This window comes from Sinohyriopsis cumingii, chromosome 15, assembly GCF_028554795.1.
Source record: "Sinohyriopsis cumingii isolate HCF-2022 chromosome 15, ASM2855479v2, whole genome shotgun sequence".
In the NCBI taxonomy this organism is placed as follows: domain Eukaryota; kingdom Metazoa; phylum Mollusca; class Bivalvia; order Unionida; family Unionidae; genus Sinohyriopsis; species Sinohyriopsis cumingii.
Window position 1 is genome coordinate 69,489,657 of NC_142975.1, and position 72,089 is coordinate 69,561,745.

A 72,089-nucleotide genomic window follows, 5' to 3' on the forward strand; every position below is an offset into this window, starting at 1 on the left:
TCGTTTGATGATGTTAAATTAAAAGATATACAAAATTAACTGCGTGTATCTTTTCTCAAAGACCGTCGAGTTAGTTGTGGGAAAAATAATCCCATCATGATGTGAAAAAAAAGACTGAAAGACGTGCGCCATGTTTTCAATTTCAGTGTTCATTAACATCTTTGAAAATTATATCACTACGTTATAAAAGAAACAGATAACACCAAAAGAAATTCCATTCTGAAACTTTACTTCAGCAAAGTCTTAAGAATCATTTGCTAAGAGAGTAATTATGACTCATGCACCATTGTTTTCTTCTTAATGGTTTCAAAACAAATCAGCATTTTCAACTCTAACAACGAGAACCCTTCGCAAGATATGAAATGTTCGACTTTTCAATACTGAGCATCGAGTTTATGCTACACACATTCCATGTAAATGAAAACTCGGCTCTATCTTCCATGAGACTTTTACTCAATGTATGTTTCATTTTCTACGTCTGTCTTGTACCTGAGTAGTGTTGCCTTTGAAGATTTCGAAGGTGCCTCACTGTCATTTCTAAGATATCTGCCTTCTCCATTTTGCTGTGACGAGCCCCCTGAAAAATAAATTTAGTAGATACACTATAATGTATATTCTAGTGCAATGGATCACTCAGCCGTATGACACTCAGCAGGTTCAGATAAAACCGTGGGAAAGTGGCAAAGTTGGCTTCATACTGCTGATTTAATGAGGAAAAATGAATTGCTCATGACATAAATGTGACTGATTGTTTATTCTGAGAGTATCTTTCAAGGAGGAAATTAGGAATTGTACAGCAAGAATAATATTTGAAACCGATACCAAATTTAATTAGAATGAAAACACTATATATATATATATATATATATATATATATATATATATATATATATATATATATATATATATAGAGAGAGAGAGAGAGAGAGAGAGAGAGAGAGAGAGAGAGAGAGATTTTGAACCCAGTCAGTACAAAAGCTTGACATAAAATAAATAGTGTTTCCGGAAACCATTCCTTAGGTTTCGTGTTTTCCTTTGATGGTACTTCCAAATTTTATTTGATTTTCCTTCTAATAATTAAATTTTAAAACGACGTAACACTCTACAGTTCAAAATGAGAGTTGTGCTTACGTTTTCAGCAGACTGAGAAGCGTTCCAAAGACGTATTTTAAAATTAGAACTATCGTGAAACCTTACAGAGAGGTCGAGTGATTTATTCTATCCCATGATATAGATAGTGCTAATTAATTGGCGGCAAACCCTAGTAATATAAGCAAGAAGAATGGTTTGCCCATTTGCAGTAATTATTTACCTACAATAAACTATAAAAAAAAAAGAATTTTATTAATGATTCAAAGAAACTTTAAAAGTGTTCCTGTAAAAACACTCCATTATGCTAATTTCGCAGAACATTCGAAGTGCGAAAGTTATTTATGTTGTTAGAAGTAATCAATTTCATATTCAAAAACAGGTTTTAAACTATCAATAATCCTCCCACATAAAAGATTAATGAATAATAAAAAAATATATAGCTAATAACGTCCACACAACGTGTAAAGCTAAAATAAACATTATTAAAGGATTATACATTGTGTAGAATAGTGTAGCTCCTTGAAACAAATTATATTAGTTCTCTTACGATTTCATGAAACCGTTACCACCGCAGTGTCAGAAATGTGGCGTAACAAAAAATAATGTAAAAATGCATGAATATTAGTGTACGATCCATTGTCAGGGCTGTTAGTGGTTCAATTACGTGTTTATTATTGTTTTTTTAATTAAAGAAATTGCATCAAAACAGCTAGGAACAAAGACCCGGATAGCTCAGGTAAAAATCCACCAGTCTAGAGTTAAATAATTCTCCGGGTTCGATTTTCTTAACTACGATAGAATTATTACGTGCTGCCTCGAATGGCTAAAGCGACTTATTACCCATGAACCATGAAAGCAAGGCTTATGTTATGTTAAAACCTTTAATTGCCAGATTCGACGAACGTGATTTTGTATTTAAAAAATCCTCGATATAATAATACTACCGAAGATTTACAATTAATTCTACCGCTAGCATGTCCCTTCATGTTCGAAACCTATCACGGTAAACAGTACTTGTCGAGACGATACTAATTGCCTCTTTGAGATAAAGGTGCAACACATGCATTAACCAGTAGACTGGCCTCAAGTTAGATAAGTCTGATTTAAGCGTAATGGATAGATGTGCATAGTCATGAAAATGTTGGAGATGTCGTCTACGTGTAAAAGGCTGTTTGAAGTAGGGGCAAAAAATAGAATAGATATGACAAATAGAACAATTTTGAATGTTTCCAAAGTTGAAAGGCGTATTGATAATTAGTCAGCCTGGTTTATTTCCATCATACTGTATGTTTAGAATGCCCAACGCCCCTTCTATGGGCAGACTAGAATCAAAAGGTTTAAAGTATCAATATAAATGAGCATTGTGATACAATATACATGAGCATTGTGATACAATATCGATGGGCACTGTGATACAGTGTGAAGGAGCACTCCAATACATACACGAAACTGCTTGTGTGTTTTGTTTCGAATGAACGAGGTTGATATGGTGTAGGAATATATCGAGGCCGTCAGACAGACACGTATTCGTAAGCCATATCAAACGAGTTCTTTCTCCGACTTTGAACAAAACACGGATGTGTCTTTGTATTTCTTGATAACCCCTTGTATTACGCTTTCTAAATATTTGTACCTGTACAGTATAATTGCAGATAAAAACTAATTGGGTTTTATAAATGTCTGCGCCTAAAAATATCTACGCGCAGGCGTCAAAGAAGAAACCGAATATGTGGGTGTTACTGAAATGCGGATTGAACAGCTATAACGCATGCTAGATCAAACTTGTAAGATAAAATGGGTATGCAATACAATGTAAATGAACACTGTGATACAATGTAAATGAGTAATGTGATACAAAGTAAATGAGCACTGTGATAAAATGTAAATTAGTAATGTAATACAAAGTAAATGAGCACTGTGATACAATGTAAATGTGTAATGTCATCAACGCAATTGAGCACTGATACAATTTAATTTAAAAGCGTACAAAAATACTTGAAACGTTACGTTTTGTTTAAATCAGGGTCCACTAGGTGGCATGAAAGGTGTTTTACAATAAAAAAGCAAATGTTAACGTGAATTAAAAAGACAAAGGAAGAAAACCATCTGTACCAAACTTTGGAGCTGCAGTCTCGTACATACATATTAAAATATTTGTAAGGCTATAAAAAAAAAAAGATTAGATCTGTTTTGATGCGTATAAGAACGACTCTATGTCTGACTATAAATGAGTACTCTGACAATCACTTATCATGAGTAATTTGACGAGTACGTATGATGAGTACTTATGAAGAGTACTTAGTAACACAAATCTGGTTATGCAAGTGGTTCTGTAGAGACAAACTATCACTTGTTTTAAAACTTGTATGAATATCAAAATAGCTATTTTCTCATCACGTTCTAGTACTATACCTCTGCCTTAATCACGTCCATGAGCATAGATTTAAGCTCGGCCAGACAAGAATTGATCCGTGCTCGTCTCCGTTTCTCCATAATCGGTTTCGAGCTCTGTTGCGTAAGAGAATTGAGAAACATATGCCCCGTTAAGATACGTTTTATTCAAAAACAATAGAAAAGTGTTACTTCATGACAAAACTCTCTTGAATATGACAATGACGATTTGTTTTTTAATTTAAAAAAAATTTTGTCCAGTCAAACGGAAGGAATGAAGAACTACATGCTATTATTTGGTGTAAAAGCGTGACAAAATCCTGCAAGAGTAGCAAATTGTATCCATTTAAATAAAACACACGGCAATCTGCTTTAACTGAGCAAAACAAGAAGCTGTAAAAAAAAAAGTAGTAAATCGCCTGACTGGTCTTTCTAATGTTCATACTTACACGAACGATTTGAGAGTACTAATGTATAAAGAATTTTAAGAATGACTAATGTTAACAAATTGACAGTATATATATATATATATATAGAGAGAGAGAGAGAGAGAGAGAGAGAGAGAGAGAGAGAGAGCGAGAGAGAGAGAGAGAGAGAGAGGTGTGTGTGTGTGTGTGTGTGTGTGTGTGCGCGCGCGCTATATATACTGACCTTTCGTCCCTCTTCATGACCAGTCGTTGAGACCTTGTCAGAATGCATGACGAATTCTTTGACTGGATTTTATTTGCCAAATCCGTCTGTCAGGCTCGAATTGTGGCCAACTAAACTTTAGCCGTTTGTGTTCTGTGTTTTACTTGGTATTACCCTGCGCTATACCTGTATCGGCATGCACAAGTATTTGTTGACACATACCGATGACTACCTCTGAACGTTTACCTTTCACTAGAGCACCTTAAAGCTTGTCATTCGCCTGCTACTGTCCTGCATCAATCGAGCTTGACGAGATTTCATTGGCTTAGTACACTTTATCTGTTTGCTATGATCCAATGATAAGTTCGTTCAACATTAGCGCATTGCTCGTGGCATGACGTATGTGGATATGTTAATATGCCGCACGCGCCATGAATACCAGTAGAACGTGGGAAAACTCCGCCCTTTTGGAACAGGTAGTATTACCTGTACAGAGACATTTACCTGTGCAGGTATATGCGATATATCTCGAAATCCAGTTCGGCAGAGTAAAGGCCAAAACGTGGCGTGGGAAAGCGGAACGAGCAGTTATCTTAGGCAATATCCTGTGTATGACAGAAATTAAATTGTAAATTAGTCATAAATTATAAAGACCGTATTGTTGAAAATGTGGTATTTATTTGAGAAAAAAAATTAACACTGCTCGGGTGAAATTAGTTCTATAAATTATAGGTAACAGTTCTGTATTTTCATTATTTTCCTTGCAATTAATGGAGTTTATTCATATAAATATAAATAAATTTAGATGTGTATATATCGTTCCTGCACTAATTAACATTATAAAAAGTTGCATCGCTTTCTTTATCAGAAATCATAACTTTTTATCTCTAATAGCAAATAGTTTTAACTGTACTGGTTTGGGTACGTGAGAAAAGTTGCCTGTAACTTTCGTGAGTCGGTGGTTCTTGCCTGGGTTTTCCCCGAGTTCTTACTCCACCAGTTATATTGATTGTCATGTATAGTCCATCATTAGCTAAAGAATGGCATCAAACCCAACAACAGCAACAACTGTACTGGATAAGGCATGTAATTCTTCTGTGATATAAAGACGTCCGGCACACAAAACCGTACCAAAATCCATAGCGTAAGGTAAACGATTTCGAGTTTTGAGTATTCATAGTGTTTCACCTGGTCTCTGCTCTCCTCCAGAAAGGACCTTCTAAAAATCTATAGATCCTCTGCACCTATCTTTCCATAGAAACAGTATCTGTAAGCCTGTAGTGAATCTATCATCTCACAGTAATCTTGAATTTAAGAGGCTTTAAAATCGACTTGATTACCTCAAGGGACGTAAAGCAAGCGGCTCGATTAAAGTTTTTCACATTTATCATACCCACAAAACGAACATAATTAGCATGTTTTCATCTCCAGTCGCGATGCTACTAAAGACGAATAGATACGCTTGGCGCGTAATTATTCTAAAACTGCTTAACTAAAAAGGAATAAAAAGATAATGAGGAGAAAAGATCAAAACACCGATAACTTTTCACTTTTTTTCTTGTTCAAAAAATGACATCGTCGAAGTGATTCATACTGCCTTCACAGTGCGTAGCAGTATAAGATAGCTTCTGTTGTTCTTACATGTACAAAATAAGATTCACTTGGACATGCATGTATCATGTCAAAGTGGACTACCATATACCCACGCAGGTTACACCGTGTTGCTCTTCTACGTACAAAATGAGATCCAGTTCGACATGCCTGTTTTCTTGACACAGTGGACCGCCGCGCAAGTTATATCGTGTTATTTTCTAGGCGTAAGAAATTAGCTTCGCTTCGTCATACCAAGTTTCCTTGTCGGGGTGTACCGCCATATATTAAACACTACACAATAGACCATCACAAGAATGTCCTGAAGGATTTCATTCAAACAACTCTCGGAAAAGGCAGTAACAAAAACAACTGATGAAGTGACTTTAATATAATATTAACATAAATCAGTTCCAGTCCAGAAGTTGTTTTTTTTTTCAATTTACAGTTGTGATATTTACAAACGCGGATAAAGACTTGTGGATATATATATATATATATATATATATATATATATATATATATATATATATATATATATATACTAAATTTTTATGTAGCAAGATAGATAAGTCTGATGCCTATTCTTTCTTATCAGCTTCATGTTTTTGGCTGTTGTCTATAATTCTGCTAAGTCGAAAAAGAAAAGTCTAATTTATTCACTGTCATACATTGCAAAAATTCATGTGTTAATTAGTAGAAAAAAGTATAATGCTTAGAGCTAACAATTTAAAATAAAATAAATATACTAAACACACTGGCTCAACTTCAAACAGTTACCCTTAAAAAAGCATTAAGTTTCCAGCGTAATCGTGAGTTATTCCCACTTGCACCCCTCTTTAGTCCAGAGCGGTCTCCGCTTCCAATGTTTCAATGAAAATCTAGTAGTTTATAAACGTTTCACGCAAATGCGCGTGCACAGGGGCATGTTTATAACTCTATTAATCCCCTCCCCGATTTTATGAAAAGAAAAATGTATCACGCATGGTAAATTCATCAGGATATGCATCGGATCGTGTTAATAGCGATACTATTCTATAAGTATTGAACTATAAATAACAATGATGTAATATGCACTGGATGACATTTTACTGTTATCTATTCATCATAGTAGTATCTTCCATGAATGGTAATCATTCCGACTATGCAATTTCCAGCCACAGGAACAAACAATCAAGGAACAAAAATATCCATAACATCAGTTCATAAGATTTTTCGTACGCATGCGTAGCCACACTTGTAGAATTAGTGCAAGTAGAGCCACAGGGAGACTCAAGAAACTCAGTTCTAATTAGAATTTACTAAATTATTCGGAACAAAAATTTATAATATATTCAACCAAAATGCACACACCGTTCATTGGCCTAAACGCAAAGTTAAATTAAAATTTTAGGCAAGATTTGAGTTCAAGTCCTCACAACGTGAGTAAAGTAGTTATGCAAACTCGTGATCATTGCTAGAAAGTGTTACGAGCGTGAGGAAGCAGAGTACGTTAATGCAGTACAGTATTTAAAGGAGTAGGAATAGTGTCCTCAATTTAAAATACTTTTCCGCAGACAAATTGCTTGTCTTAAACCTCTTTCCTACTAAAACTATTTCTGACTACAAAGTTGGTTTTAATGCACAGGTAAAACATATTGTCGCGCCGTCTTCTTAGTTACCTGGAGGCGGTATTACTCGAGAGCAGTGCGATATCGTGTTCCATTAATAAAGCCTGCCTTGCAGAAATTGGCTGGTAGGCGGTGAAGCACTTGTGTTGAAGTCCATCATATCAATTGGTTATTGTGGTCATTACAATAAATGTGCTCTTGAGGATTGATTTAGTTTTGTTTTTTTATTATTTTGCTCTAAAAGGTTCTGTAATTGTCCTCCATAAACATGACAACATTAAATCAAATCCTTGTACCTCAAAGGAAACGATTCTCTTAAATCTTTTAAGGCAGCAACCCCTTAGAAAATCCAAGTGTAGTGTAGATAAAAAATAAATATATATTAATCACAAAAGGAAGTAATAGTATTTGTACAGTAGACACATGTAAGTCAACGATTTAAATATGAATATTTTAACGTCTTGAAAGCTGCTTTCAGTCACAAAATGTTGAAATAGCATGATATTAGTTTGAATCCACCCCAACCACCTCCACGATGTGTATCAATTTTTAATTTAAAAGAAACGAAGCTTGCTGAGTTTCCTTTTAACGAAAAAATTATAATACAACGAGTGATATATCAAAGATACAGCGTGCATACTATACATATATCACGGTTAAGGGAGGGTAGAGCGGCCTTCAGACATTATAATATTATTTTAAGATGTTTCATAAAACATGAAAAAATGAAAGAAAAATAGACAAGGCATTCAATAGATTACAGTATGTGTATTCCTCCTTACAAATATATCCCATGGAACGTTTTCTCCTAACCGTTACGAAGTGTCGGGTTCTTGTAGATGACTTGGTGCAAGTCTAGTTTTCTTTATCATCCTTATGTATGAGAAAAAAGGGGGGGGGGGCGGCAGAGAGGATTTCGATAAAATTATGCCCCATGTTTACTTCGTTATTTTATCACAATGTTAATGAGTTATATCAATCATTATCCACTTTGTTCGCTACAAGTGGGAATAGCCAAATACTCATGTAAAGTTCGCAATATGGCTTGCTGTATGGGGAGTGACAATTTTAGATTCTCCCATTCCTGTTTTATGTATACATACATCCAAAGATATCCAATAAACCAATCAACAGACATTTTTTATTTAATATTCATCATAATTACTGATGTCGAAAAATGACTCTTTGCAAAGAACACACAGTGAATTGTAACCAAGAATTCGACAAGAAATTGTAGCATTTTATAATGGCCATGTTGTTCTAGAGATGGTTACTTCAGCACGACAGAACAATGTCGATATGGAACTAAGTCGTGGAAGCAGCAGCATGACGGAACACATATACTCGGTTAGAATGAAATGGCTGGTGGAAGAAACATATATGCAAATAATGATTGGAACAAAGAAACACGCGCATGTCATCAAAACGGAACGACGAAACAGAAACAGTACATGTTCTTTACTCTGTGAACTCGTTTTCAATGTAATGGTATTTGTTTTAGTACTTGTGAAGATAATAACTGAACGTGAAATTTGTGGAATAGCAAATGTTTCTTTATTTTTACGTTTTATTGTTGCCGGTTCACGTAAGCACTAAAGCTTTCTTAGCTAGTACATGTTAGACCATTCTCAGTGAAAGATTCAAAGTAAATATATTGTCACGCATTCCTTTTTTTATATATTACTCTTATCGAAGCTTACGATTTTCAGATAGACTCTTTAAGTTTAAAAAAAGTTATTCAATAATAAGTTACCAGATACCAATGTTGCCCTATTTTCTCTGTATTGGCTTTGATTATTGAACAACTCTCTCTCTCTCTCTCTCTCTCTCTCAGCGACTAAATGTGTTCGTTAATAACAAGGATTATAATGTCATAATTGTTTGTTCTTACTTGCTGTAATGAGTTTATCATATATCTCATTTTTCAATTACTTTTCTAGCGTTAATCTCAATATTTCAGTCCTCCCTGCGTATATTTAGTCGCTGACCTTGCGGAGGTGAAAGTTACGCTTGTACTGTATCAGATAACTGACGAATGGGGTAGAACTTCGTTGTACCCCAAGCGCCAAAAAAGTTAGAGCTTGTTTTTTAGGCTTCGCCTCATGAGTTATTCCGAATGAAGCAAAGAAAAGTGATTTCATCATCAAAGAAACTTTGAGCGACCCATAATGAAATGTAACATGCTTGGCAAAACTTTAAACAAGATTCATAAAAACAGGTTAATCTAGAAAGGGCGCCGCAATGTCGCACATAAGAGATTACATGTGTGCCCGATGATTATCCCAAACGTTGCCCGTCACGTACGCACAATCAAACCAGCGACAAGGTCAATGTAGCAGGGGTCAGACCACAATTCATTTTCCTACATATTACATACATACATTTCTCCAAAGTGAACTCAGACTAACATTCCAACCACGCTAGAATTTATAGAGGTGACAGCGCCGTTATAGAACAGTACACATACCAGACTTGACAGCAGCTTTCCATCATATTAGGATTTCATATATGATCAAAACAGCTACCGCGGTCAAGGGTTCCATTCCATGGTCGATCTAAAAATAGTTTGTGACCAAATCACATAATGACGTTGCATGTGTACCTGCGCCACATTAGTTTTTCAACCCTAATGAAAGGCATCTCAAAATAAAGAATGATTTTCCCCCAGTTATTCCATGCTAAAAATAAGTTAGTGTCTTGAACATTTCACAAACTAAGGAACAACCAAACAAGACATTTAACTTCAGATATGAACTACTTGGCTAGGCACTGGCCAGACAGCATTGCATCCTAATCCGACCCCTGTTAGAAGCATGAAATGCATCCAATTACACCGACGCTATGCCATAACAATGAATTTCCAATGAAAAATAACTGATACACTTTGAAATTATTTAAGACCATAAATTTCAAAGAGACTAAGCAAACTTAATTTTTAGACAATGTTACAAAATTACTGCTTCAGTGTCAATCAACTACAGAGTTTCAAACTGAAACAGAAAGAAAACCATTACAATTTATTCCAAATAAAATGTTATATATTCGATACACTCTGTATTATAAAAAGAAGCATAGCTGCCAAGTTCTTTGTTTGTATGTTTCCCTTTTTTTTTGTTTCTTTATTATTTTTTTTAAGTTGTTCTTTTTTGTGTTCTTTTTAAAACAGTAAACAAAGAAGCAATCTAAATTTGTCATCAACTTTTGACTGGAAATGAAAGACTTTTTTTAATATTGTCAAAGCTTTGGAACGTATAATTTAACAAAAGAAGTGCAAGAACCAGCTTGGTTAATTACCTTCATAGCTGCAAGGATAAATCGGCAAATATACACACCTCCATCGATAATTGTCTGAATATTTAATCCACAATGATAGAGACATTTATTTTGTATTATGTTGTTTACAAAATAAATGGTACTGGTCAGGTAAACCATTAACTTGACTTTGAACAAGGTTAAGTACATAATGCAGGCATATAAAATATGATAATTACTAAAAGCAAACAGAAAATACAAATTAAATATACATAACAATATGATAATATAAAATCCCGATCCAGATTATCCAGAGGTGCGAATATATCACTAGCTGTTTCTCTACCTAATAATGTCAATTCAAGGAACATTGCATGGAGACGCAATCTGATTAATATCATCACTCCACTGTCATGGGTGAAGATCTGACAGCGACCGCTTAGGGTCATGCTCTAGCAACCTTTGAATTGACCAATGGAATTACAGCTTTCAGAAAATGTGAAAGTGAATTAAATAAATAGGCACACACATATGCTCTACAGCTATACTGCTCAGTCTCCCAAATGCAAAGACATAAGACTTCATCCGACTGGCTGATAAAATTAGCGAGTATGGTAATAACATAGGTCACCAGAACATGATTCCCGGCAATCGCTGCCAGATCTTCACGTAGGACAGTGGAAATCTGATTTTAATCAGATTGCATGGAGATGTGAAACAACTATTCACAAAATTACGGGTATCATCCTCTCTGAAAATACTTGAAGTATTTTAATCAAATTGAAAACGAATATGAGTGTCGCACACAATATTGTATCAGGCTGGAAGTCAAGCGCCACCTTCTCAAAGACTAGGTCATATAACAAGTACATACCATTATTTACAACAAAGGAATGACTATAGTAAAGGAGAATTAGATATGGCAAAGGGAAATGTGGAACACGTATATGGATGCAGCATACTGAAACTTTGGCTGAGTAACGACAAATAAAGCCATAAAACAAACCAAGGAAAACAAAACTAAACAGTGCAATCAATACACGTCCACGACACTTTGATCATGCAAAATTTATATATGTGGATTTGGACGATCAAAGTAGATTTTAGAAGTAAATAATTTATGAGGTACAAAGACCATGATCGTCATATTAGTTTCAAAATTAATATGAGAAGATAATGCATCTTGAATCCATTGCGAATATTGTAAAATCGTCATATTCCCGACATAAACATTTTCAGACCAAGAATTTATTGAGACCGGGCGCCGTGTCTTTGGCTTTTTCATGAATTATATTTTGCGTATTTATTGTTCTCTCAAAGTCCGTAGCACTTTATGATCCTAAGCTCTGTGTTATTTATAGCAGGGGTATATTTTGGAAATACCTACAATAAGGCAAGGATTGTCTTCGGGTTCTGTTTCAGACTGGTCATTTCTACTTCACCGCAGCCAGAACAAGCTGTACATATGATAGCAGGATCATTTACACTTCAAACGTTTTGCTCTTGTTGCTTCGCCCATAGTCTTTGTTATCAAACATATTTACACCGACGGCTTCCACTACAAAGAAACTGAAAGAATATTAATACAGTTAATATTAAAGGCATACCATCCTTCGAACCCAATATTTTGTGGTTTCCAGCTAGGGATAAAATCATCGCTATTTTAATCTATCTAATACTGCCCACATAGCATTTTTACGTACCTGTGTCACGTCTAGGTTTACATATTACGTCAGAAAAATATTACTATGATTTTTGCAGGTGTTTTCCCACAACTATATGCTTACACGGAAAGACCCGTTCAGTGCCATATAATAGTTTATAAAATCTCTCAAGATGTTATTTTCGTTATTTGCTTTTTGTGCTTGATTTTTCTTTTATACGGTAAATGTTATATAACCATAAATGTGATGAACCGAATGTATTTTTTTTTGAATGATAGTGTTAATGAACTATGCAGATGATTTTTCATAACAGAAAAGCAAAGCATGCATTCAAGCAAGTTGTTAGCGTTGATATTTTTAACCCCATGACATATACAGATACATGATTCCAATCAGCTGAAGTAATTAGATAGGTTGTGGTTGAAAAGACATTTGAAAAATGGCTCTATATCAGATGAATAAAAAATGAAATGATATAATGTATAATCACGTATTTTAACAGGAAAAGATAAGAATGCAAAACAAAATGATAAACATTTTATATTAAACGCAGCAATTATTGGAACTGTTCCACACTGATTGAACCAATAACAAGCTACGTTGACTTGTGTACGTTTATAAACCTTTCTGAAAGTACTTTTCCTCAAACAATTGTAGAATCTACAAAGGGATATATGGTGCTTGTATGAGCGTTGTGCATAAGAAATTCCGCTTTCTTTAGAATATGCTGTTCACTATAGAAATATTAATTGATGTATGATATATATATATATATATATATATATATATATATATATATATATATATATATATATATATATATATATATATATATATATATATATATATATATATATAAAATAATAATAACAATGAGGGCTTTGTAAAGCGCCTAATCTTTAGAAGCTCTAGGCACTTACAACATTAGACAACACCTATAAGATAAAAAAACATATATAATGATATGATTACAAACACAAACACCATGAAATTAGAAAATATAGAAAAAACATGCTGAGAATATTTAAGGTAGGAAACATTATTAAGGTCTTTAAGTTTGTTCTTGCAGTCGAAATAAGTGAGTTTTGAGAGCACTCTTGAATGTGATCACTGTGTATTTGTGTCTAAGTTCAGTGGGCAATTCATATATATAGAGAGATAGAGAGGGACTTGACCTCCCTCGGTAACGGATTTTCAGTGGTTCTTTCTCCAACATATCTGCCATCTGTTTCAAAACCTTGCTGAGTTTACATCTTCATCAACCTTGCGCCAATGCAACATGCTATGATGACGATTGAGCATGGTGGAATGCAGCACATTGCTGGCATAATGGGCACACGCGATCATCAGTCAGGTGCCATCTATTCAGATTTGCTGGCGACAGGAGCAGATCATATACTGACATAAACAGTAATTTGCTTTGCTGTGGTTCGTACTGCCAAAGGTCTATCGATGTGTTTCCTCTCTGGCATTTGTCATCTTGTCCAAAATGCTTGATCATTCATGTGGACCGCTCTTGTTGACATCTCTTGATCCTCACCTCTACGAATGTCTTCCTGAAACATGGTACTGCGGTCAAATGGGCTTAATTGTTTCCATCTATGCGATTCTCTTGAGCCGACTGTTTAGTCCCTTGAGTCTGCTTTTAGTTTTATTAACTGCCTTGCACACGCACCACTTTGTTCCTGTCCAAAGAATTCATTCCGGCTCCACTTATCTTTTCAGCCTTTGAATCCTTCAAAGTTATCAGGAATGTCCCATGGTCACATTGAATTCCTCAGACAGTGATGGTAGTGACAGTTGTATGGTACCTGCATGACCTGCCATGAATATCATGAACATTTGCAGAGATACAATCGCTTGAATCTACGAATGAAACAACGTGAAAGACGTTACAAATATTTTCTCAGCATAATGTCCGCCGGAACGGTATATCGCGCCGTGCTCAAGAAATATATTACAAATACCATTATTATAAGTCCACCAGTTCGGTGTTCCCTTGTAATATCCTCGCTTGGCGCTCAGCATTAAAAGGTTAGTGTTAGGACTGGTTGGCCTGGTGTCAGGATAATGTGACTGGGTGGGACATCATGCTTCATGGCTGCAGTAGGAGACATCACTATAAACTGCCACACGGCAGACATCGCAGTGATATGACTCAAATTGTTAAAACTGTGATAAATATCGAAATCACACACACACACACACACTTCGCAAACCGACAACATTAAGTGTTCAGACAGTATGAACTAATCCTGTCACTTTTCAAACCTAATGGTACCTTTGTCAAAAAAAGGCTCACCAAAGGACATAATTTATTTTTAAATAATGCAAAACTATTAACACAGAAAGAAAGGTACAAGTACTCATTCCTATCTGTTTCTTCTAGCTTTCTCAGTTATGTATAAATAAATTCCTATACTGATGAAAGAGCTACAGTTTTCTCTGTGAAACGTTTAATATGTCTTGATTGATCGAACGGTAGTCATACAGTTCGATCATTCGATCAGACGTATCAACCATTTTAGAGAGAAAAGTTTAGTCCTTTCAAAAACACATTGTTCATCAATCGATCAAGACGTATCAGGTGTTTCACAGAGAAAATTTTAGTCCTGTCAAAAAATATTTGAACTTTTTTTCATTATTGAAAAACAAGTTCAGACAAGCAGAATATCGTGGTTCTTGTTTATCTGACTGAGTATGTCTTATGAACTATACGTAACAGTAACAGTAACTTGGCTGTTTGCCCCGCGGGTGCTTTAGCATATAGCATTACCCATTAGAAAAAGAAATTTGCTGCATAGAAATGGCATGTATAAGTAGCAATCCTTGATACAAGGCAGACTGCCTGATCGTCACTTTAATCTCAACGTATAATTGATATACTGGCGACCATCATGACGCGGTCCCACTTTGTTGTATTTATTTTCGTCGATAGTAGACCACCTGGCTGGTCCGTGCAAGCGGTACTTATTCTCCAATATATTAGATAGGATTAACCCTTGGGAAACCTGTTACATATGTTTGAAGACAGCTCCATATCCATACAATCTATTTTATGGATCGATACGTTCACTTAAATTGTTCTTTTGAACTTATACAAACTTTGTATCGCATGGGAAAGAATAGTACGTGTTTCAAATATAACTCTAAGTGTGCCTTTCCACAGTTTCATTTTAATAAAGTTGCCTTACATGTACTACTTTTATAAATAAACTGAATTCATGAAAAATTGACAACTTGATCTCAAATCAGTTTAAAGATTTTTCTTCCATGAACATTTTGTCATGCCGGTGATATCAAAACTCATTTATGTTTCGCAATATTTATGCCTCGCTAGGCGCTCAGCATTAAGAGGTTAGCGTCAGGACTGGTCAACCTGGTGTCAGGATAATCTGACCGGGTGGGACAAGATGCTATATGACTGAGGAATGGTCCCTCAGCGCTAGACATCACTATAAACTGCCTTAACATAGACATTGTAGCGATATGACTAAAATTTTAAAGCTACGTTAAAAATCCAAACATCTCTCTCTCTCTCTCTCTCTCTCACACACACACACACACACACACACACACACACACACACACACTCTTTGTAAATGAAAGGAAGAAACTAAGAAAACATGTCATACTTTCATTCAACACGTGTAATTCATCCTTTTTCAAGGACTCTCATCCTTCCTGGGTAGGATTTAAAATAACGTTTTCCACTTTAGATCACATTTGAAAGCTCATTAGTTTCAATATCGATTTTTTAAAATGTAAATTCACTTTATTTTGGAGGTTATTTAATTTTACATATTAGAGAAATCGATATTGAAACTAAGCTTTCATGAATATTTTAGGGAAATTTGTATCCCCATGTTTCTGTTACTAATCTATCATGTTAAACTAAGTAACGGAAGAGAGCAAAAGACAACAAGTTTTGTAAAATTCAACAAATAAATTATTGTCCTATATGATAAAGTAAAGATTTAAAAACAACTTCCAGTATTATCAATTGAATCCCAAACAGTTCTAAAGTTCTATAGCAAGCCCAAATGTTTGAAGTTCCAACTGAATTCGAATAGTATTTACATCAAATTCCAATATTGAATGTGTTGATATGCCTACAGTCTCTAATGTGCTAATGAACCAGTGGCCTGGACTGTAATGATGTGCTTACTGTTATTTGATGTATCACAATAAAATAATCCAATAATGTTCTTATATGAATTAACTATATTCCCATATTACTGTTCCAGTCCAAAATATTATTAAAGAACTAGTAAATAATAATTTGAATAAATAAATCCACTCAACTGCAAAAAATTAACACAACAATAAGACTGATTCTGCTTCATTTGCTGAAAATACTCTAAAGATTATGCGGTCAGAATCAAGACTAATTCTTTTAAATCAAATTCAGGTAACCATTTTTACATTAAATTAATGAACTGAATATTTAATCCAAACCGATTGAGAAATATTATGTTTGTTTACAAAATAAATGTCACTGGTTAGGTACACAATGAAATTGATTTTGGGCAAGGTCAAGTACAAAATATAGATAAACATAACAGACAATCATCAAGGAAAGCCAAACAAAATATAAATTGAAAATATATATAACAATAAATACACAAATATATATACCTAGATACACTTTTCCTGTGTTGATATTGTTTTTTGGGGTGGGGTGGGGTAAAGAAGGTTAGAGCTTGAATATGTTTGATAAACAATCTTGCTTAACGAAGTTTTATTATAAAATCAAACAAAATTGACAAATTACAATGCTCTAATATAAAGGTATAATAAAGTAACAGAAATGTGAGAATCACGGCCACTCGCCCACTCTTACACACAAACGCGGGGCCCCAAGTGGTCGAGATGTCTAAAGAGTACACCGTGCCGGATAACTGCCGTCTCACCTCTGTCTGCGTCAGTTCGAGTTTTAGGCTCGGCCAATGTGGGTACGTGAGAAATCTTGCCAGTAGCTTCTCGTGTGTCGGTGATTCCTTCTGGGTTTTTCCCGGATTCTTCCTCCACCATCTATACTGACCGTCATGTATAGCATATCTTGTGTTGAAAAATGGCGTTATACCCTACAACAACAACAATACACAAACGCAATACAATAACCTATCGCCATTGCTTTTCAACACGTGTTAGAGATTATAACATAATCGAATAATTACAAAAATATTGCATTGTGGGAAAGAAAACCTGTTGTTTTTTTTTCTATTGAAACTCCATGCATTGTCTTTCAAATATTTTTATTAGTCTATCCGGTGTCCAGATATGGTATTTTAACTAAGTTGAATTATATATAACAATTCTGAGTTCAAATGAAATGGACCAGAATCATATTGTATACAAAGACCTTTAACACAATAGGCCATCTGAAAATCGAAGATAGCTAAACACAAAAAAGGGTGTATTCTGAATTATACGTGCTTCCGTTCATTACAGGCAACTGTCAATTATACATACTTAATGATAGCTGTTACAGGCAACTTTAAATTGTACATGTTACTGTATACCGCTGCAGGCAGCTGTAAATTGAAATGATACTAGTTGTGATTTTAAGTAGTTTGTGACATGCTAAACTGGTATTTTAAGAACTTCAAGAAATAGTTTCATGATGATTCATTATATTATTGTACATGTTGTACATGTTGCAGTACAGTAATATTCACTGACGGGCTTTCATCAAAAGATATTGTCAACATTCCATTACATTATTCAGTCGGCATTTTTCTTATATATATTATCATGAATTAAAATATGTGTGTGTGTGTGTGTGTGTGTGTGTGTGTGTGTGCGTGTGTGTGTGATATATATATATATATATATATATATATATATATATATATATATATATATATATATACTGGACAGTTCAATCACAAGGACTGTTTGTAGAGAATTAATGTCAGAATCATGCAAGATGCACGTGTTTATGATTGTAAAATATGTTATGGTGTTGGAAACACAGCTTTTGATTTCTCGTATTCTTCATCGCCAGTGTCGTTAACTTTGGATAAGAATCAAACAGATAACAGTGTGTCCTTGAACTTTTCAAACTGTCCTCAGATTGCGAGGTCTTAAACTCATCGAATGATGAAATATAATTTCTCTTCCTTGACATAATTGCAAATTTTGTCCATGTTATTCGGCCATTTGATTTTATAATCCTGATTTAGTCAAGTCCAATATTACGAGTCCCATTAAATTGCAGGGGATGAACAAAGAGTTACTGAAAAAGGGTTTCTTATCGTGTTAGCATCAGGTACACCAGAGTCTTGGCGAAGACAAATATGTTCTAATTACTACATACACATGCCATCCAAGACCAGATTTATGTCTTTTTTTTAAAGAATCTAAACTGATGTAGCAATGTAATTTCAAATTCATTTCAAACTTGACACGGCTAAAGTGTTTTTTTTTATCCGAGTCAAGTTATTAAATACTTTTTGAATTCGCCTTGACAATTAGGCTCCTCATTTCTACACGATGCTCTGTTTCCGCCCTCGTTTTTTAGGAGGTGTCAGTTTAATGAACAGTTTTTTTATACTAAGGTTACTGTCCTTTCTTGACTTTTTCACCTTCTCACCTCATTCAACCTTATTGCGTAGTTAGCTGTCTTAAAAGAAAAGCCATCTGGGCACAAAAAGGTATTGTTACCTACAGGCTACGTTTCCATTATGTCTCCTCTATCACAAACCTACAAGAGCTATGCGCGTTGTATTTACTCGTATGCATAAAGTATATACAAAATATTGTAAAATTAAATGAAATGGGATGTGTTTAAACTTAAAACGTTTAAAAAGTTAGCTAATTATAGTTACCTTTCAACAAAACAAACTCGCGATATCTATTGACTTTAGTTTAAGGTAAGGGACAACCTTGACCTCTCAGTTTATTTACATGTCGAATGATTCGTTATTTAGCTACGTTGTGCTCCTATGAAAGGAAGTTACGGTCGTAACATCAACACTGCTGGTGATATTATGTTGAAGTACAAACAAATAAAATAAAAACATGTTTATATTTCTTTTTAAATATGTATAATCTATATTCTCACTTGATTTTTTAACACTCGTTTGTTTGTCTTTGAGAGGAGCATCGAGATTTCTCTAAAAGATGTTTAAGCTAAGGTCGTATTTAGAGATAAGTCCACAAACGGTGTCGTGCTTTCCACCAAATCATATTACCTAAGTGTGCAGAGGCATTACTGTCGTCAATATGTAATACAAAATATTGTATTTTTTGCAGTGGTTATATGATCCGAGAATTATAAAAAGTGAACCAGTCAACAGGAAGTTGTTGATGTCCATTCGGGTCAAATGAACTGTGTGTTAACGGAAGCTGAAAGGCTCTATTTTTTGTTTGCACTGTATTACGTGAACATTTGCTCAGAATAATTTTCTCAGTAGGAAGTTAAAGTTACACAGATTAGGTCATACCAGCTTTTAGGAAATATTCTTTAAAGTTAGTCCAGTGAAGTTTTGGAATCCTTTATCATCTGTTATTATTTTATCATCGCTTATTTGATTGTCATAATCTTCTATCAGTGCTATTGTGGCATGTGACTGGCTTCATTCTGGCGAGCGAACTACAATACACATGATATCATTAGAGGTCTATTGTAATTCATAAACTTGTGATAGTGATCTGCTACGTGTACGATTTGATGAATTCACGTCATACGAGTAAAATGCGTGACCAGTAAGATAAAACACATACATTTATTTAAATGCCAGGATGATGTTGAACATAGAGCTCCTTGTTTTGTGTATTACATCTGTCTTATACTATTATTGTTGACTTATCAATCACTTCAGATGGATACATTTGTCAACTGTATGACGTAAATGTAGTTTGAGAATCTAACACCTTCACGTGGAATATTCCTCTGCCATATTGAGGGAAGCACGGTCAATACAGTCCTATGTCATTCAGAGAACAGCATACAAGTTTTAATGTTTAGTTTTCATAAATATATATACCCTGGTAAAAACATATTTTACTTTATCACCACTTGAAATGTGTCTTTGATTTACGCACGTTCGTGTTTTCAACGGATTAGTTCAGAAGATGGACTCACACATGATTATATTTCAAGAGAACATTGAAACAAATATATCTTATCTCTTGTCTGCAATATGAAAGTAAATTCGCTTTGTTAAATGTAAAGTCTAAGGGCGTAAACCTATGTAACAAGACAAGGCAAAACCCAACAAGCATTCAAGTTTCTAAAAAAAATATGTTTCCTTGAACCATAAAATCAAACAAATTGAAAGAATTAAAAATAAATTACAGAGATTGAATTCCTAGAATATCCTTAAACGTACTATCAATTTCACACTAATTCGCAAAGAACAATAATAAATAAATCACGATTTCCACTAAATCTTACATGAACTGCAGAATAATATACGTGGTGCTTGTATTACCTTATATAGTCCTTATATGAGCACCAAATCAACACTGAATCACTAAAAGATTTTCGAACAATTTAAATCATGATATTATAAAATAGATCAATAGTCATCATCAGACCTTCTCATTTTGTTGAGCCAAGCAACAATTAGGGCGTGCATGGTAGGTATACATGACAAATGCTATCCTAGTTTCACGTAATATTTTCGTGACCTATATCCAAACTAACTGCGTGCCGTACTTGACCGAAATAGTTGTTGAGTTGACATAGACAATCAGCGTTGACTTATGAATGAGAATTCTACGTTTATTGTATATGTACTTTTACTATAATGCAAGTCAGCCATGGAATTAAAGAATTTCAAATATAAATGTCATAAACCCAATTTCTTAAATAAAACTGTTTTAAATTTAATCGATGATACAGATATCCGTAATACAATGATCTAGTAATATACTGTATACAAATATTTCTTTCCAGTATTCATGGTAACAGCATATACAAGCATACAAGAAGATCCCTCATTTGTCTCCAGAACAAACCATGTCTGCATTGGTATATATTTTAGAGAGCCTAATGAGTTCAAAAAGTGTTTGAAAAACAGTCTCGTGATATTATTCTTAGTTACGTTTTAAGGAATAAGTGCTGCATACGAATTTTCGACGTTCGTTTCAAGTTAAGGCTATGGTTAAGAAAATCTTAGGACGTCTAACTTGCCTTTATATATATTTTATATTCATCACGTAAAATCCAACATTGCATTTACCATAAAGTTCACATGCATGCTCGTACCACGCACACGGAAGGTAGTTTCATTCGCATATATATGGCAGATGTCAGGAAATGGAGTGAGCGCTTCGAACTTAGTTGTCTAGTATGGCGGCATAACCTGGTTACTGGTCGCGGGTTACTCTCAAGATTCAACGCAGACAGTTGATTGGGGTCGACGTGTTCCCTCTTGCTTCCTCCAGCGCCGCTTCCTATAATGGCATCTCTCTTCGTGTCTAGCCTCTTACTGTTATTCCTCTCGTCACTCTTTTGTTCGGCCGTAGAAGCAATTTCTTTCTAAAAATAAAATGAATGCAGATTAAATATCTGGTCAATTTATCCTTCCGAACAGAATGTTCTCTCTCTGTCTCTCTGTCTCTCTGTGACATTAACATAGTACAATAAACCTAACGTATTTCTCCAAGAGATCTAGTTCCTATTCATGTATATCATATTCTGCTCTCTCCTAATAACAATCCAGAATCTGCAGTGTGAACTATAAGTGATTATCTTGTCTAATATCGGACTCATGCACACATAAAGCGCACAATAGATAGTCATATATCATGCCATGCTACTTTAATGTTAATACAACCGATTCATATGTTAAATGAATTCACATCTTCGTTATACAAATAAATCAATCAAATCTCACTTATCATGTTAACGAAATTATCTGCTTACTAACATTTCATCGACACACACATCTTACAAACATAATAATGATCAATTCTAAGCATATATGATTAAATATGGCATTCAAACATATACATTCCTACAATTATTTTAAGACTAATATGAACGAAAAGTTATGCATGAAATTAAGACATTGTACCGTGCTCTAAGATTCGTTTTATTTTTCTTCCTTTTAGTGCAAATCGTCTGTTTACACCTCTGGTTAAGTGTCTCCCAAAGATTTGCAACTACACGTCCCTTTCACAGTCCTTTGCACGAGGAAGGACTTCTTACTACCACCGAATCCAATACACATTCGCCTAACGCAAAACCTTAGACCGACTACTTTGTAACACATTGATAAAACACGATACTTCTCCTGCAAAACCCACCCCAATCTATCCAATCAGAATTCATGTCTATCTAAGAGCCATTGTTAACACTTGGAGTTGATAATCTTTATAATTTTCCCACTTCCTCTTATGTTACGTGTTTAGGCTCTCGTAAATATTAACAAATGAAAGAGTGAAAACAACAAGCTTCTAGAAATTTAACAAATAATTTCTTTCCCTGGAAAAACACTGTAAAATGAAAAAATTAAGAACTTATGGTTTTAAGAATCACATCCCAATAAAATTTTAGAAGTCCTAGTAATAAAATGGTCTAATGATTTCAAGTTCGAGTCCCGACGCAAATCCAAAAATCCGAAATGGCAGCCGATGACGGATACTGTAGCCTTTATATTACGAATGTGTCTATAGTTCTTTGTTGATTCACGAACAATATTCCGGTCTTTGAATTTTGCGACTAAAATTTAAATAATGTCTTTGTCCAAGAATTCTGTATGAGCACTCAAATATTTCCAGGAAAAAGAATTCATCTTTTAGAATCCAAATAATTTGAATGAAAATTAAAATATAACTTTAAACTGGTCACAAACACACACTTTCCAGTGTAAAAGCACAACTGAGAAATATATCTTTAAACATCACTATTAAATCTAACTGCTGCGCAATTTCGGAAAACTCAGAATTGCGAAATAGGGCTGTTTACAATCTAAAATCACATTCAGTATGATCCTGATAAAAAAAATCTTTTTACTCAGAGAATAAAATAAAAATAGAAAGTTGTTTACTTGTCTCATTGATTTCTAAACCAAGGTCGGGAACTAAGTCAAAAATAGAAACAGTGTTCCTATTATTCGATATTTATGAAAAGATTCAGGTCAAACGATTTTAAAACTTACAATCAATTACATTAAATCAAATATAAATTAAATTAAATATGCATAACAGCTCCATAAAGAAAAAGACTTATATGATAAAGCTTTCTTTTTACTATAGATTAATTATACATGAGGTTAAAAAGAACTCTCATAAATTAAATAAAGTGTACATGAAATAATACACTTCTATACACGAGAAAGTGCATCTGCTATTAAATTATCTTTCCCTTTGATGTGCCTGGTATCAATATCATATCCCTGTAACAACAAACACCACCATATTAGTCTTTGATTTTTATTTTTCATCTTGCAGATGAAAGTAAGGGAGTTGTGGTCACTAAACACAATAATCGAGGAAGGAACTGAACTAATGTGAACTTCAAAATGCTGTAATGCCAGTATTAACGCCAAGTATTACTTCTCGATCGTTGAATAATTTCTTTAGTGTTTATTTAATTTCTTAGAAAAATAGCACACTGGATGATCAATACCATTTTCGTATTAGTATTCAAAACTGCTTCAACGCCAACATCACTTGCGTCAAATGTTTAAATGACTGGCTGAAATATGGAGCTGTAATAACTGGCGCGCTTTAAAAATGGCTTTTAATTTGTCAAAAGCCTCCTGGCATGTTTCAGTCCAAAGGAACTTGTTTTTCTTACTCAACAAATTTGTCCAAGGAATCAGCAATTATAGAGAAATTGGAACAAAATTTTCGACAGTATCCAGTCATACCTAAAACCGCATCAGTTGCTTTTTATAATCAGGCACAGTGAATGCACATAGAGCATTGACCTTGGCACCTATTGGTTTAACTTTTCCGTGTCCCACGATATGTCCTAGAAAAGTTACACTAGCACGGCTGAACTTGCTTTGGATAAATTGACTGTCAAACTTGCATCTGTGAGTTGTCAATGAATTTCGAAATTGTTGCTAAATGTTCTTTCCCGGTTTCGTTGTAGATGGTAACAAAATCGATGTAAGCATCACAACTATCTAGACCAGAGGTAATCGTACAGTTGTGATGCTTACATCGATTTTGTCATCATCTACAACGACACCTGGAAAGAACATTTAGTAACAATTTTGTTTGTTCTAGTACGAACATCTGGAAATAAGTGCTCATATTCAAATAATAACAGTTTAATTTAATTACTTTCTTGCTCTTGCAAATGTGAAAGTTTCTAGTCCATATCCTTCATAATTTCTGACTTCCGAAGATTTGTCACTCCAATATCAGTAGAATCCGATGACATTACTTCACTTAAAGTTTCATTGAGTGGGACAGGTACAACACAATTGCATATATAACCTGGCTATATCTTACAATATACTCCTTTAGCATGTTTATATGGCAAAATTGTTTTTGTTTTCGCCTCCCAGGAGTTTTTATGATGTAATTTAAATCATTTACTTTCCTGTCAACTCTGTACGTACCATAATATTGGCTTGAAGAGGATTTTGTTGTATGGGCAAGAGAACCAGGACTCTAGTGCCAGTTTGAAAACTCCTTTCTTTCGAGTTTTTAACGTATGTTGACTTCATTTTTGACTGAGTAGAGTGCAGATTTGCTCTTGCGACCTCACAAGCCTTTGGCAACTTATACTTAAAATTGGAAACATAATCAAGAAGATGAATTCCAGTATCTTTAGAAAGAAGTTTCTCTTTCATCAACTTCAATGGTTCTCGCACAGTGTGTCTGAAAACCATTTCAAAGGGACTGATGCCTAGAGAATCTTGAATTGATTACCTAACAGAACACAATATTAAATGAATTTCTTCATCCCAATACCCGCATCAAACCTATATGATCGAACCATATTTTCAAAGTCTGGTGAAATCTTTCTAATGCCCCTTGGCTCTCAGGGTGATAGGCAGAAGATTTGAATTGTTGGATGCCTAACTAATTCATGCACGAATTGCTGGAAAATTCCAGGCATGAAATATGAGCTTTGATCCGACTGGACAGATTTAGGAAAACCAAATGGAGTAAAACACGTTATCTAAGCTTTTACTATTGTTTTCGATTTAATATTCCTCAAAAGGAATTGACTCTGGAAACCTCCTTGACGCACAGATAATGGTCAACAGATATTGGTTATATGACTTGGTCTTAGGTAAGGGACCAACACAATCTATCAAAATGGTTCGTCAAAGGTAGCAATAGACGAGCCTTATGTATCTTCTGATTGGGTTTTCCTACTATTCGACAAGTATAACAAGATCTACATTATTTACCAACATCACTTTTGATTTTTGGCCAATAAATGTGAGTCACGATCTTGTGATAAGTCTTATTAATCCCTAAATGACCAGCCAAAGGAGTTTCATGGAAAAGACTAAGTATTTCCTGTCTGTCAGGTTGTGGAACTGCAACGTATTAGTTCACTGACCATTCGTCATCAGCAGTTACCCCGGGAGGTCTCCATTTTCTTATAAGAATTCCATTTTTAATGAAATAAAAGAGAGTTACTTCAGTGGCTTCAGTTTCATTAATGTCCCTTTGAAACAAACAGGAGATCTCAGGATCATTTTCCTGTTTGATGACAAGGGATTGTCGTTTATCACCCTGATTTGAATAAAGAGAATTAGTAGTTTAAAGAGGATCACTGTGATCAATACCTTTTGATTGATCTAACCAAGGAGTGAAAGTGAACTCGTCGAAAGCCTGACCAACATATGTGTCAGCTAAAGGAATACTTTCCTGATCAACATCATTCTCAAACGCTTTCTTTGCCTTAGCTCTGGTAACTACACCAGCTGGGAATAAATCAATGAATTCTTTTTCAATTGGATCGACAATCTGATCCAAGCAAGGCTTGTCAGTTACAAGTGGATTAACCACAACCTTCTCTCCAGCTAGGTCGTTGCCTAGTAAGAAATGAATGTCCTCAACGGGTAAAACATACACTGCGCCGACTGTCACTGGTCCTGAGACTAAGTCTGATGCTAAATTTACACAATAGAGAGGAACATTAACAAAGCCAGAATCTACTCCCTAAAAAAGATCACTCTCATTAGAAGAAAGAAGACTTCCCAGAAAAAGCAAAGTACATGACAATAAAATACTCCGAGAAGCTCATGTGTCCCTTAAAATTTTAATAGTGATAGGATTGGCCGAATCACCCAAGAGTGATATAGAACCATTCTATATGAATAGTTGATAATTCTCCATAATAAAATCAGACTGGGGTTTATTAGACCCAACAACTATATTGCTTTCAATACATGACCGTAACCTTGACCTCTTAGAAACAAGAGCATTTGGAATAGGTCTGTCTTGATTCTGATGCCTATTTTTTCAATTTGTAGCAATCGGAAATAACGTGTCCTTTCTTCTTGCAATAGGTACACGTAGGAAGAGACAAGGATCTTTGATCAAGCTTTTCTGAAGCTTGATTTGTCGAAGTTGTGCCAGGTTGAGATTTAGAAGGGCTTGTATTAGGCTGAAATACTTTTCTGCCAGAAGACTGTTGACTGGCAGTCTTATTTACAATTATTTACTTTATGAGTTAAAGAAGGTTTTGATATTATGCTCGTCAAGATAAGTCTTAATGTCACCATGGACACAGTTCTTGAACTCTTCAAGTAATACAAGTTTTTTGAGACTTTCATAATCTTGTTCATCTTTCTTGGCTAAGCACCATCTATCTAATAACTGCTCTTTTTCTCTAGCAAATTCTAAAGCAGTTTGTCCGGCTTCTTTTTTATAGTTTCTGAATTTGTGCCGATAAACCTCAGGGACTAACTCATAACCCCTTAAGATGCATTCCTTAACCGTATCATAGTCACCACTTTGGTGAACTGACGTTGAACGGTAAATATCATTTGCTTTGCCAATACGTACACATTGTAATAATTGAGTCCAATGCTTCCTTTGCCATTTAAATTTTCTGCATCTATTTCAAAATAAGGAAAATATCTGTTTACATCTTCTTCTGGGGGGGGGGTCACTAACCTAATATTCTTTGCAACGTCAAAACTATAATTTGTACTTGAAATGGAAATGTGTTTTTCATTTGCCAGCTCCATTTTCTTTTTATTCTACATTGATATTCCCTCTCTTTCTTCTCCCTTTAAATACAGATCTGTCTCTCTCTCTCCTCTTTCTCAAATTGTAATTGCATTTGTTTCTCTCTCTCTCCCTCTCTCTGTCTCTGTCTCTCTCTCTCTCTCTCCTCAAATTGACACTGCGTTTGTTTTTCTTTTTTTGGTAATAACATTTGTTCTTTCTCTTTCTCCAGTTTCATTTGTTGTTTTCCTTTCTCGAATTGCAACTGCAACTGCATTTTTCTTCTTCATCTTTCTGAATTTCCAGCGTCCTCAACTCCAATCCCATCTTGTTTTTTTTAATTCTAATTCCTTTACTTTTATGTCAGAGTCTGATACAGACTTAATGATCGAAACGAAAGCATATTTATCCAAAACATTCTTTTCTACCAAGTACTGGAAAACAATATTTTTTATTTTCTGCTTCCTTAAGGAAGCCTTTAAATCAGAAAGATCATATTTTCTGGCAAATTGAATTAATTCATCTTCTTTGAAAAGGACTAATGGGTCCTGGGTAGGACTTGATAGAAGGATTTCCACTTTTGATGACATTTTAGAAAAGGTATGCCGATTTCACTAAAGCTTTCAAAAACTAAGGAAATTCAAATTTAAAAAAACAACAGTTTTCTGAAATATTTTAGCAAACATTAATACATCACGCACGAGCCCCAATTATTATGTTACGTGTTTAGGCTCTAATGAACAGTAACAAAAGAAAGTGTGAACATAACAAGCATTGAGAAATTTAACAAATACAGGTAAACCACCGCTTTTCTGGCGACGGATGGTCCGACACCTCTTTTAATATGGACAAATTTACGATAGACCACTTGAAACTCCCTACACCGCAAAATTAGTTTACTGGGCGCGCACTCGCATGGATTGTTTGCACTGCTGTTGTTGGTGGTGATATTTGTATTTTGTACGATTCTTGGATTATTTTACCTACATTTACCCCTAGCTATGACTTCTAAGAACGATGCAAGTGTCATTGGTGGTGTCAAGTGTAAATACCAGTCAATATCGATACAAGATAAAGTAGAACTGTTGAAAAAAACTGGACCGCGGTGTTTCCGTGCGAAAGCTGTGTGACACATATGGTTTTGGTTCATCAGCTGTTAACGATATAAAGAATCAGACGGACAAAATATTGAAATGCTATTCAGACAGTGATTCCATTAAGTGAATGGACATTAGAAAAACCGTGAAAGATGGTAAGAGTACTGAGTATGACCGAGTGATGATGGAATGGTTTCGACAATGTCGGAGTGACGGAGTGGACTTGTAGGGCAGGATGGTAATGGACCATGATCAGTTGTTTCATAAAGAACTTAAAGTAGAACATGAGTGTGACTAGTGAAGGATGACTTCAAAGATTCAAGAAGCGTCATAGAATTTCCATGCATAAAGTGTGTGCAGAAAAATGGTCTTCAGACAACGAAGGAGCTGCCGAGGATGAGGACAAATTTCAGGAGCTTGTAGTTGATGATCACCTCAGTCCTGAGCAGGTGTATAATGCAGATGAAACTGCATTATATTGGCGATGCGTGACCTCAGATGGTCCGGCAAAACTGTTAATCCGGCAAAGCTTTGGAACCATGGGTGCCGGAAAATTGGTGGTTTTCCTGTAATTTATTTCCTTGGGAAAAAAATAGGGAAAATGAAAAAAAATAAGAACTTACGGTTTTAAGAATCAGATCAAAAATAATCCAAAAGTAATCCACGAATCAAATTTTTGAAGTCTTAGAAATGAAATGTTCTAATGAATTCAAGTTCGAGTTCCGACGAAAAATCCAAAAATGGAAGGCGATGACGTATACTTTAGCCTTTATATTACGGATGTGTCTACAGTTCTTAGTTGATTCACAAACAATATTCCGGTGTTTGAATTTCCGAATAAAATTATTAAAAAATGTCTTTGTTCAAGAATTATGCATGAGCATCAAAATATTTCCAGGAAAAAGATTTAATCTTTAAGAATCCAAATAATTTGAATAAACATTAAAATATAACTCCAAACTGGTCACAAACACACACTTTCCAGTATAAAAGCCCAACTGAGAAATATCTCTCTAAACATCACTATTATATCTAACTACTGCGCAATTTCGGGAAACCCAGAATTGCGAAATAGGGCTGCTTACAGTCTAAAGTCACATACTCTCAGTATGACCTTTATAAAACTAATTTTATTCCGATAAAAATATAAAATAGAAAGTTGTTTACTTGTCTCAGTGATTTCTGAATCAAGGTCGGGAACTATATAACAAACAGAAACAGTGTTTCTATTATTATATATTTATGAACTGATTCAGGTCAAACCTGAATTTTCTGGAAAATATGAAATTCCTAATAAACAGAATGACATTACTTTGAAATGTAATGAAATTAAAAATAAAAGATTTTCAAACTTACAAACAATTAAATTAAATCAAAAATAAATTAAATCAAAAATACACATAACACTTCCTTTGATAAGCCAGTCTCTGAAAAGTTTCGATTTATGACAAATATTCTAGCAAGTACTAACGTTGTTGCTGCAACATTTCAACTCTTCGTATTTCGAGAAACAAAACAAGAGCTTTACCTATTGACCAGTTTTGCCCGACACAAACGGAACGTCAATAAGAATCAATGAAGTCTCTATCGGATGCATTGAAGTACGGGCATCCTCAAACGTGCAATGGATTTAATTTAGTCCAAATCATATTGATACTGCTACGTGTTACAGTTACAACGGCAACATTCACAGACATCTGCAAAATTCACACCGTTACACATGCCGTAGGGTGGTAAGGGAAAATTATATGTGGAAATCTGTGGAGTGGAGCGAGGGAATGAAAAAATTTTTTGAGACGGATGAAAGTCATGAACTTGAAATTACACCAGGTAACCTAGAATGTCCCGAAATGCTTTCTACAGCGTTACAATATGTCAATGATATAAAGTTGCAGTAACCTGTGGAAACGAGTAGTCGGCTCATTACAGATTCGGTCCATACAAATTTAATTCTAATTTTAATTAACTGTCACGATCGTTCTATCAAATAACGCTGTATTTGCCATTTTGTTGTTGTGAAATAATTAAGGAATGGCCATTTATGTTTTACGTCCATTGCAGTGTGACCCACAACCCAACACCCCAAACAAAAAGCTGTTCAAACTGTACGATCCGCGAAATAAAATGGTCTATTCTTATAATTCATTTTATCATCTAGTAAAGACAAAATATTTTGTTTTAAATTCAATAAGCTACACAGGTCCGCCCGAATAATTAGCTTGCAAATATTTTACACAAATTAAATTTATTGTACGCATCACTAACTTACCTGCACAAACTTTCCTGAAATTAAGCCTATGATCAAATAAAATTCAAAACATTTTGTTTCAGTTTATACATGTATTTTGAATGATAACTAGTTTCAGCGATATCAATTGACAAAGGACAAATTTGGGGTTGATTATCTTCAATATGCAATAAACAAATTATTACACTTTTAAAATCATGTGCTGGTTTTGATAGTTTATCACCTGGTAACGATCAATAAAGCGAAAACGATAAATACGGCAATAAATACCCTTTCCTTTCAACTTTGTCAGGCGCGGTTCCAGGAAATTCGAAACTGTTTGTGTATATTCCCATTATCTGTGTTATAGTGTCTTGAAAAATTAAAACAGAATTTTGAGTAAAATTTTATAAAATTTTGATTTAGAGGTTATTGTACCACCTTATTCCAGCGTTATCATTGGCTCGTTTGTTTAACCCGGGCTGGTTAAAAGAATCATACTTTAAGCAGTTATCCTTGCCAGGGATCAGTAGTATCCGGTGTATGCTCTATGTTTTTTTAAACTATATTGTACGGTTTGTTATCCATGTGTAATTTGTACGGATTGGCATATTTAAAGGATCAAATCTTTTCGAGTTATCTTTATTTGTAAGTCACCTATCTAAAGAAATAAAATAAATACAGGCATATATTTGGTCAGAAGTCCCACTAGTAGGGGGCTTATCTATACTCCCTACCTCACCATCAAGTATGTCTCTTGACCCTTGCCCTATTTACTTATTATTTACTTATCTATGTTTGTTTATGCGTTGCGTAAAAGAAAAATGAAAAACGAAAAAAAAAAAAATAAAGACAGAAAGAAAGAAAGTAAATTGTATTAGTGTGTGTTGTGTGGCTGGTTTACTATCTCGTAAATGTTAGTAGGTGTGTATTGGTTCCCCAGGGTTTCTGTTTTCGTTAATGTTCATCATGATGACCACCCCTTTGGGGAGAGAAGGTGGGACCCGTACTACCTCGCGTGAGCCACGTTGCACTGGAATCACACCATCATGCGCTCCTTAATCGGTTCGGTCAGCGCCCTGTCCCAGTGCATTTTCTCTTTTGTACCTATCAATATTAAAATAAAGTACTTCTACGAGATGCTATGTTAATACATTAGCAGTTTCTTATCTTGTTTACATTTGATGATCTGCCTCTCTGGTAGGAAAGAAAAGGGGGAACTAGGAGGATGAGAATGGGGTTTTGGAGCGTGTGATGGGGGAAATACAGACCGCGCACTGGCTGGAAACACCCCGCTGGCGGGTGATGTACCAGGTCCCATCGCCCACCCGTCCCGCTCCCTCACCCTCTCCCTTTTTTGAAAAGCCTTAGAAGTCCCCTTTCTTAGCCTTTATTTCACAAAGGGAAACAGTCGTTTCACAATGCGGACCTATATGCCGGATTTTAAAATAAGTCCTGTTTATTAGATTTTATGATTTCTATAAAATACGTAATTAAGTCATTACATATTTTAATATCTTGAATTTCATTTGTCTGAAGAAATAGATTTATTTCAACACTTTCATATTTTCTGATAATATTTTCAGAAATGTTGTCCCTTCTCTGATAATATTTTCAGAAATGTTGTCCCTTCTCTGATAATATTTTCAGAAATGTTGTCCCTTCTCTGATAATATTTTCAGAAATGCTGTCCCTTCTCCGTCCAACTCTGAGAAGGTATTTTTGTACGGTGAAACCAGGGATATCATTATGACTGGAAGAGAACAATGTACGTGAAGAAAAAGGAAACCTTCTTGAGGATATAAAGATGCTTTTATCCTTTTCAAAAGGGTTTCCATTCTTCAACATGTTCTCCACAGCGCTGACACTTTCGTGTTTATTCAACTACTCTATGAATATACATTGAAATGTTTCCATGTGCGACTTCAAAGGAAAAATATAAAATCACTGTTTAGTGATACATTTATTTGTTCAAGTATTAAAGCCAGACAGAGATCTATTGATTACATTTGCATTTGCCTGTACTTAATGACATAGAGGATGTCATATCAAAAGCTGAGGTTTAAATACAATTTTAAATGGCGAAAACTTCATTTCAAATACTATGGAATTCACTGTGGTGTCACAGCCTATTGACTATATTATAGAGTGTGCTAGTTCAGACGTGTGTAAACAACCACATAAAGAAAAATATCATTTTCTCGCGAATAAAGGAATTAATAAGTGGGTGGGATAAGTTCGATTACATTAGAATAAATGCACATAGTACATTGTGTTAGCTTCTCAGACAGTGTTATTACTATCAGGGTGTAGAAAAGAACAAATAGTGTGTCTTTGTTTATTCCCTGACGTGCGGCAATCCAGCATTCGCAGATGGCTTTTATAATAATAAATCCATATAGCTTATAAATAATAGTAGACATAGTTGGCATTATTCCAGAAAGTGGAGTTTTGAAATTAATGTGTAACGGTTATCTTGACTTATATAGGAAACCTAAAAATCATTGTCAGGGAAAGAATGTACCGTTCTAATAAGAAATGAAATTGTGTCTGAAAATCAAACACACACACCCAATATCATACTCACTCTAATCTATCAAAACTACACAAAATATATAGACAAGGAAAATATGCACGCTTTTAATAGAGGTCACTGTTATAGACCTCGTGGATATAATACTTTGATATCAGTCAGATTGTGTTATAAATTCGTTATTCCAAGGTGGCATAGTGGTTGGAGAGTCCCACTTCGGATGCAGTCGGTCGCGGGTTCAAACCCCGGCCGAGTCATACCAAAGACTTATGAAAATGATAATAATAGCTGCCTCGCTAGGCGCTCACCATTAAGAGGTCGGCCTGATGTCAAGATAATGTGACTGTGTGGGACATCATGCTATATGTTTGCAGCATGATGCCCCAGTGCTAGACATCACTATAAACTGCCACACTGCAGACATAGTAGAGATATGACTGAACATTTGTTAAAGCAACGTTAACAATCCAAATCGCACGGGCACACACACACACACACACACACACACACACACACGTTCTTCCACGCATTTAGTGATATTCACATCCACGAGTGAACCCAATTAAAGGAGTTTCTCGCAGAGGATTTTTCTTATCTAGATTCACACTCGCATGTCATAAAAAGGTTTTATTGAAGATTCTGATCGATTTTCGTCAAACATTATATGGATGATTTTCTTTAATCATATTCCAAATACGAAATATTATATGCATGTAAATATTTCACAAGCCTTGGTGTGGTCATTTTCGAAAAGTTCAAGCTGACGCCAGGTTTTGGCTTGTGTTCCCAAACAGTCAAACACTAAACTATGCCCCAATATGAGTTGACGTATGGTGTTGTTTCTATAGTTTGTACTTGTGCAAACACACTTTACTAATGAGATAAATTAATTACAAACATACAAGTGATATTCTTTTAATTGATGTAGCAAAAGATTGCAAAGTGATGGGATATAAACCAAATAGTGAATATATTGGGGAGGAACTATGCTTGCTGATAAATATGTCTTATACCCATTTTCGTGAGTGTGCTGGCATTTATATTAGACGAGCTAAAACTTGTTCTTTGCCTGCAAGTACATTTTATGAAAATATGGCTCTTTTGTGATCTTAATCGTTATTTACTGTACAATTAATGAGAATTTATAACATGGCAATATGGTGGTGAAGTTAATGTGTAGTGACCTAAAGACTGGTTCGCCATGGTGATGTAGTTCACACGACTGCTTTATAACTATCGTAGTATATTTGTCATGAAACATACAACCATATTTGCATACATTTTCTTTATAATCGGGTAACTATCATAATTTTTACATTTCTGGTGTTTCCTTTCTCCTTTTTATGCTGTATGTATATCTCTTAAGAGGCCATAAAGATAAGGAAAATGTATGCAATATCAAAAGCTATTCAAACACTAATATTGCGGAGCAAAGTCCGATTCAAAATATGTATAAATCAACCGCGTTGTCTCTCCGTAAAGACGATAGTATACGTATGGTTGGCTTCGAGATATCTGAACAACTCGAGAACAAAAATATTTCCTCATAAATAAGTGAACTAGAAAATGGATGGACAAAATTCAGAAACATTTAATACGTATATGGAATACATTGTGTTAGCTTCTCTGACAGTGTCAGTACTTATGAAACGAAACAAATCAACACTTATATTAAGTACAATTATATATATATATATATATATATATATATATATATATATATATATATATATATATATATATATATATATATATATATATATATATATATATATATATATATATATATATATATATATATATATCGGAACTCCGCTCTTATTTTGGATTCGTCACTGAACACCTGTTAATGTAACCTTTTGTTCTATTTCTGTCCATACAAATGTCATTTTCAGACTTTAGGAGATCAAAAGGACCATGATGTTTTGTGTCCTATTATTTGTTAATCCTATTTTGTAAAGATTCAGTCTGTAGTAAGTTTCCTCTACGTAAATTCCGACCATATACTATCTAACGTGTCCCTTTAAAGATTCCAACCATCTTCAGCATAATCAAACCACACTGTGTTGTAATTATAGTAACACCTACCTCAACTGACTGCGTGGCCAGTATTGTATACATATGCACCTGATATCGTTTGCAAAAACAAATTCTCGCCTACTACATTAGAGGCGTGGTGGTTTAAACAATTTCGGAACATTGCTGTAGGGTCAGTTAATGAAAATCATCCTCATATTACAAGATCATTTACAGCCTTACAGGACTATGCAAACATTAGAAGAGAAGGAAAGGAAAATATTTACCCTTTGTCGATGTATGAATAAACTTCGTCCTCTCCTCTTCATGTGTGTTACCTTTATAGTCAGCATAAGCCACTGCTATCCAAATTCGGACATCTTCTCATTTTTATGTCACTATAATAACCATTTCTGAAATAAAATATTTATATCTGACAGTTAAACGAAGGCATTTTGATTTTTTTTGGAAAGAAAAAGAAGACTGCAAGATGTAATTCAACACGTGACATATTAAGTTACATTGTTAGTATTTGTACCTATACAGAGACTCGAAGGTTGCCACTTGCAATATCTTCTTGTAAATACGACTTTAATACCTATTTTATGCATTGTTCATGGTCTTTTTTTGCTGCCTCCTACAAGTAACAGATTTTAAAAGAATTTCATTGAAAATGTTGGAAATAAAACTAAAAGTTGGCAAGCCTTTGTGATCCATTTAGATATAAAATATTCAAATGTTTGAGTTTCTAAAACAAAAACATTACTCATTATCATCAAATGTGGTTAAAACTGGTATCATTTTCCTTTCTTACTTTAAAATGGGTATGTCTTGCATTTTATAATGAAAGGTTGAGGTGTGTGTGTGTGTGTAAATTGATAGTTGTAGAAACGGAAAATTATTGTTAGAAATCACACCTCATTCTTCACAAACTTCAGTTTTTACCACGTTTATGAAACCAAATGATCCCTTTCAGCTTTAAAGATTTCCCAAGTTAAATATAGTCGGTTATCACTGGATACTGTACATCTATCATTTGCCTTCTCGTACCCGAGGCAGAGAGAGAGAGAGAGAGAGAGAGTTGTTGTTGTTGCAGGATTTAACGCCATTGTTCAGCACGAGATAGGCTATACATGGCGGTCAGTATAACTGGTAGAGGTAGAGCCCTGGATAACCCCGGGGAGAACCACCGACCCATTAGAAGCTACTGGCAAGCTTTATCACGTATCCACGTTAGCCGTGCGTGAGACTCGAACCCACGCAGACAGAGGTGAAATGGCAGTGATCCTGAACGGTGTGCGCTTTAGACCACTCAGACGTTCGAGACCCCGAGAGAGAGAGAGAGAGAGAGAGAGAGAGAGAGAGAGAGAGAGAGAGAGGATGAAAGTAATCAAACATTTGAGAAAATTAATACAATAAAAGGAAAAAAATATCATAAATTAATTTACAAGTCTCACGAGCAAACTATAAACTTGACAGTAATTATATAACCCCTTTAAGTGATCTGGTTTTATATGGTAAAGTATACCCAATTTCACGCAATAGGGAAAAATTCAATAACTGCCTTCATCTACCTTGTTACGACTCAGTGGTCTTAAACTATGTAACAAAACAGAAATAAAATCAGCAAATTTCTTAAAATCAACAAACAACTTATTCCTCTAAGTAACGAATTGCTATTTTCAGAGAAATTTACAATATTGTGAATTAAATAAACAATAATCCTATATCTTCTATCGAAGTCCAAAAGTATGGAATGTTTAAAAAGAATTCCAATAGTTTTGAATATTTCGATTTGCCCAAACTCTGGAATGAATTGATGTACCATGAGCATTATCTGATGTATCACAATGATACAATCCAGAATGTCCTTGATTCTCAATAATTCCAACGTATTCTTTTAGTCCAAAATGTCAAAAGCATTTTGTAATTCCAACGAATAATTAGAATAAATAATTCCTCACAAATTATATCTGAACACAACAGTAAACGAGTCTACATACTGAATTTAAGATATGAATAAAGACTTTGTTTACAAAAACCTATTAAAAACATTCCCCAGTTGAACCATGTCGCAAATAGCATTTTCTGAAGAAAAAAAGAATCATACAAATAAAGTAGGCCCAATCTTTACCTTCTATCACAGACCAAAGATCAAGTAGGCCAAAATTTTACCCTCTATCACGGACTAAAGTTCAAGCTCACAATATAGACGAAATGTACATAACAAGCTCCACTTTTAGAAGTCAATAATTGCTAATCATACATTTATATGTTCAAATCTTAGACAGAACCATTTTTGGGGACACGCACTAGTAACAGCGCGACCTTCGTGTAATTTCGTTAAGCTATCATACATGTTTGTAATATCCGACATGGCTATAAATTGGCACTGTAAGTATAAAACGTCTAAACCTAATGCAGACAATGTATTCCTAAAATTACAAGAAAAATCATTCAAACGGGTTGGAAAAAAAAATTGTGAGAAATGGCTTCGGCATATTTCACTAGGGTCCTTTTCCACTTGCTGTATCTGTTCCTATAGGGTACAAACAAATAAGCCAATTCCTATAGACCATAATGATAATGGTTGACCAAAATTACGATACTTTCATGGTAAAAGAGTCTGAACACAATAGTAAATGATTCTCCATACTGAACTTAAGATAGGAATGGTAATGGGACTTTCATGGTATAACGTCGAGGAAAGCTAAAAATAAGTATGCACGGCCTATCCAAGAAGAAAATGTTGGAATCATGAAAATGATCTCTTGCTTGGCTCCTTTCTGAAAAACATTTCACTGTAGGTGCCCTCTATAAAACTCCAGCCCTGCGAGACCTATCTGTTCATATCCAGTAGTACATGTGCGACGGCAGCAACACAATGAAAATGGTTTTAGGTACAAAGCTATTATTGTATTTAATTATTCCATAAATAGGCTTCTTCTGAAAAAAATCGTACATTTTAATTGTTCCAGTAAATATTTTCTGCCAATCAGCGACCTTCATTTTATTAAATATTGCATATTTAGTATAGCACATATAATATTTACCTCATTTGTTTGCTTCCATTAAAACTCGATGCGATTTATGACAAAATCTTGTGAGCTCAACAAGTCTTGCTAGTATTAATGGATTTACGTCACACGTGGTAGATATAATATATACTATATGTCTATGGACCAATCACCAATCTGATTGAAATCAAATCTCCACTGTCCTACGTGAAGATTTGACAGCAACCGCTAAGAAGTCATTTTCTCATGATCTATGTAATTACCGTAATCACGAATTTTATAACCGATCAAATGAAGTATTGTATCTTCGCGCTTGGGATACTGAGCAGTGTGGCTGAAGAGCAATACTATGTGCCGAACGATATGATTCACTTTCAGAGTATTAAAGCTGCATTTCCACTGGCCAACTCACAGGTCATAAGATCTTCAAGTATGATAGTGGAGATCTGATTTTAATCAGATTGGACCAATGACTGCAATAACACCATTTTACGCAAACGTTCTTGCCCTTGTCATAATAATGGAGGCAAAATATATTACACAATCTTCAGACTGCAATTGCTCTCACTAATCGAGAAAGCTTTAATAAGTTTTATAACAGTTATTGCCTCTTTTTAACTTTCAGCTAACTACAACTATAGCCATAATCGGTTTCCTTGGAGGTAATGCTATACAATCATCTCCAACACCGTGGTAGGGGTGGGGTGAGCAGGAGGGCGTATATTTGAAATTAGGTCACCATTCATTTAGTTCATCGTTGGTCAGATGGCATGACAGGTAGAACTGACTGAATACAAAAGGAACGCGCGTGATTATGTAGTCTGAGAAAACTTCAAGGACTGTCATTTACCGTTATACCTTTGCGATAATATATGTTCACGTGTAGTGGTATCACATATGCATTTTCTTTTGTATAACAAAATTGTATTTATTATTAATAAATATGAACGGAACATTTAGGTTCCCAATCAATGTATTATAAGCAAATTTACATTTCGAAGGCTAGCATGAACTGACAATAACGCGAACTGAAAATGATCAGAGAGACTGTGAACACTCTCTTAAAAAAGCATACAAGTAAGGGTTAGGCTGCAAGGCATTAATATTTAATAGGTTTGTTTAATTGTTTGGTGCCAATACGCAATAACTGACTCTATGATTTGTCAATGAACTAAATATATTCGCAACAGCTAGACGTGTTATTGCTTTTCAATTTGGTACATAGGTAAATAAAGCCATTCATCCGAGAGAAAAAAAAAGCATTTGGTAAAATTACGTTATAACGGTGCCTTGAATCAGCTTCACAAATAAATTAATATAATTTTCGTCTCACCAGACGCCTCTTTACGTAAATCTAGTTTCTATTATTATTATTATTATTATTATTATTATTATTATTATTATATATATATATATATATATATATATATATATATATATATATATATATATATATATATATATATATATGTGTGTGTGTGTGTGTGTGTGTGTGTGTGTGTGTGTGTGTGACGTTAATGCTCTCTAACAGCGGTACACAATCCCTTTCAGCCTAACTCCAGAGTGTGTGTGTGTGTGTGTACATACATACATGCATGCTTGCATACATACATACATACATACATACATACATACATGCGTGCGTGCGTGCGTGCGTGCGTGCGTGCATGCATGCATGCATACATACATACATACGTACGTACGTGCGTACGTATGTACATACCTACATACTCTGGACTCTGGGGAAGAAAACATTTAAATTAGCAATGAGTAAATAAAAGAAGTCGTTAATATTTCACGCTGAAAAGACATTGCAATAATATCAAATTATGCGAAAAGCACCTGTTTTCCCATAATCATCTTTATATAGTCTAAGCCAAGCTCAGATTAAACGGTCAATTAAGTTATGAATTAAATGCTAGAAAAAATAAATTACGTACATAGTAGTAGGCATGGTAAATATGTTGTTCGCATTCACATTAGTCAGCCGTATCGTTTTATCTCGTCGCTTCTTCATAAATGAACGGATATATCATGCGTTAACTATGCAAAACGAAATATAATGAAAACAAAATTCATCAAAAAAGAAATCTCCGACTATATATATGTATAGATAGATAGATAGATAAATAGATAGATAGATAGTTTAGGGGGCATGGAAGTAAAGAAATGTGGTGGTGAGATATACAATGACGCAAGGAGATATTACTATTAGTGATGTAACTTGAAGAATTACCATGCATAATTTAAATAAGCAACAATAATATAAACATGATCAAAATTCTTGAAAGTGTTGATTCAGTGCGTATATTAATTTTTTAAAAATCCTAATAAGGTATAGGAGCGATTCAGTAAAAACAAAACTGTCAAAACTGCTTCGTGTGTTATGTTTGACTTCTTATCGGAATGCATAGTGGCATCATTATCAAGTGTACTTGTCGGGTTCGTGTCGTGGCCGACCACGCTTCTTTAATCTGTTTTCATTGTTATAGCCGTACCTGTATCGACATGCACAAGTACTGGCTGACGCATTCAGATAACGCTCTCAATAAATTTGCCTTCATGTAAACAGATTGCCGCTTGTCTTTCATCCACCATTAGTGTGCATTTATCGAGCTTGATGAAAGAAAGGTGACCGAGCCCACTTATTCCCTACGCTATGATTCAATTATAATTCTTTGAAATCATTATTGCCCTGTACTTGGAATGATAAAGGTAACGTACTGTATGCGCCAGTTAAACCTGAAGAACGTGGGAAAAGGAATCGTCCTGGACAAAATAATACTACCCGCATCGAGCCATATATATGTAAAGGTATGTCAGACAGAACATGGAACATAAATCTCGCCGAGTAAAGGGCCATCGCGGGGCATGGGAAATAAAGATAACAATCCTCCTCAAGCAAATTATACATGCGTATCACATAATTATGTATTAATTATGCAATTTTATTTTGTATATAGGTCTGTCTATTCTCTCTTGACACCGTGTATCTCTCTCTCCCTCTCTCTCTCTCTCTCTCTCTCTATATATATATATATAAACTGACTACGAACAGTGCAAAACTAGTATCTAGCTAGCCTAAGCGCTTTCGACTCTTAATGAGTGTTTTTCAAAGGCAAATACAAAATATAGACAAGACAAACAAATAAAACAGACAAAACCGTTATCTTTGTAAAACTTTACATGACTATGATTTGTTGCGGATGCTGAAAGATATTTTATATTGACCTAGAACTCGACGAGCCTTAGCGTCATATGTTGTTTTATGTAAATATATGTACGTGCAAATTATATCCCGGATATTTCATTGTTATACTTGTAATTATAGGTTATTGGGTGACTAATGAGCAAATTTAGAGAATCATTGAAAAGAGAACATGCAGGCTGTCAAAAAGTAATTTTATTTGTGAATTGCTGTCTTTTTCTAGTCTTGGTTTAAACCTCTTGGTTTCAATGTTCTAAGGCTGCGTATCCAGTAAGATTCCTTTTCTTTCCTGGTTTCGGAACTCCATTTGTGATTGTGAGCAATTGCTATAAGTGTTATATCACTGAAAGTGTGGCCATGGGAGAAGAAGTTTTCTGCGACTGTGTTTCTGTACAGCTTCTTTGTCATCCAATCAGATCGATGAAGGTTGATCCCTTTGTGTAGTTTTTTCAGTTTCTCCGACATACTGGATGCTATAGATCTTACATGTGATGAGATAAATTACATTCTCTGTTTTGCACGTTTTGATTAAAATATGTATGTTCAGTTTTTCTCTAATCCTTGTGCTAGAAAATGTCATGGTTTCTTTCATATGTTGGCAGGTTTTGCACCTTTTATCGCCACTGGGGCCAGATTGACTAGTGTGGTCTTGGTTAGTGATTGGCGTTAGCTTCGCCCTGATCAGGATGTCCTTTTTTTTTTTTTTTTTTGTCTTCGGTAGGCTACTATAGGTTTGTTCGGGAGTATTAACTTAGTACGTAACACGATTCCACAATGGGCCAGTGTTTCCCGATGATTTTACCTACTTTGGGGTTGTCTGGGTGGTAGGTCAGGATAAATGGTAACATATCAGCCTTTTCATTCTCTCTATATTTTAGTCGGTCATTGCGGTTTGTTTGTTTCGCCGTTTGGGTTGCCTTCGTAATCAGGTATTTGTCATAGCCTATATATGTCTATATGGTGTTTCTTTTCTACCAGTCTGGTTGTTGTGTCCAGGAAAACGTGGTTTGAGTTGGAGACTTGTGTCATGAATTTTGCTGAAGGATGGAAGTTGTTTGCCTTTGATATGAAATCATCCAGATTTTCTCTTCCATGTTGACACTTCATATCTATATCATCGATGAAGCGCACCCACTGGTGTGGTGCAAGTTCCACCGATGCTAAGAGTTGACCCTCCAGTTTTCCCATAAAAATATTTGCGTACGAAAGGGACCTTTTTGTACACATTGCAGTTACATTGATTTGCAGGTAGTTTTCTTCATTAAATTCAAAGTTACTGAGTTTTAGGACAAGCTCCAGGAGTTTGACTAGGATGTGAGTGGGTGGATTGTCTATAGTTCTTTTTCTAGCAACAATCCACCCGCTCACTCGTTCTCTCATTCGAATACTTTGAGAAAACGTACTGTGTCACTGATTGGAATACTCTGAGAAAACTTACCGTGTAATCGATCGAAATACTTTGAGAAAACTTACTGTGTCATCGATCGGAATACTCTGAGAAAACGTACTGTGTCAGTTTCTGTATCCCTGATCGGAATGCTTTGAGAAAACTTCCTGTGTCACTGATTGGAATATTCTGAGAAAACATACTGTGTCATCGATCAGAATACTTTGGGAAAACTTACTGTGCAATCGATCGGAATACTGTGAGAAAACTTACTGTGTAATCGATCGGAATACTTTACGAAAACTTACTGTGTCATCGATCGGAATACTTTGAGAAAACTTACTGTGTCATCGATCGGAATACTCTGCGAAAACTTACTGTGTCATCGATCGGAATACTCTGAGAAAACTTACTGTGTAATCAATTGGAATAATCTGAGAAAACGTACTGTGTAATCGATCGGAATACTTTGAGAAAACTTAATGTGTAATCGATCAGAATACTTTGAGAAAACTTACTGTGTAATCGATCTGACTATTTTAAGAATACTTTTTTGATGAAATGACCTTTATAATATTTTATTCAATGAAAAGTCAGTAGCAAAAAGAAAAAAAAACGGATCATATTGTTATTACATTCATGAATTCTAGGTAAGTCAATAGTTCATTACTTGCAATATATTAATTGTGGGTACAGATTTATTATATATGGCTTATTGAAATATATAAGTTGGAGAAAACTGATATCGCCACAGTGGCAATACCACATTTATCGCCATAGTGCCAATATTACATTGTGGAACTGCTTTCTCCATCTAGGAATAATATATGCCCTTATGTGTCTTAATCAGACCCGTTTTTCTGTAATTAGGTCTATTTCAGTTTTCTTCTTCTTCTGCTGTTCTCTCTCTCTCTCTCTCTCTCTCTCTCTCTCCATCTAAATGTACAGATCTTAAAATGTGTCAGCTGTGGACTCTGTAGTGTAGATTTATGACATCAGGAAGGGGGGGGGAGTGATGTGATATATGATATGATCTCCTCCTGTTATGGTGCTTTGATTATCGTTATCTCGGTGATGATCGACCATGCTGTTATTCCCTTATCGATTAACTAATAACATAAATTATGAAATTAATGGATGGAATTTCAGAGATCCTGGCAATGATATAGAATCGAGCAACACGAGCCAACGTATGTAAAATATAACAATTTAATCAATTATATCAACAAAATGAAATTGAAAACGACATTTTGTAATGATACATTTCTTCGTAGAAACAGAATTACAAAATTTAAGCCAGAAGCAGTTAGCCGTTCTGTTATACCAATAAAACAAATTTCATCATATTATCAAGTGAAATGATCGAACACGAACTGTCGGTATATCATCATAACCTGGTTTCTTCCGGTTCTTTCCGGATCATTGTGGTGACATGTCAGCGTTGTCGTATTTCCTCTCTCGCCTTCTCTCTCTCTCAGGTCATCAACCGTAACTTGACTGTGTGCTGTCTTTTCCTACTAAGTGATACACAGGTATGGAGCTATTCTTTCATTCAAATAAATAGAACGCAATCTAAATATTTGTCAGAATTTTATTTTCTGGCGTCGAACAATATCCCCACTTTTGTTATGTCAGATATTGTCTTGTCGTAACTCAACAGAACTAAGCCTAGGGTCAGTTCGTAGCCTGATACACACCATTGTATTAACATCAATTAGTGTATTTTCCCTCAGCTGATAGCTGCATTCCTACTGGAACCATGACATAGCTAGGCCACTTTTATAGCTATTACGTCCCACTGATGGTTGTAAATTACAAACTCAACGATGTTGGTCGACAAAGCCGATACTCTCGGTTAAGAGAATTCAAAACTTAATTACACAAATGAATTCATCGGCTTCACGTCGATTCATCCCTTCGTTTATGTTAGCCAATCATGACTAACTTTTTCTAACCGTCAAAGTTTTAGCAATCCTATCGAAGTCAGAATATTTCTCTCTAGTCCGCCTTTGTTAATAACTATTCTGGAAAATATAATTTTATGACTCTTATTTCAAATGGCCCGAGATTTCCCAAAATTGTCTCTCTGGCTTGTCTCTACTTTAGAATTTCCTCCACTGAGCCCTAGATAACATATCCGTCGGACCGTTATCCTAGCGGGTCCTAATTAAAATTTACACATGCTCCAAACAGAGCATAGATTAGTCATCGCTAGCTACCATTTTATGGCTAGCCAAGACCATACATCAATCTTAATGGTTACGTGTCACGCTGACCACGACACAATATACTACGAAAAGATCTACAAAACTGCACCGTTACAACATCAGTGAAGTGCCATCAATAAATGCCTAAAACAAGCTTCAAACATCATAAAGTGAATCATATATTATAATTAGTTCTCTGCATGAATATGGAAACAGATAGGTTATTGAAGTTACATGACCTATTGTTATGTGTCACCAGTACCTATAATACTCTACGACAAACGGTCCACATTTTTTATAAAAGAAAAACTCGTGATGAAATATAACAATGACATTTTTAAGTAGCAATTTTAACTCGCAGCACAGCAGTGATTGGAAAGGAGGGATACATTAGGCGTTGATTAGTGTGTGTGTGTGTGTTTGTGTGTGTGTGTGTGTGAAAAAGAACTTACGGTTTTACGAATCAAATCCAAAAATAATCCAAGAATTAAAAAACAGAAGTCCTATTATTACAAATGTCCCAAATGAAACTGAGTTCGACGATGACGTATGCTGTAGCATGTGAAGTGCTGCAGTGTCAACATTCTCTTGTTGAATTACATAAAAAAATTGCCAGTTTTTGAATTCTGTCAAAATTTCGATAAATGTCCTTGTCCAAGAACTAGTATTTCCAGGGAAAAAATTACTTGAAATCCAAATAATTTGAAAAAAATAAAATAAGTTAATGCAAGCTGGACACATCATAAACACCTGGACATTTCAAGGGTTAAGGCACTAATGACAAGACCTTCTTAAAACATTAGTAATAAGTCTAACAACAACGCAAAACAAATTCCCGGATGAAGGTCAAGAGTTCATCCTTCTGGGATAACCAAACGTTTGTAACAATAAACATAGGTAATTTGTCAAGTACTCACAGTATGGTCTCGATTCCACTTTATGAATCTTACTCTGAGAAAGAAGTTAAATTTTGTTTTGAAAGTTGTTTACTACAGCTGTCACTGATTTCTGAATCAAGGTAAAGAACTAGGTCAGCATCAGATACAATGTCTCTACAAAGTTGTTTACGTCAAAAATAAAAATAAAAATCAGTCAGAACTGAACTCTATATCAAATCCAGTAAACAAAGTTACATTACAATATCATGTAATGGAATAAAAAATAACAAGCAAACAATTAAATTAAATCAAATATAAATTAAATCAAATAAACATAACAGTAGTTTTAACAATTGTTCAGTCATATCTCTACGATATCTACAGAGTGACAGTTTATAGTGATGTCTAGCACATGGGCATCATGCCGCATACATATAGTATGATGTCCCACAAAGTCACATTATCCTGACGCCAGGCCGACCAGTTCTAACACTAACCTCTTAATGCTGACCGCCTAGCGAGGCAGCTGTACCATTGCTATAAGTCTTTGGTATGAGTCAGCCGGTATTCGATCCCGCGACCTCCCACACCGGAGGCGGACGCTCTAACCACTAGGCCACCGGAGTGGTCTAGTGTTGATTGCAAACCGAAATTAAGTGTCAATCGATAATTGGATACAGCATCTGCTACCAAGCTAGGCTGTAAGATTGCGAAGGCCACACAAAGAATTACGTTTGAATGTAGAAATAAGCAAATAATAAATGAAGAATGAAAATGTTTCCATTGAACTCACAGTCATTAAAACCTTTTGTTTAAAGATGTTGCGCTTTGAAGTCTGTCAGATATAAACACTCGGTTTATGTTTCTCGTTACCTCACCAAAGCAGTGTCAATCCGCGCATGAAATGAGTTAAAAAAAATTTAAAAATCTTTTTCACTTTCATACGAATACAATCATTATTTTGACAAGATACACAGTTTGAAGCAAAAATTATTGTAAAATTTAGGAACTTCTTTTTATCTATATGGTAACGCAGCTACTAATCAAACTAGCACGGAATGGAGAAAACCCATTCGTTTCCAAAATTTATATTAAAAGAAAATCTACTTTTCCAAGTTGAATAAAACCTTTCTATTCTCTTAATTATTAAACATAAATCGGATCGGTATATACTGACGTAAAGAAACCTATTTAATACAACAAAAAGAAGGTACTTTCCTGTTTAAAAGGATGATGGCAAAATGTCAAATTTCAATAGCAATTCATATAGTAGAAATTATCTAGACTCGTTGAGGAAACCCTGACCAATATGTCTATGCTAGATAATGAAAAAGGTTATTGGCAGAAATAAATTTATGATGTTTTAGAAACAGCATAGAAGTTAAATCTCCCCTTCAAAGGAGCAATACTGCCTCCTTGCATTTGTATAGCTTTAACGGTTATTGATATTTTACTCAGCTAATGGTTCACTGTTTTCACCTGTTTGGGTCTCTTAGAAAAGCCATAATGCCTGATAAATCATTGAAACACATTTGAATGTAAAAGTTTGGATAGCTAAATGCAACCATATCACGCTTTCCAAATCTGACGCTTTGATTCAAACAACCGTTTTAACCAAACCTAATCAAGAATACGAAAATTAATTATGTTCAAGTATAAGGTTTACATAATCCTGTTGAAAGAAATGTGAAGAGCTATGGATTTGTTAATGACTTGCGAAGAGCAAGGGATTTGATAAGAAACCTACAATGAGTGTAGCTAAATAGAACCCGATTGCTCTTGTTAATAGACGTAAACATATTTTTCCATGATAGCCTAGTTTGTCCTCTGATCCCATCTAAAAGTTTGGTTGCTTACAAATATAAAAGCAATGTGCTAAGCCTCGTATGATTCAACCAAAGACTCATTCACTCCAGCTTTAATAGCAGTTCAGTTTTTTTAATTTATCACGACTACCCGGATAAGGTAAATATGGCACGATGATTTTATAATTGACCTTACGCCAAAATAGAGATCGCTCCGCCTACCGAATCACGTGACATGATAATCAGTTAAAGTTCTATGATAGTGTAATACACACTATACATCACAATGTTCCTTTTTCGCTAAATAACTCAGAAATGTGCATTAAATATGCATCTTTTAACTCAAGTAGAAGGAAATGAAAATAATGTCTCCATTTATCGATGTTTTACGGAAAACTCTCTGGAAATATTTGTATACTTCCGGTGATTCTAAGATTTCCGGAAGTCACGTACTATCGGGAAGTCCCTCAAGTTTAGCTTATGTGGCGATGTTTGCTGAAACTAGTGATGATTCTAGCGAATTTACGGCAAATTTGTCATGCTCATTTTCGTCGTGCGAGGAAGGTGAATTCCGAGAAGATGGCGAACGTAATGAATCTTAAGAAGATTCTGCTTGCTGAGGTTAGACAGTACCAATTTAACCCCGAACGAGACAAGAACGTGGACGAGCACCCTAAAGAGAACATAGGGCATAATGAGACAGAGCAGCGCTTGGGCTATTCATTCTGGTAATTACTATTATTAATTAAGGCAATTATTATTATTATTTCGTTAATGTTATTTCAATTTCATAATGAAAAGAGAAGGGCACGAATTTGGGCGAAACTTGAATGTCTACAGAGCAGATGTTCATGTGGGCGTGGTTCATCAGTAAATATTGGTGTTAAAAGTTAAACACTTAAGACAGCAATATCGAAATTGCAAGGAAATCCTGTCCGAGTACATGAATACTTGTAGACAAAATATTCTTACAGTAGTTATGGTACCACTATCAGGGTCAATTTTGGGACATGTGATTGCTTTATACACGTGAAAATTATGTTTGAAATGCATCAGTACTATCACTTTACTTGAGTGTGGTATATTTACCCAAACGTTTCATTTTGATAAAAGATCCTGCTAAAATCATTTGTCCATTATCTTGGAAATTCTCATGAAGATTTCTTTGATCCTCTATAATTTCATTTCTTGAACAGATTCAACACTATGCAATTAAAAACATATTGCTGTCTATGTTCACATTTGATTCATTTAGCTTCCTAACACTGGTTGAAGTAAAATCTAATTTTACGCTAAAGGCATTGACTCTGAGAACATTAAATAAGTATCCGAAAACCGGGATACATGAAACAAAATAACTATATTCAAGTAAAAATATTCGCTGTATATTCTATTTTCAGTCATAATAGATACTTGGCTGCATAGAGGTTGCAATAACTGTCTGTCAACTGACTTCGGCTTCCAGACCACTTCCTCCAGTACTGCCATCAATTTTGATGAAAAAAGAATTGTTACCCCAGTAATTCAAGAAACTGACAACTGTCAACCTCTGCCTATATTCACACTGATAATTTACCAAAGAGAATTAATGGAATTGGAAACAAGACTTAAATAGTATTCCTTTTAAGATACATATAAATCATTGTTTAATAAATGAATAATAATAGTAATAATAATAATAATTTTTGTTGTGATATATGATTTTGAATATGTGCTACAAAAATACTCTGTGTTAGCTTTGTTTTGATTAAAATCTTTCAAGTTTGAGTTGCTTAGCTTTAGTTAGTTTATCCCTACTTTGTGTGTAGGTACGAGGGCGGGGAGGAGGGGCCAGGAATATTAAGGGTTGTGTATTACTAGTGACATGTTCACTGTCCAGCTTTAATATAACTTTAAACATACAACTGTTATATTACTATATGCGCTTGTAAACGAGTATCATTCAGGGTAGTAAATATTGCAATATCCACAACCTTGGTTAAATATCACACATCATAATAGTGTGTGACTCTCATATGCTCTCTGGTGATGGTTGAAATAAAGGTTAATTCGCCGGATTGGATTCATGCGCTAGTCGTCCGAGAGTTACGCGTTGGTACGTTACTGTCTTTTGAATGGATATTGTTATGTATATTTCATTTAATTTATATTTGGTTTAATTTAATCGTCTGTAAGTTTTAAAACAAATTTTATTACATGTTAAAGTAGTATAATTTTGTTTACTGGAATCTGATATTTTCTAGAAATTAGTTTGACCTGACTGTTTATTCGAAAACACCTAAAAATACAATTTTGTATCTTTGTGCTGACCTAGTTCCTGACCTAGATTGAGAATCAAGTAAACAACTTCTTTGTTTAAAATTCATTCTTAATGTGCGATTGATTAGGCTGACTAGGACTACGTGACTTTAGACTCTTATATCACGTGTTTAGGCTCGAATAAACAGTAACACAAGAAAGAGTGAAAACAACCTTTGAAAAAAATACAATAATTTATTTCCCTGGAAAAATTCGGTAAAAATAAAAAATATGAACTTACGGTTTTATAGAATCAAATCCAAAATTATCCAAGAATAAAATTTTTGAAGTCCTAATTACAAAATGTTCTACTGATTTCAAGTTCGAATCCCGACGTAGAATCCAAGACGGAAGACGATGACGTATGCTGTAACTATCGTTTTAAAGCCTACAGTTCTTTGTATAAACAAGAATTATCACTCCTGTTTCGGAAATGTAAATAACTTTCTTATAAGAACTGTCTTTGACTAAGAATCTCACATGAGCACATGTATTTTCCAGGAAAAAAGAATTAATCCTTTTGAATCCAAATAATATAAAATAACTCCAATCCACGTGTGATGTGTCGAACTTTGAGTTGAATGCATTGAACATTAAAATTTTATCACACTTAAGCCAGAAAAGTCTTTGTGAAGGGTCACTTTGACCTTTCTTCGTTCATCTCCCACCATATCAGTTTAAACTTCAAAGGGGCAGCATTCCAACTCAGTGAAATTGACCGGCGTATCTTAACACGGTCCTTAGAAAGTAAACATTTGAGCTACCAACCCTAACCGCTTGGTAGAAACCTATGTCCACTTATCATTATTTCAAAAGGAAATTGTTACGCACTGTCATTCACAGATTGTCTAAACCTGATAAAAGGAATTATTTCTTTGGGAAAAATTAGGGACCTCTGCCTACGATTGGGCAGAAAAAAGTATGGCGTACACTTTAGAAGCAATCAGACTTTAAAGTGAGTACTTTAGTCGAAATTCTTTAGTCTAAAATTTCCTGAAGGAGGAAGTGTAGTCGACTCCGGGGAGGCCTAAAGAGAATAGTGCCTTCCTCGTCAAACAAAAAAGGGACCAGGTGGCCGTTTTGTAAAAAGAAAGATAAGGTTTAGTGCTAGGACGCACAAGTTCTGATAGAGAACAGCAATAAGGTACGCAATTTTAGTTTCACGTAATATTTTATTATTTAATTGTTTGTTTTATGCATATGTATTTGCTATGACTAGGTTTCCATATTATGTATCGTTTATTCAGTTCATGGAAATGTGTTGATGCTAAAGTTGTTATGCAATTTATTTTATTCAATTTCATGAAAAGTGTTGATGCTAGAGTTAGTATGCAATTTATTTTATTCAGTTCCATGGAAAGTGTTTATGCTAGTATTGTTATGCAATTTACCTCTTAATTATACAGTTATTTGTTCATTGGTAGAATTGACTGCATGTGATCCAAATGTTCATATGTGTATGTTTTCATAGGGTTATATGAAATAACTTCCTTTGTTTGTTAGGACGATGCAAATTGTCGTGAGTCAATGATACTTACCTAATTACATCTGATTTTGTAATGTGTGAATAATCTTGTAGGTTAAGGATTACTGTGAGTTACCATTTGTGAATTTCATGCAATGGTAATCGAACATGTAGAAGCATGTAAAAGAATACGGTAATATTCGATGGACGCTCACGTGGTAATTTACGACCTGCTGCTGGAAGAGAGGTCTATGTCCTACCGTACTAAATCAGAATTTACGCAGTATGTGGATAGCCAACATACTCTGAGTAACGTCAGGAAATTCTATATACGTCTTAGAGAGTGGAGTATACAGAATTATGGGGTAAATTTGTCCTTTAAGGAACAGCTTTCTGGTAGAGAGACGGGACAGTCTGAAGACAGAAGTCCGAGGGAAAGAAGGACGAGGTCAGAATAAACGGACTAGGAAGTCCATGAAGGGGGCAAAACATATAGCTTAGGAAGAATGAATTATGAGACGTTGATATACGGTCAAAGGAAAGGAAGGTGATGCACATCAATCGTAGACATAGCGCTCTTTTCACATCTCGTTATGATGATGGAATATATCCAAATTGGACACACCTGATAAATTCTGTTGATATAATCTAACTTGAATTGGAATTGCCGTTATTAGTTTTTTTTTAGTTTTTTTCCAAAACAGTGCAACATACAACTTCCGGTGTAACAGCCCAACTTCTACTGAGAATAATTTTCCAAAACAAACGTTATATCGTCTTCTAAAACGTAAACAGGGGTCCCGTGATCATGTTCTGGAAGCTCGTAGAAATTAGGTACTTGTTAAAGATCACGTCCACCCAGTGTGGCCTTTACGAAAACCAACCATTTTTCTGTAAGAAAAAAAAATTGTTTACGTCTTAAACACGTAATTCCACCACCACCCTGACAACAACCAATCATTTTAAAATCAAAATAGAACTTGTTTACGTGGTTGCTACAAATTTTGAATCAACGTCAGTATTTAGATCAAAACCTGGTGTTTATAAACTAACAGACAATGTCAAATTATTTTCTGAAAACAGTGTCATCTCTAGTGAATAAATTTACATTATAATAACATGTAATAGAAAATAAACATTTTAAAACTGACAAACAATTAAATTGAAATAAATATATATTAAATCAGATATAATTAAATCAAATATACGTAACAAGACGTAAATAGCTTCTACGATGTCAATGTGTTCGTTTTGTTGTGACTAGTTTGGAGTTACATTTTAATATCTATTCAGATTATTTGGATTCTAAAAGATTAATTAGTTTTCCTGGAAATATTTTAGTGCTCACACAGAATTCTTGAACAAAGAAATTTCCTTAAATTTTATTCGCATTTCAAACACCGTGATATTATTGTTTGTGGATCAACTAAGAACTGTAGACACAACAGCACTATACGGGCTATAGTATAAGTCATCGACTTCCATTTGGGATTTTTCGTCGGGACTCGAACTCAAATTCATTATAACATTTCATTACTGGAACTTCTAAAATTTAATTCGTGGATTATTCCTCAATTAATTTTTAATTTGATTCTTAAAACCGTAAGTTCTTTTTTGTATTCATTTTTACCTTGTTTTCCCTGGGAAATATATTATTTGTTAAATTTTACAAAGCTTGTTGTCTTCACCTTTTCTTTGTTACTGTTTATTAGAGCCTAGAATATGTGTAGTTTTTTAGTCTTCTTGCGATTTTGAAGCGATAAAAGACGCGTAAGAAAGTCGAATCAAACGGATGGTTGTGGTCATGCTTGCACTCCTTATGTCCATCTAAAACACCGATACGGTGATTTCGTGTTGTCAGAGATTTCACGTACTTTATTGATAAAACGTCAGACTCTTGTGATGCAACTAACAACGAAGGTAGAAATTCACCGTTCCCTACAGCACGTCACTTCCGCTTTGTCTTACGGAAATTGCAGGGAACGAAATTGGCTTGGAGCGTGCTGCCTTGTGCGATAAAGAAAATCGATGTTTTGTAGTTATTATTATCATTAATGATGAGGTATTTGACATAAAATATTTAAAAGTCACATCTAAAAAATTACATTTATCACATAAACCAAACTTCTGTGAGTACACTAGTAAACCTTTAACCTCCGGCAAGCACAGCTTTTTTACAAAGAAATTTGTTTCAATTTCATTGGTAGGTTTATTAAAAATGATTGTTGTTATACTTAAAAATGCCAAATTACCAAGTTGCATAAATTATATTACAGTAAACATTATTTACATTTGTATCTCAAATTCGTGTTGTAATAACTACGTGTTTTCTTTCAGTAAATCATGAAAATCAGTTTTAAAGCCGCTTGGGAAATAATTACTGTAAAGGAAATTCACTCCAAAATAGGTTCATGTATTTAGTATTCAGTAGTATCTTCATTAAGTTTAGCTGGTTTTGTTGATGCTTCCCTAGAGGTAAATGAATTAAAAATATATAATAAACCTGTAAATAGATAGAGTTTAGAAGTTGTTACGTATATTTGATGTAATTTATATTTGATTTAAATTAGTTGTTTGTAAGTTAAAATCTTTATATTTTTAAGTTTAATATATGTCAAAATAATATAATTTTGTTTACTAGGAATTTGATATTTTCCAGAAATTAGCTTGACCTTAGAGTTAATCGTAAACACCGAACTTTTTTCTTATGCTGACCTAGTTCCCGACTTTCATTCAGACATCACTAATACAAGTAAACAACTTTTTCATTTTATCTTATTCTTAGAGTTAAATGATTGGTTTTTGTCAAGGTCAAACTGGAACTACGTGCTTCTAGACGTAAATATTTCTCGAAAATTCTGGAGAGTTGATACTTATCCGGGAATCTGTTTTCCGTTTCAAGTTACTGTATTACCTTTGTTTATAGAGAAATTCGGCAGTTGGGGCCTTTTCTTTAACACTGGAAAGTGTTCTATTTACCAGTTTTGGAATTACATTTTAATTTTTATTCGCATTATTTGGATTCTAAGCGAATAATTCTTTTTTCTGGAAATATTTGAGTGCTCATACAGAATTATTGGACAAAGACATTTATTTAAATTTTATTCTGAAATTCAAACACCGGAATATTATTGACTGTGGAATAAAAAAGAACCGTAGACGATACAACACATAACTGACAATAGCATACGTCATCGCCTTCCATTTTGGATTCTTCGTTGGGACTCAAACTTGAATTCATTTGAAAATTTTATTATTATGACTTCTAAAACTTATTTCGTGGATTATTCTTGTACTATTTTTGGATTTGATTCTTAAAACCGTAAGTTCTTATTTTTCTTTTGTAGAACTTTTTTCAAAGGAAACAAATTCTTTTTAATTTTTTAAAACCTTGTTGTTTTCACTCTTTCTTTTGTTACTGTTTATTCGAGCCTAAACAAGTAACATAAGAACTGGGAGCTCGTCCGTGATTTATGAATTTTGGCAAAAATATTTCAGAAAAATTTCTTTTTCAAATTTTTGGAATTCCCCTAGATTTTGAAATCTTTAGTGAAATTGGCAAGATTATTCTAAAATATCATCAAACGTGCAAACGTTTCTGTCAAGTCCTTCCCAGGACCAATTAAAAAATAGTTGCATTAATTCAACTTGCCAGGAAATATGATCTTTCTGAGGTAAAAACTTCCTTAACGAAGCAAGACATAAAATGTATTGTGGTCCAGTACTTGGTAGAAAAGAATGTTTTTGGATAAAAGTGCTCTGGTTTCGATCAGTAAGTCTGTATCAGACTCTGATATAAATGTAAAGGAATTATAATTAAAATACGAGATGGAAATGGAGTTAAGGAAGTTGGAACTTCAGTAACAAGTAAAATAGAAAGAAATGCTGTTACAAGAAAAACAAATGCAGTTACAATATGAGAAAGAGGCGAGAGAGAGAGAGAGAGAGAGATGATAAAGAGAAAGAAAAACAAATGCAGTTACAATATGAGAAAGAGGCGAGAGAGAGAGATGAAAAAGAGAAAGAAAAACAAATGCAGTTACAAGAAAAAACAAATGCAGTTGAAAGATAAACAAATGCAGTTAGGTAAAGATGAAAGAGAAAGAGAGGAAATATCAATTTAGAATGAAAGAAATGGAGCTGGCAAGTGTAAAGCACATCCCCACTTCAAATACAAGTTTAAATTTTTATGTTGCAAAGAATATTAGATTTGTGCCCCCTTTTAAAGAAAAAGATGCAGACAAATATTTTCCTTATTTTGAAAAGGTTGCTGAAAATTTGAAATGGCCAAGAGAGCATTATTACAATCTGTATTTATCGGTAAAGCTAGTGATATTTACCGTTCACTGTTAGTTCAACAAAGTGGTCACTATGATACGGTTAAGGAATGCATCTTAAGGGGTTATGAGTTAGTCCCTGAAGCTTATCGGCAAATCTTCAGAAACTATAGAAAAGAAGCTGGACAAACTCATGTCGAATTTGCTAGAAAGAAAGAGCAGTTATTGGATAGATGGTGCTTAGCCAAGAAAAATGAACGATAATTATGAAAGTCTCAAGTAATTTGTATTACTTGAAGATTTTTTTAAAAAAGACTGTGTCCATAGTGACATTAAGTCTTATCTTGATGAGCAACAGATTTTAACCTTGAAATATGCTGCTCGTGCTGCTGATGGGTATTCTTTAACTCATAAAGTTCCTTTTGTAAATAAGACTTCATTCCAACAGTTTTCTGGCAGAAATGTATTTCAGCCTAATACAAGCCCGTCTAAGTCTGAAATTGGCACAGCTTCTACAAATCAAGCTTTAGATAAGCTAGACCAAAGATACTTGTCTCTTTCTAGGTGCATTTATTGTACGAAGAAAGGACATGTTATTTCTGATTGCTACAAATTGAAAAAGTAGGCATCAGAATCAAGACAGACCTATTCCAAATGCTCTTATTTCTAAGAGGTCAAAATCATGGTCATATATTGAAAGCAATACATTTGTTGGGTCTAACAAACCCCAGTCTGATTTTATTATGGAGAATTATAACCAATCATATCAAAGGGTTTTATATCACTCTTGGGTAATTAGGTCAAGTCTATCCCTATTACAATTTTAAGGGACCCAGGAGCTTCTCAGGGTCTTTTATTGTATAGTACTTTGCCTTTTTCTGAGAAGTCTTCTTCTAATGAGAGTGTTTCTATTCAGGGAGTTGAGTGCAACTTTGTCAATGTTCCTTTCCCTTGTGTAAATTTGTCATCATCCATAGTCTCAGGACCAATGACATCGGCACAGTGTTTGTTTTACCCGTTGAGGCATTCTTTTATTACTAGGCAACGACCTAGCTAGAGACAAGGTTGTGGTTAATCCGATCAGAAAGTAGATCCAATTGAAAAAGAATTTCCTGATTTATTCCCTGCTTGTGCAGTTACCAGAGCTATTACAAAGAAAGCACTTGACGATAATGTTGATCACGAAAGTATTCATTTAGCTGACACGTGTATTGGTCAGGCTTTTGATGAGTTCACTTACACTCCTTGTCTGGATCAATCAAAGGTATTGATCACAGTAATCCTTTTTTAACAACTCATTCTCTTTATTCTAAACTTAAGCCACTGAAATTCCTATCTGTTATTTCATTACAAATGGAATTCTTATGAGAAAATGGAGACCTCCTGAGGTATCTGCTGGTGATGAGTGGTCATTGAACCATCAAATTGTAGTTCCAAAACCTTACAGACAGGAAATACTTAGTCTGGCCCATGAAACTTCTTAAGCTTGTCATTTGGGATCAATAAGACTTATCACAAGATCTTGACTCACTTCGATTGGCCAAAAAACAAAGTTGATGTTCGTAAATACTGTAGATCTTGTCATACTTGTCAAATGGTAGGAAAACCCAATCAGAAGATACCTAAGGTTCATTTACAACTTAGTCCTGCCTTTCACGAACCATTTAGCAGAATTATGATAGATTGTGTTGGTCCCTACTTAAGATCAAGCCAGGTAACCAATACATGTTGGCCATTATGTATGCGCCAACAAGGTTTCCAGAGGCAATTCCGTTGAGGAATATTAAATCTAAAACAATAGTAAATTATTTGATAAAGTTTTTTTTTACTCAGTGTGGCCTTCCCAAATCTGTCCAATCGGGTCAAGGGTCATATATTAGATCTGAAACTTCCCAGCCTATTATGCCTGAGTTTGGCATTCAGCAATTCAAGTCGAAAGTGACAAAACTTCAATGGAGAGAACTTTTGAGTCTGATAATAGAGTTCTGTCTCTCTTGCTCATTTTTGTAAAAATAAATTCAGACTAAATATTACGGCCCTTACAGAGTTAAGAAGAAAATAAATAAGTTAAATTAAAATATTAGTGTTCCTGGGGACTAATTAAATTATTGGAGTACCAGTATATTGAAAGAGGTAGCCAGGTTAAACATGCAATTAATTTAGTCGTATCTGTCCCACTCAGTGAAGATTTAAGTGAAGGAATATCATCGGATTCTACTGACAAATCTTCGTAATTCAGAAATTATAAAAGATCTGGACCAGACACTTTAAAAGCGAACTTCAACAGTTATTATTTGAATATGAGTACTTATTTCCCAATGTTCTTACAAGAACGAACACAATTTTTCATGACGTTGAAATTTTAAATTCCAAACCTGTGAAACAACACCCGTACAGGATGAACCATCTCAAACAGGAATACTTGAAAAAAGAAAACCAGTATTTGCTGGACAATAATTTTATAGAGCCCAGTAAAAGTAATTGCAGTTCACCATGCATACTTGTTCCAAAACCTGATAAAACTTTCCATATGTGCACTGATTATAGGAAGTTGAATAGTGTGACAAAAACAGATTCATTTTAATTACCAAGAATCAATGACTGTATTGATAAGATCGGAAATGTCAAGTATGTCACCAAATTTGACCTTCTGAAAAGATTTTGGCAAATTCCACTAACGGAAAGAGCAAAGAAAGTTTCGGCATTCATGACTCCACATTTACTTTATCAATATAAACTAATGCCGTTTGGGATGAAAGGGTCGCCAAGTACATTTCAACGTCTCATGAATATGATTACCTCTGGACTAGGCCATTGTGATGCTTACATCGATGATGTCATCATCTACAAATCCACCTGGAAAGAACATAGAGCAACAATTCGGAATTCTTTGACAGACTTAGAGATGCAAGTTTGACAACTAATTTATCCAAAAGTGAGTTCTGCCGTGCTATTGAAACTTTTCTAGGACATATCGTGGGACATTGACAAGTTAAACCTATAGATGCTAAGGTCAATTCTATCTCTGAATTCCCTGCGCCTGTTAATAAAAAGCAACGGATGCGATTTTTGTTTATGGCCGGATACTATCGGAAATTGTGTTCCAATTTTTCTACAATTGCTGAACCCCTGACAAATTTATTGAGTAAGAAAAACAAGTTTTTTTGGACTGAAGAAATGTCAGGAGGTTTTTGACAAGTTAAAAGCCATACTTAAAAGCGCGCATGTTCTAACAGCTCCAAATTTCAACCAATCATTTAAACTGTCTGTTGATGCAATTGATGTTGGGGTTGGAGCAGTTTTGATTCAAGAAGAAGAAAATGGTATTGATCATTCAGTGTTCTATTTTTCTAAGAAATTAAATAAGCACCAAAGGAATTATTCAACAATCGAGAAGGAAGGTTTGTCTTTGATACTTGCATTGCAACAATTTGAAGTTTACATTAGTTCAGCTCCTTCTTCGATTATTGTGTTTAGTGACCACAACCCCCTTACTTTCATCGGCAAGATGAAAAATAAAAAAGACTACTAGGGTTAAGTTTGTTGTTACAGGAATATGATATTGATTTCAGGCACATCAAGGGGAAAGATAATTTAATAGCAGATGCACATTCACGTGTATGACAATGTATTATTTCATGCACACTTTGTGTAATTTATAAGAGTTTTTTTAAACATCATGTATAATTAATCTATAGTAAAAAGAAAGCTTTATCATATAAATCATTCCTTTTTTATGGGGGAGTATATCGTATGTTTGATTGAATTTATATTGGATTTAATTTAACTGCTTGTAAGTTTTAAAATCTTTTTTATTATTATAATTTCATTATGTGTCAAAATAATGTATTTTATTTACTAGGAATTTGATATATTCCAGAAATTAGTTTATCGTTAGAGTTAATTGTAAACACTGAACTTTGTTTCTTATGCTGACCTAGCTCCCGACCTTAATTCAAAAATCACTGAGACAAGTAAACAAAGCTTTATTTTTAGCTTATTTTTGGAGTAAAATGTTTTTTGTCAAGGTTATACTTGGACTTCCTGCTCTTAGACGTAGATACTTCTCGATAATTCTGGAGAGTTGACCCTCATCCGGAAATCTGTTTTGCGTTTCAAGTTTCTGTATAACCTTTGTTTATAGAGAAATTCGGCAGTTGGGGTTTTTTCTTTACACTGGAGAGTATGTTCGAAACCAGTTTGGGAATTACATTTTAATTTTTATTCGCATTATTTGGATTATAAAAGATTAATTTTTTTTCCCTGGAAATATTTGAGTGCTCATACAGAATTATTGGACAAAGACATGTATTTAAATTTTATTCTCAAATTCAAACACCGGAAATTATTGACTGTGGAATAAAAAAGAACCGTAGACGATACAACACCATTTTGACTACAGTATACGTCATCGGTGTCCATTTTGGATTCTTTGTCGGGACGCAAACTTGCATTCATTAGAACATTTCTTTACTAGGACATCTAAAATTTAATTCGTTGATAATTCTTGTATTACTTTTGGATTTCATTCTTAAAATCGTAAGTTCTTATTTTTTTCTTTTCTACAGCGTTTTACCAGGGAAATAAATTATTGGTTAAATTTTTAAAAGCTTGTTGTTTTTGCTTTCTTTTGTTACTGTTTATTCGAGCCTAAACAAGTAACATATGAAAGTATACTGTTGTATATAATAACTATAAAGTTATGTTGTAATCGTGAGATGGAATTTTGATCAATGATGAGTATAAATACATATATTGGAAGAAAAAGTATATGAAACCATTGTATTTGTATTTCTACAGTATATTAATTACACCTTTCACCCCACCCCTCCATGACTAAAGGTAAAGAACCACTAAAGTACCTGAAAAATTGAGACGATGAAACACTACTCTTGGGACAAACCAACATTTAAGACTACATTTTTAAACTATGAAATAATGCAATATGAGGTTCAGTGCTTCCAAACGATAAAAAAATACAGACATTAAAGTCTGAAGACATGGGGGTTATCGACCATTATTCCTGACACGTTCATTCTTTTATGTTTCCAAATTTCTATCGTTATATTAATTTGTCTTTATATTATAGACGGGACATGCTTTTCTAACACTTTTCTTGCAAACAAAATGCGATAATTGACATTAATTGTTTCCTTGTGCAGCTGATCGTGCGTGCTAACATGTTTATATTCTCCAAGTTTCGTCAAAGTTTCGGTACAAGAATAAATCTAATTCCTCCATTTAGACGATTTAGATATCGACTGTTAGAATTACAAATCCCCAGTGACGTCTTTTTACCATTATAGATCTAAAAATCGACTAATCATTGCAAAAAGATTTAATATAAACGATAATCAATTTATTATCGCGACAGTCAGCTTGCCGTAGAAAAATGGAGGACGTAAATAATGCATGGAGGCGTGTCAACTTTACGATTGCTGATTGGTTATTCGAACAGTTGTTGTTGTTGTTGTTTAATGCCATTTTTAAGCACACGATACATTACGGCCAGTATTAACGGTGGAGGAAGAACCTCGGAAATGCCCGGAATGAACCACCGACCCTCGAGAAGCTACTGGCAAGCTTTCTCACATACCCACATTGGCCGAATCCGAGACTCGAACCCATGCAGACAGAGATAAGATGGTAGTGATCCGTAACGGAGAGCGCTTTAGACCACTAGGCCACTCGGGGCCCCGGTTATTCGAACAGCGTGATTGACAAGTGGCGATAGGTCAATTATAGTTTGGCGTTTATCTTGATGATCTGATGGAAAAAAAAACTTCAGTAAAATGCTTCGAATTTAGTGCGAATTAAAAAAGCGACGAGACGGTTAACGGCGGAAATTTTCTTTCCATTGAGACAAGATGCAAAATCAACCCGATAATCTCTTCCATTACCAACAAGACTGCGTGTGGCTGAATTCAGAATTCAGTAAACTTTTGTGTTTAAAATATTTTACACTATAATGATAAATCTTTCTTATCATCTGCGATAATGTTGAAAGGGAAAACTTTAATGTCTGAGATGCAACTATGACATTTTTAATTCTTTGAGACGAGAAAGAAACAAAAATAATTGTCAAAAAGGGAAACTGATTAAAAAACAGATATAATACGTCATTACCATCCATTTTGTGATGTGATGTGATGTGATTTGGATTTTTAACGTAGCTTTAACAATTTTTCAGTCATATCGCTACGATGTCTGCATTGTGACAGTTTATAGTGATGCCTAGTAGACATGTAGCATGATGTCTCACCCAGTCACATTATCCTGACACCAGGCCGACCAGTCCTAACACTAACCTCTTAATGCTGAGCGCCAAGCAAGTCAGTTGTTAGTACCATTTTTGTAAGTCTTTGTTATGACTCGGCCGGGGATCGAACCAACGACCTCCCTCATCCGAGGCGGACGCTCTAATCACTAGGCCACCAGAGCGGTCCAATCATTTTGTTATGCGGTAAGTGGAATTACACAAAATGACATTAATACTGGCTTGAATATAAGGGTATCTGATAACTGAAGTCTTCATACCCATCCGTTTCCTTGTCATTATGAGTGGTCTGCTATAAATGAAAGCAGAGTAGATAGATTGCTTTGCCGCAAGTAATCTAAAAGTTAAACAAATCTTATAAAGAGATTACAAAAATAGAAACAGTAATCTTAAGAAGCGTTATCAAACTTTTTCGGTGTAAGGTTAAGGACGAATCTCAGTTCTTCATATATATATATATATATATATATATATATATATATATATATATATATATATATATATATAGGAAAATTGAGCCTTCTGCTGGGCCTTTAATATTTTTTCTCAGAGATTTCTTGAGGAGTCTTCGGTAGAAAAAGAGAAAATTTAAAGTATGGTGATATAAAGCATTCTTTGACATGTCTTCAATAGAGAAATAATAAGCGTAACATTTTGGTTTAAAAACAAAAATGTGGTTTCCACGGGATCAATATGTTCAAATTTTGGATAAATAAGAACAAGTACCGCAGACGCTCGCGCCTATCATGTGCCCTATATATCGCAAAGTGCTCAAGGTTTTAATCATTCTACCTGTTTACTCTTAATCACCAATACACTGATCTGGCGGCAAATCAAGCTATGTGCAGATTTGATTATACGTTATTCTGAGTAGAATACGTTCTATATACGAACACATACAATAGAAATAAATGTAAACCTGGGCATATCTATGTCATGGTCCTGTTTGGTCCAAGCTGTATACAGGCATGTAACTATTCAGCTTTGGGATATCTGTTATCATGATATTGATTGGTCCAAGCTGTATACAGGCATGTAGCTAAGCTATACAGCTTGCGGGTTTCTCTTACAGGTAAACCACCGATTTTCCGGCAACGGATGGTCCGGCACCTCTTTTAATACGGACAAATTTAGGATAGGGCACTTGAAATTCCCGACACCGCGAAATTAGTTTACTGGGCGCGCACTCACATGGATTGTTTACACTGCCGTTGTTGGTGGTGATACTTGTATTTTGTGCGATTCTTAGCTTATTTTACTTACATTGTCAGTGGTGGTGTCAAGTGTAAACACCAGTCAATATCGATACAAGATAAAGTAGGACTGTTGAAAAAACTGGACCGCGGTCTTTCCGTGCGAAAGCTGTGTGACACATATGATATTGGTTCATCAACTGTTTACGATACAAAGAAGCAGAGGGACAAAATATTGCACTTCTATTCAGACAGTGATTCAAAGAAGCGAATGAACATTAGAAAAACCATGAAAGATGGTAAGAGTACTGAGTATCACCGAGTGATGATGGAATGGTTTCGACAATGTCGGAGTGACGGAGTGGACTTGTAGGGCAGGATGGTAATGGACCATGATCAGTTGTTTCATAAAGAATTTAAAGTAGAACGTGAGTGTGACTAGTGAAGGATGGCTTCAAAGATTCAAGAAGCGTCATAGAATGTCCATGCATAAAGTGTGTGCAGAAAAACGGTCTGCAGACAACGAAGGAGCTGCCGAGGATGAGGACAAATTTCAGGAGCCTGTAGTTCATGATCACCTCAGTCCTGAGCACGTGTATAATGCAGATGAAACTGCATTATATTGGCGATGCGTGACGTCGGATGGTCCGGCAAAACTGTTAATCCGGCAAGGTTTTGGAACCATGGGAGCCGGAAAATTGGTGGTTTACCTCTATCATACTCCTGTTTGGCCCAAACTGTGTACAGGCATGTAACTGTACAGCTTGGGGATCCCTATTATAATAATCCTATTTGGCCCAAACTGTGTACAGGCATGTAACTGTACAGCTTGGGGATCCATATTATAATAATCCTGTTTGGCCCAAACTGTGTACAGGCATGTAACTGTACAGCTTGGGGATCCCTATTATAATAATCCTGTTTGGCCCAAACTGTGGACATGCATATGTCTGGCCTGGGAATCTCTACTACCATAGCCCTGTTTGGTCCAAACTTCGTACAGGCGTATAACTAACAGCTTGGGGATCTCTGATATCATATTCCTGATTGGCCCAAGCTGTGTACATGGATTTAACTACCACGGAGATCTCTATTGCCATAGCCCTGTTTGGCCCAAACTTCGCAGAGGCATGTAACTATACATTTTGGGAATCTCTGTTATCATAGTCTTGTTTGGCCCAAGCTGTGTACATGGATTTAACTACCACAGGGATCTCTATTGAAATAGTTCTAGATGGCCCAAACTGCGTAGAGGCATGTAACTATACATGTTGGGGATCTCTGTTATCATAGTCCTGTTTGGCCTAAGCTGTGTACAGGCATGAAACTATACAGGTTTGGGATCTCTAATACCATAGTCCTGAATGGCTTAAACTGTATGTAGCTATAAAGGTTGTGGATCTTTACAATACTAGTCTTTTTTTGGCCGAGACTGCATACATGCAATAGGCATAAACGTTTAAGCTTTGCTTCAAAGTCACCTACGAGTATATAACAGTTTTTGGTTTGGTTTGGTTTGGTACGACACAGCAGCACAAGTAGGCTATTTAGTGCAGAGTTCATTGGAATAAAGAGTCTTGCGCAATGACACTCCGTAGTACCCGACCCATTCTGGAACGATGGTAACATTCGAACCCGCACCCTGTTGGTTAGGACAGGAGTCAGGCTCGCAAACCACTGATCTTACCACAACTGGCCCGTGTTGCAGTTAACCTTACTTATGTTCAACTCCGAAGAATACTTATCAATATCATAATCTATTTATCTATTTATCTCTCTATCTATCTATTTACATTACTTTCTTTCTTTCTTTCTTACTTTCTTTCTTTCTATCAATCCTACTCTCTGTCTAGCTAGCTAGCTGAGGATACAACGTACAATATCCTTTCTGGTCACTAAAATGGTAAAATCTTCAAGCTGTTGCGCTGGAATAAAGTTTAAAAATCTTCAGTGCGTATGGATCATATTGTACTTTAAAAAAAGAAACGGAAGTCATAAAGATTGAGTACATTGGCGTCCGCTGAATCACATACAGAAATAAAAGAAACTAATTTTCTGCCTACGGTTGCAAGAGATCCTGGTGTGTTTTGAATTCGCTCAATCAACCTGACAACAAAAGTCATTATACACCCTAAAATGACACAAAGAGTACGTCTTTCTTGCTTTAGGTGGGTTCTTAAAAAGGCTTTCTACCCACCTTTCAGCAAATTGTCTATATCATTTCACTACATTTATTTATTATAAACATTATTTATTTGCATAGTGCCTTCTAGTATCATTATTTACATGCATATTTACACATTCACAAAGGAAAATCATAATTTGCCCCATGTTAAAAAGCTTGAAATAAATGATCAACCAGACCAGATAGTTTTTTTATTTGAAATGCTTGTTTTGTTTTGTTTTGTTTTTCAAAAAAAAATAATATTCGTAGATTATTCAGTTCAGTAGGTAAAGGTGTAAATCATCACACGATGGATTCTTTGTTGTAATGCATAGGTAAAGACTACTCTCTCTCTCTCTCTCTCTCTCTCTCTCTCTCTCTCTCTCTCTCTCTCTCTCTCTCTCTCTCTCTCTCTCTCTCTCTCTCTCTCTTGCCCTCACTTTGTCAACTCTGCTAATCTCCTCTCAGAAGAACACACATGCAAAATTTTATTTGTATGCAGTAACGTTCCCCTCTGTATGTATCTGTGTGTGTGTGTGTGTGTATATATATATATATATATATATATATATATATATATATATATATATATATATATGTGTGTGTGTGTGTGTGTGTGTGTGCATAAACATCTCAATTATAATGTTTCATAATATTGAAATATTTTCTCGAATTCCATATATGTCACGATAATACCCTACAGCTCATGGGTTTGGAGCCTTTAACTGTTGCCAGCATTCTGCAAGAACTGCATCAAATAACGACACAGTTATATTTCTTTTCTATCACGTGTATCCAAGGATAGAAATATTATCGTCATAGAATGAAAACAATATGTCATGGACATCAAATTTCTATTTCCGATTGATATCGTTATGGATAATGTGGACGGTCCTTGTACACATAGGAAGACAATTTGAAGCAAGACAGGCCGCTTCAAGTCAGTTTCTTTTAGATACATATTTCAAATCAGTTGTTTTCTACATATTTCAAGTCAGTTGTTTTCTACATATTTCACGTTAATTTTTTCTACATATTTCAAGTCAACTGTTTTCTACATATTTCAAGTCAACTGTTTTCTTTGTATTTCAAGTCAATTGTTTTCTACATATTTCAAGTCAATTTCTACTACCTATTTCAAGTCAACGGTTGTCTACAAATTTTAAGTCAATTGTTTTCTACATATTTCAAGTCAACTGTTTTCTACATATTTCAAGTCAACAGTTTTCTACATACTCCAAGGTACTCAATTATTCATACCGCATTTTGTTCTCAGTGATTAGATATAAGTGATAAGTACATATGGCCCAAATCTGGATCAACCATTTCCTCACGGGCGACATCGCCGTCAACAACCTGATACCAATGGCTTTGATGGATTCACTCAGACACCACTATGATATAACACGACTAAATTGGATTCTTTGGCACAATTAGGTTGCCAACGTGTGGTTGGTATGTTGCATCTCCACCTCATCTGAGACATTGATATTGGACTGGACAATGTGTCGTTTACCTAGAAACGATTTTTCAGAAATTATTAGCAAATCTGTGTGTGTGTATATATATATATATATATATATATATATATATATATATATATATATATATATATATATATATACTTTCCAAATATGACCACTAAATCATATGAACGTATGCAACCTGTTCGACCTCTCAGCTCTTTTACAAACTTGAGAATATCATAGATCAAGTTCAGGATGTCACATCACACAGAGTTCCTTCCTTTCGGAATGTCCTTAACAGAGCTAAACAATGCGGGAATGTGCCTTTCAACATATTGCAACACTGGATATTTGCCGCCGGTTAACTACTATCATTTTCCGACTCTTACACCTTCGCTTCATCCTCTTTTGACTTCTATGGACTTTTCAGTATCATTGATAGTACAGATTAAATTTGAAATATCTTGGTTGGTCTTTGTCAGCTATCATGTACCTAAATTTGAAATATCTTGGTTGTGTTTTGTCAGTTATCATGTCACTCTAAATGCATCTTAAGAAAAATAATGACCTATAAAGTATTAAGGACTTAAAGAAAAAATATGAAGTCTAAGTTTCTCATTAAAAAAAATCCAAACGATTCGACCGTAATAAAGTTCAAATTATCGTATTGTTTTCTGATTTCATACAGTTGTTAATGTGCAAGTTAGTCTTGGTCTAGGACACATCAACTATAGACACGTTGCCGGAACAGTTGTGACTTTGTTAAAATTCAAGTATCCGCCGAGGGAAGTGACATGTCAAATAAACTTCTAATTTTAAAGACGCCTCTAAATTAATTGGATGTACCTATATGTAGATCCTATGTACTGGTTTCAAATTATTTGTCAGTAATAAAGACCCGTGTGCCCGGTTAGAAACAACTATTAGGAAAGAACGGCTTGTTTAGCTCTTTACACTTCATTATAGGAATGACACTGGAAACGCCTGTTCTAAGCCTTAACATTGGTACGAAGACGTGCAGCCAGATCACGACAGTACTGAAATGAAACCGTTACGAACTATATGCAGGTTTTAGAAGACGAAGCGTTTCGGTTGAACTTAGGTAAAGATTAAGCCTCAAAAACGAAACGTCATGATTGGAGGATCAAATGGTAACCAAATAAATTACAAGCGATATATTCTGAGTGGCACCCGAACAGATGGCAAAACACTTTGCGCGTTTTATAATGTTCTTTCACTTGTTCCTTCACTCCGTGGCACTTCTTTGTGATAGTAGAACTATAGCGTGTACCACAGCACCAAGCCAACTTTGGCATCTTATTGTAATACACTTTAAGTTGTATATAAATATATGAAACCGGGTCAGGTGGCAGAGCAATAAATACGGACTATATGTCATCATAACAGCACTCCTTATCAGTTTCACAGAAATGACAAATAAAGCTGTCAGAGCTGGAAATTGTGTAAGTCAAAACGTAAACAACACCCTCTTTCTTTATTGGACACACAAGTTTCATCGTTTGTTACAGACAAATAAATTGTTGAGTTCTGCATTAATATTATTTTCTGATTGATGTATTTTCTCCACATATCAATCCCGGTGAAATCCAACAATTCGGAAAGTGTAAGGTTTATTTTATGACTGTCATCTGAAATATCGTTCTGTTAGCGCACCTGGGAGAGTACATGTACGTGGTAAATTACATTATTTAATCCATCATTGAATCAGTGGCAAAATGTAGAGGTTGCAATAATAATCTTGTACAATTTTTAAAAAAATAAAACTCGTTTTTCTCATCATCGTCCTTGTCGTCGCTGTTGTCATATTGTGTGTTGTGTCAGATTCGTCATTGTAGCTATTATTACTTTGCTTCATGTTTAATTTCACATCGTATCACATCACCTTAGTGGTTTTCTCTGTAATTTTAGATGGTCTACTTGGAGTTCATTTTGGCCTGAACTGTCACATACTGTTCAGTCTGTGTTTGATTAATTGCCTTTAATGGTATAATGATGAACATTAAATACAGTTATGATTTGCTCTCTCTGTCCCTCTCTCTCTCTCTGTCTCTCTGTCTGTCTTTCTCTTATATATATATATATATATATATATATATATATATATATATATATATATATATATATATATATATATATATATATATATATATATATATATATATATATATACCATGAGGACTTATCGGAAATCTTGTATATCTGTTATTATTTACTAGATTTCATTGATTAGTGTCACAGATATTTTAAAATAATCGGGAAAGTCATGAAACTTACCGCAAGAACCAGAATGAATCCTGACTTACACAAGTGCAAACATAAATCTAAATGACAACGAGACAAATGGAATTCAGCTGAATACTAAAAAGAGATTTGCATCAAAACTTGGGATGGGAATTCTTAAATACGATATTGTACATGAAGATTAAAGTTGTATTTAAGCAAACCCATACCGCGGAAGACAAGTATGACTTTTCAAAGTACGGGCGCGTCGTAACAGATTATGGAAGGATTCCCTTGTTTTATCATCCTATTTTGTTTTTGATGTTAAAAATTCTGGAATAAAACCATGTTGTCCCTTCTACTTGAATTAAATTTATATTTTCACTTTTCTTTAAAATAATTATATTGTTGGAAAAGATGAGATATGTTTGTCCCTCATAAAATAATGAAATGAGTTTATATACCAATTTACATTACTTTCCTCTCCAGGACATGCCATTCCTTCCCTGTTAAAAAAACTGTGTACCTTATAAAGGTTCCTTTTGACAACTAACTTATGAGTACAAAACCTTATGCTCATGTTTACATTTTGTATTGTCGGCTTGAATATTTATTTAATAATGGAATTTGAGAAATAAATGTAACGACTCAAATATTTCTCTTTCTCACCTAATTTTCATTCTTTAAAAATTCCGATTGATAACAACAACTGATATCAAATCGAGACGAATATTGAATTTCAACTACATTTATAGTTGAAACATAGCCTGTGAACTGCGTAGTATTTCTATTACTTGTCCTTTGCCAGGAAATTGCAACGCACAACTGTAAAGAATGCATGGCTTAAAACCCATGGCTTGCATTCCCTCACGTTTGCAATTTACGAGATCTCTGTGTTTTATATATATGTATGACACAAATGTCATTTTGAATTCATTGCTAAAACTGCATCATGGAAGAAACAGCGGAGGTATTTCCTGTCGGTTGTTGTTTGTTATGTGCACTCAGGACTCCAAAAGGAAACGAACAAAGGACCAGACTAAACAAAAGACGATAACTACGCATGTCAGAGTCAATCCATGACTGTACATGATAATAAAGTTGTCAACAAAGATTAGTCATTGAAACTGGTAATGCGCATTGGAAATATGATACAGATTCGTATTTACATTTAATTTAGACGCGTAGGAGATGTGTTTCGTTCAACCTGATTCAACTTAACCAGGTGTTACATTTTGACTTTTGCAGAAGTCTTAAAAATTCGCCTCAAAGTTGTTTCATTGCCATTAACACGTTATCGATACTAACTTATTTGGAACCCTTAAAATGTCATACTGAGCATCATAGCAAACATATATATTAATTTCATCCATAGTGTTATCATGAAAACGAGAACTAATCATCTTCTGAAAATATTCCTTGAGAAGTTTTCTTAGCAAACCCTGAATAGACTTTTGCAGAGTATAATGTTCCTTCAAGGTTGAGAATATTACAATGTTGGTTTCAGTTATCTTTGGATAATTTGTACATGATTTCCTTACAAATTACTGATAAAAAAAGACTAGACGAGAAAGATGGTGAAATAAACAGTACACAAGATGAATGAACGATGACGAAATATACATTCACAAATAAATCAAAGAAATGAATAAAATTATTTATGTAGGAATAAAAATATAATTTAAAGAACATTTTTTTGCTGAATATGTAAAGCTGATTTTTCTTTGCGCTCAGTCAAAACACATGAAGACTTCACGATGTCTTAATCGTTTCGAAAAATTTTATATCAATTTAGATTTATAATTCATCCTCTAATTGTGAAGCGTAGATCCAATACCAGGTCTGAGACTTGAATATTAAATAATTTGATAGAAATCGAAACATCCAGTGGTTTGTGTTGCTTTTATAAAACATATTTCCTGGATCAAAGTGACATTGCGAGAAATTTAAATTTCTTTGACAAATTAAATAAATTAATCTCCAACTAGAACTTGCTCAATATTTTTAAACATTTCCATACATTTTCGTATTAATATAAACCCCCAGTTCGATGGTAAAGACAATTATCTGAATTTGTAAACGTACTGGTGACACGTTGGTTATAAATCTTCTATTGTCTGATGGCCATAGTGATGAATATCTACTAAAAACCTGCAAAGAAGGGTGCAATATTTTCTCCTCAAGAGCGATTAAACACGAGCAAGACATTTACAACAGTTAGTTCAATATTCTGTATCGCTAAATATGACAAATCTAGGTAGAAAATGTGTGCAAATGCAAATATTCACTATTTGATTATCCTGCTAAATGGAGGTCGCTGAGTGCAGTGTCCATCGAAACATGACGGCAGATTCAACTCCCACTAAGGTTTTGGGCAATAAAGGATGATAGAGGACTTTTCAGGACAATATGGACATTTCGCATCACATTGTTTCTGTTTGGGCAAACTAAGGCAGGAATACAATTCTTCAATTGAGACTTACACTCCAAAAAGGGGATAGTTAATATAAGTCAGGGATATTGTTATGTATGTATATATTGTGTGCTTAACTGTTATCCATGATTGCAGGTTTTAGTTGAAACTAATGATCATATGGTCATTTGTGAGCCAATGTTTAAAGAGCTACCTTTTGTCCATAGATGTGGGAAGTACGTCAAGATAATACTCGTAAATATATTGACATGGTTTTTGACTTTAGAAAGTTCTTGAAGAGAACTTTCAAACTACATCCTGGTCATCGTACTGTGTCTTAGGTTTTTATGAAAGATTTTAATAATCAAAATCATTAATTCCTATTTTAATATCAGGTTTTGTTGAATCACTTTTAGTTGTACTCAGATATAATTTGATAGGAATTATTTATTTAAATTATTCATTGGAATTACAAAGTGATCATTGACTGTTTTAACAAAACGCTATTTAGGGAATATTGTGAATTCACGCAAGGACATTCTGGATTATACCTTTGTGATACAGCAAGACTGTTGGCACATCG

General features: G+C 34.6%; 1 protein-coding gene and 2 long non-coding RNA genes across 4 annotated transcripts in view; 1 reads left to right on the forward strand and 2 right to left on the reverse strand.

Annotated features, from left to right (window-relative positions):
• LOC149782024 (uncharacterized) overlaps positions 1–4,503 on the reverse strand; it is a 6,726-nt gene extending 2,223 nt beyond the window's left edge. Inside the window, exons 1-3 of one of the 2 annotated variants that reach the window (XM_089933430.1) lie at positions 4,135–4,444; positions 3,505–3,600; positions 490–577 (exon numbers count right to left, since the gene is read on the reverse strand). In XM_089933430.1, the coding sequence (XP_089789556.1) occupies positions 490–577; positions 3,505–3,600; positions 4,135–4,182 (232 nt within the window). In that variant the 5' untranslated portion in view covers positions 4,183–4,444. Of the gene's footprint in view, positions 1–489; positions 578–3,504; positions 3,601–4,134 lie in introns of both variants that reach the window. The other variant, XM_089933431.1, reaches the window with a different exon arrangement.
• A 7,455-nt stretch (positions 4,504–11,958) lies between these two features.
• LOC149782025 (uncharacterized) lies at positions 11,959–35,617 on the reverse strand. Its single transcript, XR_016414549.1, has 3 exons — positions 35,498–35,617; positions 21,424–21,722; positions 11,959–12,134 (listed from the first exon to the last, which is right to left on the reverse strand). It is a non-coding gene; the product is annotated as an uncharacterized LOC149782025 (long non-coding RNA).
• A 12,389-nt stretch (positions 35,618–48,006) lies between these two features.
• On the forward strand, positions 48,007–49,477 carry LOC149782026 (uncharacterized). Its single transcript, XR_016414550.1, has 2 exons — positions 48,007–48,440; positions 49,113–49,477. It is a non-coding gene; the product is annotated as an uncharacterized LOC149782026 (long non-coding RNA).
• Positions 49,478–72,089: the final 22,612 nt, after the last annotated feature.